This window comes from Lactuca sativa, chromosome 9 (assembly GCF_002870075.4).
Source record: "Lactuca sativa cultivar Salinas chromosome 9, Lsat_Salinas_v11, whole genome shotgun sequence".
NCBI lineage: Eukaryota > Viridiplantae > Streptophyta > Magnoliopsida > Asterales > Asteraceae > Lactuca > Lactuca sativa.
In genome coordinates, this window is record NC_056631.2 from 48,397,094 (window position 1) to 48,469,182 (window position 72,089).

At 35.2% G+C, this 72,089-nt stretch overlaps 6 protein-coding genes across 11 annotated transcripts in view; 4 read left to right on the plus strand and 2 right to left on the minus strand.

Moving 5' to 3' along the window:
• LOC111919550 (uncharacterized) overlaps positions 1 to 1,973 on the plus strand; it is a 2,764-nt gene extending 791 nt beyond the window's left edge. For all 3 annotated transcript variants that reach the window (XM_023915119.3, XM_023915121.2, XM_023915122.3), the window contains exons 3-11: positions 1 to 32; positions 118 to 162; positions 267 to 532; positions 708 to 855; positions 944 to 1,027; positions 1,122 to 1,237; positions 1,333 to 1,391; positions 1,491 to 1,581; positions 1,661 to 1,973. The exon at positions 1 to 32 is cut by the window's left edge and continues 16 nt beyond it. In XM_023915119.3, the coding sequence (XP_023770887.1) occupies positions 1 to 32; positions 118 to 162; positions 267 to 532; positions 708 to 855; positions 944 to 1,027; positions 1,122 to 1,237; positions 1,333 to 1,391; positions 1,491 to 1,581; positions 1,661 to 1,888 (1,069 nt within the window). In that variant the 3' untranslated portion in view covers positions 1,889 to 1,973. The remainder of the gene's footprint in view (positions 33 to 117; positions 163 to 266; positions 533 to 707; positions 856 to 943; positions 1,028 to 1,121; positions 1,238 to 1,332; positions 1,392 to 1,490; positions 1,582 to 1,660) is intronic.
• Positions 1,974 to 6,481: 4,508 nt separating this feature from the next.
• Positions 6,482 to 17,466, plus strand: LOC111919552 (uncharacterized). Of its 2 annotated transcripts, XR_008226563.1 has the most exons (5): positions 6,482 to 6,718; positions 6,981 to 7,036; positions 7,484 to 9,321; positions 16,068 to 16,781; positions 16,922 to 17,466. XR_008226563.1 is itself a non-coding variant. In XM_023915128.3 (3 exons), the coding sequence occupies exons 2-3, from the start codon at positions 14,696 to 14,698 to the stop codon at positions 15,784 to 15,786; spliced, it is 1,002 nt and encodes a 333-aa protein (XP_023770896.2). In that variant the 5' UTR covers positions 8,991 to 9,321; positions 14,687 to 14,695; the 3' UTR covers positions 15,787 to 15,915. The 2 variants fall into 2 exon arrangements, 1 of the variants encoding a protein (XP_023770896.2); XM_023915128.3 differs by lacking the exons at positions 6,482 to 6,718; positions 6,981 to 7,036; positions 16,068 to 16,781; positions 16,922 to 17,466 and adding exons at positions 14,687 to 15,001; positions 15,091 to 15,915 and having other exon boundaries at positions 8,991 to 9,321.
• LOC111919551 (transcription factor TGA1) lies at positions 7,926 to 10,586 on the minus strand. 3 transcript variants are annotated; one of them, XM_023915127.3, is made up of 9 exons: positions 10,261 to 10,586; positions 10,030 to 10,120; positions 9,557 to 9,738; positions 9,378 to 9,449; positions 9,230 to 9,289; positions 9,067 to 9,144; positions 8,659 to 8,994; positions 8,365 to 8,589; positions 7,926 to 8,294 (listed from the first exon to the last, which is right to left on the minus strand). In XM_023915127.3, exons 3-9 carry the CDS (start codon positions 9,719 to 9,721, stop codon positions 8,130 to 8,132), a joined length of 1,101 nt encoding a protein of 366 aa, XP_023770895.1. In that variant the 5' UTR covers positions 9,722 to 9,738; positions 10,030 to 10,120; positions 10,261 to 10,586; the 3' UTR covers positions 7,926 to 8,129. The 3 variants fall into 3 exon arrangements, with proteins under 3 accessions (XP_023770895.1, XP_023770894.1, XP_023770893.1); XM_023915126.3 differs by lacking the exon at positions 10,030 to 10,120; XM_023915125.3 differs by lacking the exon at positions 10,261 to 10,586 and having other exon boundaries at positions 10,030 to 10,222.
• Positions 17,467 to 32,935: 15,469 nt separating the features above from the next.
• Positions 32,936 to 34,303, minus strand: LOC111919555 (transcription termination factor MTERF2, chloroplastic). The gene has a single exon (XM_023915131.3). The coding sequence runs from the start codon at positions 34,190 to 34,192 to the stop codon at positions 33,044 to 33,046; it is 1,149 nt and encodes a 382-aa protein (XP_023770899.1). The 5' UTR covers positions 34,193 to 34,303; the 3' UTR covers positions 32,936 to 33,043.
• Positions 34,304 to 35,264: 961 nt separating this feature from the next.
• On the plus strand, positions 35,265 to 37,416 carry LOC111919556 (pentatricopeptide repeat-containing protein At4g18520, chloroplastic). The gene has a single exon (XM_023915132.2). The coding sequence runs from the start codon at positions 35,381 to 35,383 to the stop codon at positions 37,238 to 37,240; it is 1,860 nt and encodes a 619-aa protein (XP_023770900.1). The 5' UTR covers positions 35,265 to 35,380; the 3' UTR covers positions 37,241 to 37,416.
• A 1,763-nt stretch (positions 37,417 to 39,179) lies between these two features.
• On the plus strand, positions 39,180 to 43,188 carry LOC111919557 (NEDD8-activating enzyme E1 regulatory subunit AXR1). The gene is made up of 14 exons (XM_052767421.1): positions 39,180 to 39,348; positions 40,353 to 40,525; positions 40,632 to 40,795; positions 40,866 to 40,976; positions 41,050 to 41,129; positions 41,203 to 41,353; positions 41,418 to 41,514; positions 41,601 to 41,689; positions 41,822 to 41,895; positions 42,024 to 42,186; positions 42,276 to 42,361; positions 42,456 to 42,539; positions 42,619 to 42,799; positions 42,873 to 43,188. The coding sequence occupies exons 1-14, from the start codon at positions 39,287 to 39,289 to the stop codon at positions 42,954 to 42,956; spliced, it is 1,599 nt and encodes a 532-aa protein (XP_052623381.1). The 5' UTR covers positions 39,180 to 39,286; the 3' UTR covers positions 42,957 to 43,188.
• The last annotated feature ends 28,901 nt before the right edge of the window (positions 43,189 to 72,089 follow it).

Consider the following 72,089-nt stretch of genomic DNA (forward strand, 5'->3'; position numbering starts at 1 on the left):
CGATGATGCAGATTCTGATACTGAAGCTTATGGTTTGTCAAAGACTCCAAAACCATTTCTTTTCTTTTCTCTTCTTTTCTACTCAAACACTTTTTTGTTCAATTGCTTTCTCTACAGTAGACGAAGCTGATGATTCAGTGCACATATTCACTGGCCACACAGGTAACTAACTAACATTCTCTATTAACTCATTATCTCTTCAATTAAGTCAAAAAGAAACACTCAGACATACACATATAGCTTACCAGATTAAGTCTTTATAACAGGTGAAGTATACACAGTTGCATGTAGCCCTACAGACCCTACATTAGTGGCAACAGGAGCAGGTGATGACAAAGGGTTTCTTTGGAAAATCGGTCAAGGAGATTGGGCTTTTGAATTACAAGGTCACAAGGATTCAGTGTCTAGTGTATCCTTCAGTTCTGATGGACAGCTGGCAGCTTCTGGAAGCTTTGATGGTGTCATTCAAGTGTGGGACATCTTATCAGGAACCCTAAAATGTACACTCGAGGGACCCGGAACAGGAATCGAGGTAGTACACAAAATCTTGTACTATCCTCTTTCTTTCTGGGGCTGTTTGATAAAAGCTGACAGATTCAATGCGGTTAATATAACCTCTGAACCATTCATTTCATTCAGTGAATGGTTCAGTTTTATCAAACAGCCTCTTTATATTTTTTGTGTTTTGGGCTGATGTGAGTGTTTAGTGGGTGAGGTGGCATCCACGTGGACACCTGGTTTTAGGTGGTTCGGATGATTCGACTGTTTGGATGTGGAATGCTGACAAGGCGGTTTATCTTAATACTTTCTCGGGTCATGCTAGCACTGTCACTTGTGGTGATTTTACCCCTGATGGTAATTTTTGTCTGTTAAGTCGTTCTTTTTGTATTAAGTCAAAAAGTCAAACAAGCACTTGTTGAATTAATACCATTTTGGTATTTAGGTAAAATAATTTGTACGGGTTCTGATGATGCAAGTTTGAGGATATGGAACCCAAAAACTGGAGAGAATATTCATGTTGTTAGAGGTATGTAATATGTAATTCTCATTGCTTCTTATTATATTCCATTAAAGATTTTAATTTAAATATATATTTTACTTTTTTCTTTTTTGTATTAAAGGTCATTTTTATCACACCGAAGGGCTTACATGTTTGGCAATAACTGCTGACTCATCTCTCGTTCTTACCGGTTCAAAAGACGGTTCTGCCCATGTAGTCAATATCATAACCGGGAAGGTTCGAATAATTTCATCTTTTACTTTAATTCATTAATTTTTCATATTTATTCATTAATTTTTATTACATATTTTAATTTTTTTTTTCGAACACAGGTTGTGACTTCTCTAACTTCACATACGGATTCAATCGAATGCATCGGGCTCTCATCTAGGTAAATTTCAAACGAAGACAACTTTGTAGTCTGTACATTCCAGGGGTAAAAAAGTCTTTTCAGTTTTAACTAACTACACGACATCAATTCACGTGTCAGCTCTCCATGGGCAGCAACCGGAAGCATGGATAAAAAACTCATCATCTGGGATCTACAACACTCTATACCCCGTTGCACTTGCGAACACGAGGTTTGTTTCATCATATCTTGAAAAGGGTAAAAAAGTCTTTTCACATGTTCTAACATTTCCATCTTTTGTTGTTGAGCAGGAGGGGGTGACGTGTCTGTCATGGGTAGGTGGGTCCCGATTTGTGGCGACAGGGTGTGTGGATGGGAGAGTGAGGATATGGGACAGTCTGTCTGGAGAATGTGTTAAGACATTGAGAGGACATTCTGATGCTATTCAGTCATTGGCTATATCAGCTGATGGAAACCATTTAGTTTCTGTTTCTCTTGATGGAACTGCAAGAGTATTTGAGATTGATGAATTTCACTAAGTCAACAAAAAGTCAAACCGTGTTATTACCATTTTGCCATCTTTGTAAGATTAATACATATGAATCATACAAACACCTTCAGATATCCAACTGTTTGATTGTTTTTTTATTGTTCAAACTTCTATTATTATTGGTTAAATTTCTAAAATAGATTTTGATATGAAAGAAATAGAAATTTATAGACCGTGATTATCTCGTAGTAAAATATATTTGTAATATCTATTTTTGTCGTGTCAAGAAGTTTGTGTTGTTATATTATGTTAAATATTCTTTATTATTAAGGTCTAGTGATAAGTATATTTAGAATATGAATATGAATGTAACTATGATAACGTGAAGAATATGATCACTGGTATGCCTATTATTATAACAAGTCCTTGAGTGTGTTAGGTATGTTTGGCGACTAAAATTTAGCTTTTAAGAAATTTTTTAGAATTATAGTTTTTGTTTGAACTATAAACTTAAAAGGTTTTATATTAAAACAAAAATTGTTAATTTAAAAGCTATTTGAAATAGTTTTTAGTTTTTATATAACTGGACACACCTTACCTTACAACTATTATGCCAAATATAGTTTGGCCGAACTAAAAGATAGTTAATGAAGGTGATATTGATGCGGGCCCTAGTGTGGAGGATCGGGCCCTTGCGTTCCTAGAGGCCCACGATCGTGTGACTAAAGGGGCTTCACGAAAATGACCATAACTTTGGCTACGAATCTCCGTTTTGGGCCTACGACCAGTCAAATCGAAGCTTGGAGCAAGGAGCACGTCTAGATAAGTACCCGAAGGGGACTTACCCATTTTTGAGTCCATAAATCGCTTTCTAAATGGAGTTATGAGCAATTTTTGTTATTTTTCCTTAATTTTTGGGTTTTGTTTTTGGGTTTGTATTTGGCCCATGGACTTTTAGGGTTTCATTTTAATTTCTGCTTCTTATTTAACTGTTTTTGATGTAATTTGGATGGTCAATCATCAATTTTATGAACTTTCGATTTTCTCCCAAATTCTGTGTGTTAACCCAGATTTTGAAGCCAATCCCACGGTATTCGTAGAATCAACGTGGTTTTGAAGAGATTGTCCTGGCTATTCTTTTAGAATCAACAGGTTCATTCTTGGTTATCTTTGTGTTGTTTTTTTGCGCTGCATCAGATATGGAATAAATAAATAGGTTTTAGAGGTTTTTTTTGGTAAATCATTCTCAATGCTGAAGTGAATGGTTTCAATATATTACTAATAGTTAGGGTTAGAGAAGACAATTCCAAGACTTTTGATTTTTTTAGTGGTGGTTAACAAAGTATAAACGATCCTAATATTAAATTGGCATTAAATGTTATACATACAATAATTTAAATAATTTAAATAGATAGAAAGATTGGTGAAAATAAAAATCTCCCTGTCTAATAAAAGAATCCTCTCTGCCACGTGTCCTTTTTAAAACTCGAAATTCATTCAATGTGAAATCCCATTTTTGCCCCTCCTTCATATCACAGGGTGGCTTACATGTCCAGGTCTTATGATATTTGTAACTTATATATCCAATTTAAATTAAATTTAAATGTGGTGTGATTTGAAAAACCGCTTCATGTTTGGAAAGACTTAATTGGTTATCATATTCATTCTTCTATTTCATTTTAAAATTTATGAAACGGCTGTTATCACTCATATCGAATCCCTGCAAATAAGAAATTGATAACGTATGATATTTTTAATTTAAAATTAATTGCAATTCAGTTGATTTACTTGCCCCTTTTTCATCCTATTCAGTTATATATATAATTCATACATTATTAATCATTAATTTACACGACCATTCTTTCATATTTCCACCACATGAAACAAGTCCAAAAACTTCTCCAGAAGATGAGTCTGATTAGTCGAGACAACTGTATGTTCTTAATCCCTTTTACTCTGTAATGTTGATACTTATTACGAATAGTATATGTTAATATTATCCGTCTTTCATGTAATGTTGATACTTATAACGAATCGTATATGTTAATATTATCCGTCTTCCAAAACGAATTACATGTAAAAGGAATATTATATGTTTTGAATACTTATGATCTGTTTGTGCTTTGCATTTTTTTATGGTGTGTTTTTTCTTGGTTGCATCTTTATAATCTTTAAAATCCCTTCAAAGCAGTAAAATAAAAGTTTAATTATTATATGTTATACCTATACGATTATTATCCATCTTCCATATCGATTTACATGTAACCATCTTGGAAATCTATTTCCAAATTGTCCCTGACACTTCCAAAATGTTATTATTATTGGATTTCTTAACCGTGCAATGCTCTTTTTTATATGAAAATGAACTTTAGTCTAATCTACTCACAATGAATCAATATTAAAAGGGCAATTCTGTCCTTGGTTTCCATAAATGAAAGGATAGTAACCTGGTTAAAAGGTCAATTCGGTCATTTCTTGGTTGTTGGTTGTTATTTACACAGGGTATTATTGCAATAACAGATATTCAAATACATGTTAAATGGGTTACAAGAATTTTTAGATTCATTATACATGTTAAATGGGTTACATGATCGTTTAGATTCATTATACATGTAAATGAGATGTTCATTAACTCACTGTTGTGGTCTTACATTGTGTATTATTATTGCAATCGCAAAGAGAGCAATTTGAACATTTGAACACTTATTGTATTGATATTCAAAACCATTAAGATTGACTTCATTTATTTATACGGTAACATATCGATTTATAAATATTTAACAATATTTTTTTTCTATTAAACTATATACATTCTGCTAAATAATATTTTCTTCTTTGATGTTTTGTTACATTGATAATGGCAGAGAGAAACATCACTTTCATTCACTACTTGGATAACATGAAAGATGATTACACTTTAAAGGTTTGAATTATCCGGTTATGGAAATCAATCTCCTTTTGGAATAAAAAAAAGCCAAAAGCAGAAGTTGTTACTGTTCTAAGAGTCATCAAGGGTATAATGGTCCTTTTTTGGTTAATCATAAAAACTTTAAGATTTTTTATGGGTTTCTGCTGCAGGGTTGGTTTTATTGGAATAAAAAAGGAGAATAAATAAAGAATTTTTAATGGATCTAAGTATATTTCGGTTAAAGAATTTGCAGCAAGGGTAATCTCATATTATTATTATTATTATTATTATTATTATTATTATTATTATTATTATTATTATTATTATTATTATTATTATTATTATTATTATTATTATCTGCCATCTTGATTTGGATTTCTTGAAAATCTGTGAAGTTAGCAATGATTTCTGTTGGTATAAGAATGTCAAAAGAAGAAGATTCAGTTGTTCGGAATGGTACCTGATGATGGATTGATCTTTTGGAGGGTAGAGCTCAATTTATTACAAAAAAATCTTGTGTATTCATGTTCTCATGTTTTTTGGATCCTTTACAATTGGATTATGGAAGATTGCCCAACGAATTTCCTCAAAAGACTTCATGGACATTTATGGAATTTCGGAAATATAAAAGGAATTGACGGATTTTATTTCAGTGGTTCTTTGGTTTTATATTTTTTCTCATAACTTGAAAAGTGTATCCATGTATGTTTAATAGAGAGACAACGATGAAAAAAAAGTTGAAGAAAAGGCTCCAAGATGCTGACTCTATTTCCCCAATCACATAATCAAATTCTATAAACACGTATACGATTAAAAGTATATTCATGCATGTCATTTTCATGAGTAATTGTGTTTTTTACACTCTATTCAAATTTATATTATGTTCTATAAATTCATAGAAATATTAAATGTCTTCACATACATAATGAATAGTGGATATTCAAATAAAACAATATATTAATTTTAAATAATTAATATAAAAGTTTAAACAAAACTTTAGTTTAATAAAATTTTATATATCTTTTACCGTGGTTTCCAGGTTTCCAATATGCTGTAACTTAGTAAGATATACTTAATTTCACTTTTTAAAGATTACCAAATAGCCCCTTGTTAAGTTTTGGGTGTCAAAATGTCAATGGTCTTCGTCCTCAAAGATTTGTTAATGTGTCAGTCACGTGAACTTTTTGTCCTTTTCATTATATTTTGGTAGACGGCAATGAATGCAATCCAAATGTACACGAAGCATTTAATGTTGTACATGTCCCTATTCACCAAAGCTTGAATATATTCTATAATTGCCTTTTCATGAGTTACGTGGTAATTGTAACTAAACTATACTATTATTATTATTTTTTATGTAAACACAATTTTCCAATTGAAATATGGTACAATATTCAATTCGAATACCAAATAGATATGATAAAAAAATCTTATACCTTTTGAATACATAGTTTTTCTTTTGTCACAATTCTATATAAAGATTGTTTTTTTTTGGTATCATATGCTTGACCAAATTTCTAACATCAATCAATGGTGGTCACTCATAAATGCATTGTTTCTAGATTCAAAAATTTTGACCTATCATTTGGTCCAATTTTTGTTGGAAATTCTCAACTCACAACAACATGTGAAAGCTTCAAATAAGGGGTGTGGCCAAGAATCATGTGAAGCGCATCAAATGTAACCCTAACATTAATTACTGAAATCTCATATCTATGTATATAAATGTTTATGGTTTATTCATTCTCCAAACCCCTCCCAAATCTTGACTTCTTTTTCTTACATGGTTTTGACCATCTTCTACTTCTATTCATAATCTCAATATATATATTTTTTCTTTTAATCCTAAAAAGAAAAAAAGAAGAGTTAAGAAAATGAAGCACATCCATTCACTTAGATTCCACACTTGGTTTTTTGTCATTATTGTTTTCTTGGTTCTTAGCCATGGTGGAAGTCTTCATCCTTATCATTGTAAGGGCTTTATATTCATTGCATATTCTTTATATCCATGTGCACTTGGTGTATTGTGATTATTGTTCTCATTGTAGTTAACTAAGGTCAAAGTCTTCATCTTTTTATTTTTATGGCAAAATCGTCATTTCACATATATTTTATATGGCAATTGGTACGTACACTTGGTTTATTGTGATTATTCTACCATCCATTTCACTCCGTTGAAAAGAAGATGGTAGTCTATTGACTATTGCTCATTGTATTCTATTGTGTATTTCAGTCATACACGGAGAGAAGATAACTCATGGTGATCACCAAATTCATTCACACCCTAAGGTTAGTTTTCCAATATTCACCCCTTACTTTGACTTTGACTTTAAATGTCAGTAAGTGGTAACCTACATTTTGACTTTGATGTCTCTATATTGAAGACAAGAAAAAAAAATAATTGTTACATTAAAACATACAATAAAATGCTACCAAAGAAAAAAGAAAAGGAAGTTAATTATACGAAGCTCTTTATCAAATTTAGAACTAAATTAACATCGTTTTGACAATGATTTAAATAGAAAAATAGAGAGTTTTATATTCGGTGACCGGATGCAGAAAACATTTTCATCAAAGACACTACAAAATGTTGGACAATAGCCATGAGACATATATGCTATGTAAAAATTAACTATTTTTTCATATTACAATTACAATTTATATGGATAAATACAAGCTCTTACATGTGTTTTAAATTCTATAAAGCTCATCTAAACTTTTGTATATATTTTGTAGAAGCAAAAATACGAAGAATTATATCCAACAGGGTCAAACATACCAGATTGCTCACACGCTTGTGGGCCATGTTTTCCATGCAAAAGGGTGATGATAAGCTACAAGTGTCCGATGACCGAATCATGTCCAGTCATTTATAGATGCATTTGTAGAGGCAAATACTATCATGTTCCATCAAACTAAGTATAACTTCTTTTTTTGACTTGTAATAGGGGAATTGTTTGGACTAATCTAAGTTTTTAATTTTTTTTCGATCAATTTATGGAACTTTTATGTATTCTTCTATTTCTAGAAAAATTTTATGGTTTTGTAACCATTATCTAGTTGATTTAAAATAATTTTGATTTTAATCAAACAGAAGAGTTTTTGGAGACTCTGGTCAACAACTATCAATAATTCTTGTACACACATAATATGGTCGATAAAGTGGACCTCTTGCATATATAGATATACATACATACATTCATATATATGCTCACAATATTACAAATTATATTTACATTTTTGTTCACGAAACGAGTAAACAGATTATAAAGTAGCAATGGGATTGATTGATATGAGGTGATTTTATGAAAGTAAAGTTGCTAGTAAAAATCTCTAGATTTGCTAATGGCGGCTAATGAAAACTCGAAAAAAGTAGATTGATTCATGAAAGTAAAGTTCCACGATCATGAGGACGACCAGACCAGATTGAACTCAGTACACGAAGACGTTGAAAGTATTCACCAAGTGCAAGCAATGCTTTTGCTGCTTGACGAAGTGTTAAAATCTGATACATTTGTTGCAGAGTCTGTTGCCGGAGGTGATCCGCCTGTGAAGTTTTTTTTGGACATTCCGATTAGAGAATGAAGAAGACGATCAAAGCTTATTTCGAATTTTACCTGATTCAAGAAAATTTCAAGCGCTTCGAGCCTTTCGAGTGCACAATTCATCTGTGTGGTGTAACTTCCGGCTCCGGTTATGTCGATTGTGATGCTCTGAGCTAATGTCTGTTGAAGCTTTTCCATTCCTTGACTCAGTGCCTCCTCCGCTTGCTCGCATGATTGCCGGAGACCCCTCGCCTTCACCAGTTGCGTATCCGTTAGCTCGATTTGTGGTATCAGTATCTGCCACCAATGCAAACCCTAAAATGTTATTTGTTTAATTGAAATTGAAAGCGGAAGGCGGAAGCTTACGTATAAGAGCTCAGATGGCCGGAATCCGCCGATCCACTGGAAGAACCGCTCTACCGGAGTTCTCCACAACCCGTTCAACAAATAAAACACGTCGGCCTTCGCGGCGTCCGCCTTCATTCGGAAAAGATCGTAGTAATGGTTCAATCCAGTGTCGACGAACATACGAAGCTCGACATCACTAGTATGAGTCAACAACACTTTCCGAAGATCATCGTCCTTCTTCCTTTGTTCCCCAATCCACAATTCATACTCCATTTCGAATGTAGCAATCCCGGCGTTCATTACATTACCAGATAACAAACTGTTGCCGGTGTTCAATAGACCTCCGTATGCGCCCTGTAATTCAACCAATCAACTATCGACACATCAGATTCAGCCGTGAATTGGAATTGGAAAATGGAAATTAACCTGCCGTCGAGCCCTCTCGAGTTCTTGTTCTAATTGCACCAATTTTAAACGACCGGATTCCAATTGTTGAACATACGCCTGAAAAAAAAGTTGAGAATCAAACCACGCTCGATTCATGATCAGGATTCGTAAATTTCTTTCACGTTTCATGATTTGATCTAACCTTTTTCCTTAAACGACTTTTACGAGCAGCTTCACGATTTTGTGCTAGTCGTCTCTGCAACTACAACCAGACGAACACGAAGCATATGTCAGGTAACGTACATTCAAATTTCAAACACAAATTCAATACGATTGTTATCAGTTATCACCTTATCTGAAATTGTTTTTGTTGCTCGAGCTTCTGGCGATGGTTCTAACGATTCTTGAGAATTGTATTCGGTCTAAAAGAATCACAGTAACATGAAATTTCAATAATCTTGAAGAACATGATCTATACGCATACATATAGATAGATAGATAGATATAAAACTTTAGTAATTTCAAAGACCTTGTTTGCTAGCCTTGAATCGACCTGTGTCATCATCATCATACCAGGGCTTGTGTTAGGGTTAAGATTAGCTCCAAAACCATCGTCCCACATGCTTATTTGTTGCAGTGGATCGTATATTCCCATTCTTCTTGAGGTTACAAATTGAGTTGAAGTTGAGGCCATGGTTTACTTACAAAATTCTGATGAATTTTGAAAAAGAAAACGGTAATCAGATGCATAATTAACTTCAAAATCCTCATAAATCACACTTCAGTCCAATAGGAAAAGTTGATAATTTCATCGAACTATATAAAAAAAGTAAGCAAACAGACCAAAAAACTACAAAATTCCTAAAAGTCAACATGATCATTCATAACAGAATATATAATTGCATAAAACTTCATAGGTAGATGATTTGGATCAAGAGTCTGTACAACATCTGATGCAGAGTGTACTACTTATGTAGGATTAATCATAGCATTAAAAAATACCTAAAAAACAAAAATTATTTCGTAAAAATTGCAACTTTGTCATCTGTTTCTATTGAAGCTACCAATATCCAGGTTGCAGCCTTCAATTCCTCTAAAAAATCACACACACAAAAACACCTTTAAAATCCTTATTATATCAAGAAACAAGAACTTAAACACAGAGATTTAGACAGAAAAGCACCTACAAATCAAGAAAAACGAAGAAGAGAGAAGGGTTACTGAAAAGCTAACCTGTGCATGAGGGGTAAATGGAGAAGGGGAAATCTTGAAAAACCAAAAAAGATCCAATTTTGTTGGGGTTTTTATAAACAAGAAACTAAACCCATTAAAATAAAGCAATAAATTATACTAATTTAGATGATATCAGAACCACCCATCACCCATTGCCTAAAAGCAAAAACACCCAATTGTGTAAAGAATGAAAAAACCTAAATAAATTGACAAATTAAGCATTAAAATAATATTATATAACAATAATAGTGTTGTGTTTACAATTAAAAAAAAGGGTAGCTGCTTTTCCAGTTTAAAGATTAACAAATTCAGATTAAAGTACAGCTTTAGATGCATTATGTATTAGTTATTGATTTAATTAATCTTGTTTCTGATATTGAGGATTATTATTTATTAATCCCAGAAGAGAAAGAGATGATCTGATTAAAGGATATGGCTTTTGAATGACATGGGGGGTTAGGTTATTATATTTTGGAAATGCGTACCAACTCATTATTGGCACCAATTCTTTACAATCACCCATTCATTCTTCTCCACCTTTTTTTTTGGATACTCTTATATTCATCAAAGAATTATGTTAATTTTCCAAAAAATATATACATAATTGCTTTGATTTTCTTAAAAAACAAGAGGTTTCGGACTGTATAGGTGGAATTAGAAGTAGTTTAGGAATAGAGTAGTAAGCTACTATTTTTTTTAGTTTAAGCTTATTTTGTCTCAAGTATCTACTAACATTTCACAAAATGGCTAGATAAATCTATTTTCATGTTTTTCATTACTTATCAACGTTTTATAATGTTAAGGATGTTACAAGCAAGATTACTTAGCATAGTCATATTTATCACATTTTGAGGTCTTGGGCATTCTAATGAACATACAAAAGCATAGTCCTTTACATTAACATATTCCAACATCATAAACTGAATGTTAAAGATATTACAAGCGAGATTACTTAGGAGTGGGAAACCTTTATACGTTTAATATATCACTTTTATTCAAATGGAAGTGGTGTCTTTTAAACAATCCAGATGCTCTATCGATGCACGTTTTTTAAAATATTTACGGAGAGGATTGTCATTAACACATAAACATTCTTGCGGGTCATGTAGATGTGCCATGGGTTGACATTTTGTGTTCCACTAAACAATTAAATGACAAATGTGTCTTTAGCCTTTAAGCCCGAAAAAAATGGATGATGATATGAAAACATTGTTTTAACAAGATATTTGGTTGGGGGAGATTATCGTTTGCTTGAAATGTGACCTTCTTACTTGCATCGTGAATTGAGAGGAAGGGTCGAGTTAAAACAATGGAGGAGTTTACATGATTTGTTTCAAAATGTGGTTTTAACCTATCAAAGTGAGAGATGAAAGTATACATTAGGAGCCGATGAGGAATACACGATCTCTCGACAAGGCGATTAATCGAGAAGTTGAAGTTACTTATTGAAGATTATCCTACTCGATGGATCAATCTAGTTCATGTTTTGGTTTGGATGTTTAAGTTAAACAAACTTTACAAACGTGGGATTGATTTGGATTCCTTTTATGCACTACATGTGGCATTGGAGGACAAGTTTTTCTTTTGTCCCCTTGCGGATCATGTTTGTGCTATGCGCACTTTGCCAACTTTTCAGAGTTTCTTGCATGGAAGAATCAACTCAAGATTACTTGATTTCAAAAGAAGTGTCTTGATGTTGTTTTGCTTATGACTTGTTGGGCGATTTGGAAGTTTCAAAGTGAAACCATCTTTGGCACATTTAAAATCAATGAAGGCCACTACTTTTTACTTTATAATGTTGCATTTGTTTGGTTTTATAATAGGACCACTAAATTAAAACTTATTTGGGTTGGTTGACTTCAAAATCCGGTTAATACTAGAAAGTAGAAACCATATATAATCTCTTTTTAGCACTGTTAAAACAAATACATGTATAATGAACTAAAAATTAAATATCATCTTATTTTTATTCCTAATTATCTTTTTAACCCTATGAAATGATGACAAATGTCTTAAAATATTATTAATATTATTAAAATACGGCATTTGTCATAATTTCATATGAGTATGAAGATAAATAAAAAGAAAAAGTAGGAAAACATATAATATCTCGTGATGAACCGATTACAAATTAAACAAAGCTAGTGAAACAACTTATGATAAGTTTTCTTCATCTTCAAATAATCTTTTTCTATATAAATGTTATGTTACTTAAACTCAATAAATTCTAAATGAAGTTAAGTTCATTTTCATTACTAAATTTGAAAAGTAGTACCTCTAAGATTCTTTTGAGTACTTGAGTTGAGGACATGACTCCTTTTATAGTACTATGTGCTTCTCATTTGACTTTGACTTTTGTAAAGTCTGCTATTGACTCTTATACTCTTAATAAGTTTGTAGTTTGCTAGAAAAAAACAAAAAACAAAATGTGTTAAAATCTTAAGACAAAACGTTATCTTTCAATGAAAAATATTTCTCAGTCATCTTTGATAATTTGTTATTTTCCTGATAACAAATAGAATTTTTGGGTAGTATCATATTTAGAAAAAGAAAAAGTTTGATGTAATATTTTTGTTTATCATAGAATGAAAGTATGCAAATTAATTAGTGTTCATCAAATTCACGTGTATAGCATTCTACCAGAAACAACTTTTACACTAGCATGCATGTGCATCTAACTTAACCGATTTTAATCACATATATATATATATATATATATATATATATATATATATATATATATATATATATATATATATATATATATATATTCTATTTCATATTTGCAAGAGTATTACAACTAATTAACACATAAAGTCATAAAAAAGGTTAATATAAAGTACAAATAAGTGCTTCTTCTTTTTTAATCTTTTGAATTAATCTGCTCAATGTTTCAATAATTGTGAATTTACATGAAATAAGATCATTTTTTCTTATGTAGTGTCTGTGAAAATCATTTTATATGAATATTGTTGACGTATTGTCATGCACATCTTGTTGTATTAGGCATGTACTATATATAAGCAATAAAAGAATATATGATTTAGATATATAGTAATATTTTAGTTCAGGTAATTAGATTTCATTGTTTAAAAATTGAGGGTCCCATTACTTTAGATGTACTCAAGTTATCAAAGCATTTGGAAAGAATAATGCACAAGTAAGGGCAACGAAAGTTATAAATCCATTACGAAGCGAATGCTACAAGACTAAATTTTTTTTAGAACGACGGAATTTTATTAAAAAAACTAGAAAGACGTTAGAAAACATCTATTTAAAAGAAATATAAGATAAGGTTGTGTTTTGCAATAGGAAGGCACATAACAACTTAGGGCTCGTTTGTTTTTTTGAAAAAGGTCTTTTTGGGCTCTTTCATCTGCGGGCGTGTAGACATTTGTCAAATAGATTGTTTGTTTTCTGGAAGACAAAATAGCCCAAAAAGTCTTTTTCATCACTTATCCGGAAAGACCTAATAATACCCCTTCTAACCTTGGAATACATTCGTCGCCTCCATCGCCCCCATTCGATCTCCCCCCTTTCACGACTGCACTCACACCGGCGATCTCTCCATAACAGCCAACTCCTCCATCGGACGGTTGTCTCGCTCTACCTCCGTCGTTCCACGCTGCTGTCGTCCTCGCCATCGGCGCATCAGGTTCCAGCTCCTCTTTATCCTTCTGTTCTTGGCTGTTCTTGGCTCTTCTTTTATGTGGCTCTTTTTTCTCCTGTCTCGTTCTTTTCTTACCCTTTCTCAACTTGTATTATCAATTTAGACTCCATTAATAGTGAAATCCCATCACCATTTTGTCAATTAAAAACGTTAATGTTATTTGATTTCTCAAATAACTTCCAATTTTCCTTCCTTTATGTTTTAAACTCAATCTCAAAATCAATATAGGATTAACTGTTAAGAATTTTGAGAAACTCTGAAAACCCATTTGATTTCTGATTGCAATAATGGGAGGGATATGAACTTGGTGTTGAATTTCATAGGTAGACCATATATTTTTAAGATTGAAAATTAGTATACATATTTGACATAAGTAGAGTACCTTTTAGCATATGAATGATGTTCTTATCAGAATAACATCAATTCTCATAACAATGAGACTTGACTGTATTAGAATGTCGTACTCTATGCTTGAAAATGAGTATATTTGATGTCATCAAAGCATGCATTGTCAATGTTGTTGATTTCTCAATGTTGTTGATTTTGTTACATGCTTCTAGTGTAGTGCTTTGATTTAATTTTATTTCTTGATCAACATCATGTTATTTGTCATCAACTTTAGATTCATTTGAATCGAATGTTTCTATTTTATGTTGTTTGTGTTGCAATCCATAGATATCAATCATGAAGTTTTTTATTTTTAGTTTTTTAAGTCGGTTCTTTCATGGACTTAATTTATAAAGTTATTATATATAGCTTGTCTAAATGGGAGACAAACTACAATGGTCGAACGAGCTAGTAAAATGTTTATTAGATACGTGTATCGAAGAGGTCAACAGAATTGGTAGAAAAGGAGGTAGCATGCACAAGGAGTCTTGGGTTACGTTAGGGAAAGCTCTAAAAGAAAAGTTTGACATGGATACTTCACAAAAACAATTGAAAAATGCTTTTGATAATCTAAAAACTAAATACATAGGGTGGAAATATTTGAGAAACAAGTCAGGGAATTTATACAATGCTCAAACAAATTCATTTGCCTTGGTGAACACAGAATGGGAAGAATTCAAGAAGGTGTGTCTATATAATTTAATTTTTTTAGTTTATGTCCAATTTTAAAAATGATGTCAAAATACTTATAATTACTATTAATCCTGGTTTAGGGTCATCCAAAGGCAGGATCATTGAGGACACACCCATTGCCTTATCCCAACCTTTGTGCATCTTTGTTTGATGGAAGTAGTGCCAACGGTAGCATCAAATGGACCTCTACTCAAACTACACCCGCAGATACATCATCTTCTTCTCATCGTGTCCAAAGACTTCTGATTGATGACAACCCTTTTAATGGCCTAGAAGATGATGATGATGATGACGCTTCTAATGACACTAGTGCTCGAGCTCCTAGTGATAAAGCTCATGGTGGTTCTACTGAGAGGCCTGATAAAAGGAGTAAAACCACCGATGCTTCTACTGAGAGGCCTAATAAAAGGAGTAAAACCACTAATGCTTCTACTGAGAGGCCCGATAAAAGGGCTAAAACCAGTGATGCTTCTACTGATAGGACCGATATGGATAAAGCCTCTAAAACCTCTGTTAGTCTTGATGATTTGAGTCTTGATATGCAAAAAGCTCTGCAACATATGGTGAATAGCAAGGAAGGACCAACAGTAGAAGAGTGTTATGAGAGGTTGAAGCTAGTTGAATTAGACCCAATGGATCCTATATTTTTAGCAGCCTTTCACCTTTTTGTAATGTCCATGAATATGAGAGAGGCATGGATGACATTGCCACCGATACCTGGGGTCTTAAAAGGGTGGATAAAGATGACTGGCACCACATTAGGGATGTTTAAGTAGTCTTTATGCTTATGTTTTTTTCTTTCATTTTGAACAATTATGTGTTTCTTGAACTTATGTTTTTTCTTTCATTTTGAACAATTATGTGTTTCTTGAACTTATGTTTGACATTATGTTTTTTTGCTATCATTTGAATGATTGTGTACTTATTTGACACAAATATTGCTAGTATTGGGATTATATACTTATTTGAAACAAAATGTATGCTTTGAATATGATACAAATGTTTATGTTTTTTGATTTAGCATATTAGGGTTTAACAAGTGTTGATGGTTTAACAGGTTCACAATGGATTACGATAAAAAGTTGCCCCTCCTAATTGTTATGTATTTGTATCTTCGCTTTTTTCTGGAGAAGAGGTTTGAAAAGAATGCGAGATAATACCTCAAAAACTTCTGGGCATCAATTCACATTAGAGTTATTACAAGGAACTAATAATCAATGCATTGAACTCTTACGTATGTCACGTGATTCTTATGTTCGGCTTTGCACACATTTTAGAGTAAAAAGTTGGTTAAAGGATAGTAAACATATATCGGTTGAAGAGAAAATGGCGATGTTTTTGATGATGATTGGTCACAATCAACGTTATGTAATCATCAAACGTAGATTTCAACACTCAAAACAAACGATTCATAAGTATTTTTATGAAGTATTGGATAAAATGATGGTGTTTGCAAAAGATATAATAGTACCAACTTCCTTTAATCCAAATCCAAACATCTCGGGACATAATAGGAGGTTACGAAGGATTTTCAGAGGAGCGGTTGGTGCGCTTGATGGAACTTTGGTACATGCTATTGTCCCTCTCGACAAACAACATTTGTATAGAGGAAGGGGAAAAGGCATCTGCTATCAAAATGTATTGGCAATATGCGACTTCAATATGATTTTTACATTTGTCGTGGCTGGATGGGAAGGGATAGCACATGATTCAAGAATATTATCTGAAGCTTTAACAGATCGAGATGCACCATTTCCATTTCCACCACCAGGTTTGTTTACATTTTCAATTTAATATTTCTAGTTTTTTTTTTAAATTAATTATTTCCTTATATTTACAAATAAGTATTACCTTTGTGATGCTGCGTATACACACACTCGAGGATTTATGGCTCCTTATCGTAATGTTCAGTATTGGCTTGGAGATTTTCATCGAAGACGTGTATTAACCAACAAAGAAAAATTTAATCACTCACATGCAAAACTTCGAAATGTCGTTGAACGTGCTTTTGGTCTCTTGAAAGCACGTTTCCCTGTATTGAAGAGAATGGCTCCATTTCCATTGGTTACACAAAGAAACATCGTCATTGCATGTTTTGCGCTTCATAATTATATAATAAAAGAGGGATTAAGTGATGAGTATTTTTCTCAATATAATCAAGTCGATATATCACTTCAAAGCAATAATGTACAAGATGATGATGATGAGGAGGAGGATGACGTGGATGAGGTACAACCACGAAGTGCAAGAGACCGGGAATATATGGTTCATCTGCGAGATCAAATTGCTGACCAGTTAATGCGTGTAGAATGAATGATTTCATAAAAATATGTTAGTTTTGTGAATTTAGTTTTAATATTGTAAGACACTCATCAAAACAATCCTTTATGTTTTTAAAAATATCAACTTTAATAAGTAAGCGGCCTTCCGGTTTGAATCGAAATATATATAGTTTATCTAATGTTTTAAAAAATATTATATGTTTGAAACTGTATGAAATTTTTATTGGCAAAGTTTGAGTCAAATATTGGCAAAGTTTAAGTCAAATATAAATTTTAATATATTAGTAATGTATGAGATGCTGAGTTTTTAGCATTTGAGCTTTGGTTGTTTCAACATTAATTTCAAAGATTGGTTTTGTTTTTGAACAATGAAAATTAATGCAAATCGGGTGGCAACGTGTAAGTATACAATTCTTATTAAGAAAAAAATCTAATGTGTATTTTTACGTTGCTTTTTTATATTATCTAATATTTTCTTACAAAATACTATAAATCTATTAAATTGTTCGTAAATATTATTAAATGGATAGGTTTTTCAATTTATTAAAAACCAACGTGAATTATTCGTATTTTAATATGAGAAAAAAATATGGTTAATTAATCTCCTTTTTTACAAAATCTTTTAAGTTTTAGTTCATTCTAATTAAAAAACAAACAATCTTTTTGCATTAAGACTTTTTGTATGAATACATAAAAAAAGACTTTTAGTCCACGTCTTCTTCCGCAGACATGGAAAAAGACAAAAGACATTTGACAACTTTCAAAACAAACACCACCTTAGATTTTCACACCTATTAGAAAAAAATATATCATATCTACCACATAATAAAAGTAATGGATTTCTTAAAAACAATCATCCAAAAAATAATGAGTAAATTACTGAAATCGTCCTTATGGTTTGGTCAAAATTGACGTTTGGTCCCTAATATTTTTTTGCACTCGAATCGTCCCTATGGTTTGGTCAAAATTGCACGTTTGGTCCCTAATTTTATGTATGTAAGAGACGAAAAACACAACAAAATCAAACCACTGGGACGATCCGAGTGCAAAAAAAAAAGTTAAGGACTAAATGTGCAACTTTTATCAAACCATAAAGACGATTTCAATAATTTACTCAACAATAATAGAATTACGAAAATTCCATAAACAATAGTTGACAGTAATTACAAGTGCATCATACAAATCAATCTCAATCCACCCAACCAAACAAAAAATATGAACAAAAGAATACAACATTTGAACACGTGTTCAATGTTCCTAAAGGCTAATATGCATATAATTATGTGTATTAAGAATGGAATTCTATATTCTTACATATTACTTAAATATGCAAAAAATATAAATACCATATTCTTACGTCGAAAATAAGCAACTCCTTTTTTTTATAATGGGTAAATAGAACCGTATCGACAAAGAACTCATGATTATAAATTTATAATTCTAGTTCTATTGAAATTGAATTCAAATAATAAAGCAATAAACTTTTTTTTTCACTAAGAAAAGTAAACATTGAGAACTGGACTTTTAACTGAATAACAAAGAGGGATATAACTTCTGGAAATGGACCATAATAATCGATGTTTTTGGTGGTGTTTTACAAAAAATATAGACAAGAAAATAGGTGTTTCCACCTATAGATATGGATTCTGCAGAGCACCCTCCTAATGCTTCGCAAAAGCGACTTAATCTACAAGGAATCGATGTGGTGCAAAAAAAATCTGAAGAAAAATTTTGCGGAGCTACCTCCGAGGAATGGTCTTTTGCTCTGAGGAATCGATGTGACAAAAAAAATTGAAGTCCATTCCTCGGAGCAAAAGTTCATTCCTCGAAGGTAACTCCGTGAAATTGTTCTTTAGAGATATATATTTTTTTTGTCACATCGATTCCCCGGAGCATAAGTTAATTCCTTGGAGCAAAAGTTTACGGAGGTAGCTCCGCATAATTATTCTTCATATTTTTTTTAGCGTCACAACGATTCCTCGAAGATTAAATCAATTCCACGGAGCACTCGGAGTGTGCTTTGCATAATCCATATCTATATGTGGAAACACCCATTTTTTGTAAAACACCACCAGAAAATGACTATTATGATTCATTTCCCTATAACTTCAGGTTTAAAATACCTCAAAGCTAATTACTTTTTGAAATTAAATGTCATTTATAGAATAAATATGATATTATAACCTGTACTATCTCAATTAATTGCTTATGTCATGATAATAATAGTGAGGCTCTATTTGTTAAATTAGTTGAAAATATAACTTGTAGTTGATAAGTTAGTTTTTGAATTAAAAATATTTGGTAAAAAATACCTTATAAGATTGATCGTAATGTAAAATGACATAAATTGACATTAGAATATATAACTAAAAGAAAAAAAATAGATATTATTAAAGGCATATTGAAATATTTTTGAAAAAACTTTATAAATGTAACGTCCTAAAAACCATAGTAAAATTTTAAAAAGGATAAAAAACATTTTCATAAATTCCAACATCATAAAACATATGTTTCTCAATATAAATCCAAAATCAGAGGATCACATCAAACAAATCTCAAAATCATAAAAGTTGTTGCAGAGTGTACAGTCACACCTTTGTTTTTCCCCGATCCTCAGAAGTACGTGAAATATTTAAATCTACAACTGTAAGCCAAAGCTAAGTGAGTTCCCCAAAATATCATATGCACCACAACACAACACAACTAAAATATGTAACAACTATGAATTATCAGCAACCCGGAGTTATCAACAACTCAAATACAACATATGTGGGTTATTAACAACTCAAATACACCATATATGGGTTATCAGCAACCCTGAGTTATCAACAACTCAAATACAACATATGTGAGTTATCAGTAATCTCGAGCCATCAACGACTCACATTGATACAACCCATGAGATAAGTAATACAGTGAGAATACTCATATAAAAGAAAAAGCAAAGAATAAGTATAGCTCTTATAGATGCATTTTAAGCATTGGAGCATGGAGAGAAGATGGACCAGTTGTGTTGCGGAAGATAATTTGAAGACACAACTCGAGTCATTGCATATCATCATAGCGAATGACTACGTTTGAAACACGGTCCATGTCACATCGACATGGGTCATATTTGTCCTTTTTCATCACATATTATATTTGAGAAACATAACTTTTGTTGAAGGTGAAATGAAGGTCAGATGCAAATTGAAGTTTCAACAAAAAGCGCGGTCAAATAGCGCGTTCAAAACTCACGGCCTGTTACAAAACTCATCGTCTTAGGCGTGATCGTACGTTTTTTCCTATGGCAATTACGACTTATGCTAAAATGTAGGTTTTTGGCTCATTATTCAGAGAACGGTTTTTAGGAGCTATCGTGGGCAATTTTGGGCAATTTTTAGAGGTTTTTGAAGAGATCAAATTATTGCAAACATTAGCAATTTCAATTTGTAAGCATTAGACATTTCTAATTCCATCTTTTTGTTTGATTCTAATCTAGCGACTATGTTCTTGTTTAAATTAGAATCATTGAATTTGATTTGCCACTTTCATGAATTGAATTCTTGCGTAGTTAATTAACTTTTAAGGCACCTAATTGTTCTATTAAGTTAATAATTGGTAACACACAATAGGTTTTCTTGTAGGAGGACATATCACATGCTTTCACACTTCCAAGCATATGAGAAAAATATGAACATTGTAGGGAAACTTGCGCAAAGCTTAATGCAGTTTTTCAATACAATCTAAGAGCGTGTTAAGGTTGAATTAATGTGGCTAGGTCTAGCTAAAGAGCGTGTTTTGATTAGATAATTTGGAAATCGAGTGGTATTAGAGCATGCTAGTGTCTTTCAGTACCAACATATATCAGTAATCATGAATTGCATCAAGTCATAACAAAGTTAAATGACAACATTGAGAACTAGAACTAGAACTGTAACATTCAAGATTTAGTGGTATGTTCCTTTTTATCCCTTAGTGTAATTTCCTTTCATTTTGGTTACTAGTCGAGTACGTTGGGCGTACTCTATGAGTACGTTGGGCGTACTGGCTCTTTCGATGGACGCAGAGGTGCCCACGTACGTTGGGTGTACGTGGGAGCACGCAGGAGCAAACCTTAATTTTTAGGGTTTGTGCCCTATTTGAGCAACTTATGTTGCCTTGGTTGTATCTTTTGGTCAGCCTCCACTCCCCTATACCCTGAGATCGAAACCGTAGCCTCCCATAGTGTGTTCTTGAGCTTTGGAAGTAATTTTGTGTTGTTTTGTGTGCATTGAATAAGGTGGTGCTTGGTGACCAAGCTTTGGTTATACTTGAGGTTGTAGATCCAGAATCTTCATAAAGTTTGCTAGCTCCAGAAGGTATAAAGTTCCTATCTTGGAACCTCTTTGTGTTAGATTGAGATTAGGGATTTTTTAGCTTATTATGGTCTTTTTGGGTCCTACTTGTGAGTTTGAGACACTCAATGAGATATGAATGCTAGATCTTAACCCCCTCTGATATTCCTTGTGTAAAAATGTGCTATCTCGATGAATCATATTGTTTCATGAATAAGTTAGAGTCCTTATTATGAGTGTTAATGGACAAAATCAGGTTTTGGATGCCATTAAGACATGCAAGGTGGTAAGGTTGCCAACTTTATGCGTTAATACCTTGAAATGAAGTAGATTTGAGGTTTGGACGTTACGTGCTTAAGTGGTTAAGACAAAAACTGGACAGATAAGACTTTGGACGATATGCGGGGAGTAATGCCTGGTACGTTGTGCACACTGGGTCAACTGCCCTGTAACGTCCCACAAATTCAAGACTAAAAATTTCTTTTAATAAAACATTTCTTTAAGCAAATTCATCATTCCAAAACATAAACAAAGTATTAATTTCCAAAATACATGTTCATTATCAGAGTAAACATTCCCAGGCTGTCTAATCTATGGTGTGCGTGCAATGCGATCACCCCGAGCTCTTCCCTTCGCTACCGGAAGTACCTGAAACCAACACTGAAAACCGTAAGCATGAAGTTTAATGAGTTCCCCACCCTACCACATACCATACAATCACATATCATACACACTGCCGGGCAATTCTGGGGTGCCCGACCTACCCGGTACGGCCATTCTGGGGTGTCGACCTACCCGTGTCATGCCTTTCCGGGGTGCTGACTACCCATGTCAAGCCATTATGGGGTGCTGACTACCCATGTCAAGCCATTCTGGGGTGCTGACTACCCATCGATCCTAACAACCGATCCTCGGGGACTATTTCACCCCTACTGCTACTATCACATATATCATAACATAACATATTATCAGACATATTTGGGGTGTCCGATCTACCCTTCGGTCCTAACGACCGAACTTGGGGACTATTCTCCTCCTACTACCACTATCACATATAACATAACTTGCCAGCATATAAACATATCATCACATACTGTCAAATGTTTCTGGGGCGTCTGACTACCCTCCGGTCCTAACAACCGAACTCTACCGATGAGTCATGGAACCCCATCCATGCTCCTACTGATAGTGATATACGGGCCCAACCCACACTCACTTTTTCCCTAACTTGGGCCTCGCCCCTGATCTGCTGCTAATGAGATGTGGAACACCATCCACACTTTGCAATTGGTGAGACACAGGACCTCGCCCACACTCACCTCCCTACCAGGCACATACAAGTATCACGCAGACAACAAGTATAAACTATCACATACACCACTCCTTGGGCATCCGCCCTCTATCATTGGACCTCGTACCGAATATCATACTAGCATACTGTGTCTAGGGCTAACCCTCGGGTCTTCTACTCATAACTACATGGACCGGCATTGTGGCCGTAGACCCATTTATACAAAGGGAAACTCACCTGCACTGGCTGAACTAGATGATGAACCCACTAGCTGCTGCCCGGAAAATCTCTGAACTCCTGCTCCACTCGCTCCCCGAGCTACCAAAATCAATGCAACACTGAGTCTAACTGACTCCCGAAAGACAACCAAGTCAACTCTGGTCTAAGTCAAAGTCCTGGTCAAAGTCAACCTCCCAGGTCAACCTTACTCGCCGAGTCTACCTACTAACTTGCCGAGTTCATGCGCTCAAAGTCCTTCTAATCGCGACTTGACTCGCCGAGTCAGTCCATGACTCGCCGAGTCCAACGATTTCTGAGTCCTGACCTGTCCAACTCACCGAGTCTCCACTCGACTCACTGATTCGAGTCTTAACTCGAAGGGTTTGGGGTTTCGCGACCTGACTCGCCGAGTCCAAGGCAATCTTCAACCAACTCGCCGAGTTGTTCTTCAAACTCGCCGAGTTCCTGCCCAACTTCATCTAACTCGACGAGCTGTTCATCCCACTCGTCGAGTTCCTCCAAATCTTCATGCTACTCGTCGAGTCCACTCAAAGGACTCGCCGAGTCCATTCAGACCTCCATACATGCAGAGGACTTTTGAGTCATGCATGGACTCCAAACTGTAGATCTACCCTTCCCAAGCCTATTCCTCACGTAAAGTTGCAAACTTTACGTATAGAGAAGGAGATCTAGGCAAAATACACCATAAACTAGGGTTTAAGGCAAGGAGGCTCCATAATCAACTCAAGGGCTGCTACTTTATGCTTCTCAAGACCATAATATGCTTATATTTGAAGTAGTAACTTCAGATTTGGCTTCTAACTCAAAATAATAACATTATGGCTAAAAAGCCCCAACAACCACACATAGATCTAGATGCAAAAAGGGTCCAGGAACTCGTTTATTACCTCCAAATGCTCAGAATGAACTCACAATCCCAGATCTATAGTCCCTTCTTGCTCCTCCTTGTTCCTTCTTCCTTCTCCAAGCTTTAATGCACCTTCCAAGGCAACAAATGGCTCAAATAGAGGATATGGCGGCTAGGGTTTAATGTTCTGGGTGAAAGAGGCAGTAAAGGAACCCTAGGGGAGAGAATGAGGTGCTTAAATAGGCTCCAAGTCCCGAATTTAGGGTTTTTTCTGCACAGACCAGACTCGCCGAGTCCACTTGGCCGACTCGCCGAGTTGGTCACTTACACCTCGACCCGGATACCGCTCGGACTCGCCGAGTTCCTCCTTGGACTCGCCGAGTCTCCCCTAAAAATAGGGTTTTCTTTCCTTTCTTGGCCTTCAAAACTTTGGGTGTTACATGCCCGTTTTCGAGTCAACGTCAGTACGCCGCACGTACGAGGTGTATACTGAGCGTACTCGGTGATGTGGGCTTTCGACATTTTGGGCCCTTTTTGGACTCGAGGTTCTTTTGGGCTATGGACCTTAGCTAGTTTTTGGGCTTATGTGTGACATCTCGAAAATTTCAACAAATTTTTAACTTTTCAAAACAACCCATTCACTAGAGAGGTATTTACAAAACCATTGTTTCTAAAACGTTATTTAAAATCGGAATTGTTTACAACATAGTTTTCAAAACATTTTCATTATCAGAGTTTCCCATAGATCATAAGTTCTAGAAACACGAGGATGTGTACGGTCACGCCTTCACCTTATCACGGTTCACTGAAGTACCTGAAACCATAAACTAAAACTGTTAGCAAGAATCCTAGTGAGTTCCCCCAAAGTACCAGCACAAAAATAGATAACATATACCAACAAACAACATACATACAGGGCCTTCAGCATGACTGGAATGCCCCACCAGCCTACAATCCATCTGGTACCCCCATAGAGCCTTAGGTTTAACTGGAATGCCCCACCGACCTACAGTCTATCTGGTACGCTCACAGAACCTTTAACATGACTGTACGCCTCACCGGGCCTTCAGCCTGACTGGTACACCCCACTGTCCTTCGGTCTATCCGGGACACCCTGAGTCTGTTGGCTTCAGAACAAAGCAGGTCCGTCTCCTAAACCAATGATATCTGAAACCATAAACAAAACTGTAAGCACGAAGCTTAGTGAGTTCCCCATAACATACCCCACACAATCCACATAATCACATAAACCATATCAGCCATATAAACTACATAAGCCATGCATATAAACATATAAGGATGCCATGGAAACCCTCCAAGGTCTTACACTGGGTGCTATTGGAACCCCCACATGGTCTTAACCCACTGCCATGGGAACCCTCATATGGTCTTAGGCTACCTGCCATGGGGACCCCCACATGGTCTTAATTACCTGCCATGTGAACCCCCACATGGTCTTCCTTACCACAGAAATGCCATATAAGCTAAACATGCAAACAACTAGGATGCCATGGAAACCCTCCAAGGTCTTACACTGAATGCCATGAGAACCCCCACAAGATCTTAGTCCATTGCCACGAGAACCCCCCGGGGTCTTCTATGCAAGTATCACAAGGACAACTAGTATACCACATATTACGTAATCAACTAGCATTCCTCATAGCACATAATGGGCCCGCCTTGGTGCCTTCGACCCATTGGTATGGTGAGGAGACTCACCTCAAATGCGAACTGTAGCTGAGTAGGTCCAAACTCCGAGTATCAGCTCTGCCACCTCCCTAATCATAAACAACTCCTTAGATACAACTCAACCATTCAACTCTTAAAAGTCAACTTTGGTCAAGGTCAAAGTCAAGGCTCCGAGTTAACCTAACTCGTCGAGTTATCGCTGTAACTCGTCGAGTCCATCCCAAAGCCAGAACCGCGATGTTGCGATCCAACTTATCGAGTTTTTCTACAACTCGTCGAGTTCCTTTGTTTTCCAACAAGATCGGGGTAACCTTAACCCAACTCACCGAGTTCCCCTGTGAACTCGTCGAGTTCTTCATTCTGTCAACTCACTTAATGCATTAAACCCTTTTTTTCTTGAATCCAAAGGTTCCAAACTTCAGATCCCTAACCATAGAGACATCTAGAAGGATAAAGTTTCCAACTTTACCCCCAGGGATCATCTAATAAGCTTTAGACCCAAACCCTAGTTCCTTTGAGGAGGGTCTTGACCCATTAAGCCCTTAAACTCTCATCCCATCGTCCCACAACACAGATCTGATGTCTAAAGGTGGAAAAATCACGTAAAGTTTCTAACTTTACATCCATGCATGCTTGAAACACTATCCAAGTTCCATTTTAGGCTTCATAGTGGGCATATTACATGAATGGTACATGGAGGCTATTAAAGTTTGCAACTTTAATCCTCTAGAGGTCTTATAGAGGCCATATCTACACTCCCATCCTTTGGAAACCTCTTTTCTTTGGACATCCAAGCCAAAGTCCCAAAACCAAGCCCTAAACCACAAAATATGAGATCTAATAAGCCACATGTCAAGGTTATGGCTTTATACCTCCAAGATGCAGCCTTTGATGTAGAGTTTCTTGATCCAAGGTCTCTCTCCCAAGCTTGATACTTCTTTCTTCAAAACTCCCTTCAAAATCTCCAACAATCACTCAAACACTCATCAAAACTCAATGAACAAGTAAGGGAGGCGATTCTAGGTTTTTCTCTGGGCAAGGAGGCTGGTAAGAAGGCCATCCCTAGAGGTTGAGTCCTTTAAATAGGGTACAATGCCCAGAAAATTAGGGTGTTCATCCCCAATGTCAACTCGTCGAGCTGGACCTCCTCAACTCGTCGAGTTGGTCTTCCAAAAACACGCGTGACAAATTTCCAACATGTCGAGTTCTTCCCCTTGAACTTGTTGAGTTGGACTTATAAATAAAGTTTTACCTTCCTTAATTGACCTTCTAGATTACGGGTGTTACATAGTTTAGGCCCGAAATTGTAAATCTTGCATCTATATATAGATCTCAATGTAATTGTAAATCTATTTACAAAATCAGAAGAAATTTCACGAGTTCAATCATGTACATAACACGATTACTCTAATCGTTTGAACCATGGAATTCTTTATGTTGTTTATTTTTATTCATATCTTAAATTGTGTGTGTGTTTGTTTGATCGTATACCTAACAAAGGTATGTGGGAAATAAGATAGTTTTTAAGAGAGCTTGATATGCATTATAAACTCCATATCCATACCAATGAGCTTAGTTACTCATCTCATTCGATATACGTCTGAATTATAATTGCATAAATATTTGATGATACTAAAATCATCAAAGACATGTTGACATCACTTTCATTCCTTTTGTCCAAGTACAAAAAAAAAATACATTGAAATAACTTGAATGACAATATAATATAATCGTATAAACACTTTATTATTATGAAGCGTATTGATAAATAAACATTGATTCCAAGATGAGTGAAATATCAACGTAATCTTATGGCTGTGTACGGTTTAGAGCCTTATTAATAAATCATTTTAGCTTCTTTAATATTTTAATTAAACAACTATGATAACCATATAATATTATTAATGTTAGACTTATAATATGATGTGTAAATCACAACACATATATAAAAATAAAAAGTTGTGGTGTCAGACATGCATAAAACATCATAAATCTAAAATATTTTCAAGTGGCGATTACATCTATATTTAAAGATGTATTTATCAAACTTGATAATATATAATATAAAATAGTAGTTATCTAAATTATGAATAAAATACGTTCTATATCATCAGATTTTCCGAGCGATTCTTCTGAACCCATAGATGCTGCCTCATCAGTCGGTTCCTACTCAAGACGTTGTTCATTTCCACGATCTGTTTATTTGAAGCTCAATGATGGCATTTAAGTACATTTGTTCATTTAAATAAAACTTAGATTAAAAATTGCTAAAAATTGATATATTTTGATTATCGATATTTGACAATTAACTTTGCCATTAACCATGGCCACAAGATAGAACAAGTCCCATGCTTTTTTGGTAACCATATTTGACCCGTCATGTTCATTTTCATGTGTAATCTTTAGAGTAAATTACAAATTTGATCCCCATTCTTTACTTCATTTTCAAATTTGGTCTATTTTTGGTAATCTTCTCAAGATCATTCTTATTGTTTGCATTCTATTGTGGATTTAGTCTCTATGACAATGAAATGCAAGTATTTAAAGAAAATACAATGGAATAAACTTGCAATTTTGAGTAAATCACATAATGCAAACTTAAGCACAACATAGGATATATTTTGATAAATTGACCATATCTTTACTTTTGAGTAAATAATGAGACCAAATTTGTAACTTAATATTCTTTATATGACTTTTCAGGTTTATGCAAAACTAACCCCACTCATAAAAGTCTCAAATTTGATGAAAACAAATTTATCATTTTGCCACCACCTCAATCATATTATCTGACATTATGATTTTTTTTTTTTTTTTTTTTTTTTTAATAAATAGAAAGGAAGGAAAGATAAGAGAATATTTTTCTAATTTTGATTTTATAATCTTTCCTTCCATTTTCTTCAGGAAAGAGAGAAAATGTGATGAAAGGTGTTTAGAAAAAAAATATGTATAATGACGAAAATATGTATTTTCAGAATGGCTACAAAAATGTTTCTTTTATTTTATCATTTTCATAATTAACTATATAGTTACAATATAATGGTCAATTTGTAAAATGATCTTTTTTTTTTTAATTATTTTCTCTTTAAATTAAGAACACAAAATGATTTCACTTTCCCTTCTTTATTTCCACTCAATAAAATAATTTTTTTTTTCATCCAAATAAACTCAAGATGAAATGTAATTTTTATGTTCTTATATAACTCGCTGAATTTATTATATAATTGATTAAAGTACATTTTGTATGCCAATATAATTAATTAAAATTTTCTCCAATAGTTTTTGTTCCCCACTAGGTATTGTGATGTTACAATTTTGCTATGATATTTTTATTGGTTTACATTAATATATGTATTTTAGTGTATGTAATACTATATATTAAATACAGAAATAAAATGCATAGACCACCAATCAATTATTAAATCGTCTAATAAAAAAACGTAAATTTCAGAACAAGTTATATTTATGGAGATATAAACAACTTTGTCAATTGTCATGGTATATGGTGATATTGTTCATTTTCATTATTATTTTTCATTTTTTTTCCTCGGTATTCAATCAATGGTTATGGTCACTTTTGTTAGCTTATATGCTAAGGTAAATATGTCATTATAAAATATTGAAAAGTTTGGGTGATTACTAGATTATACCCGATTTTCATAAAAATATGCATTAATTTTTTTTTTGAAACATAAATAATATAATAACATTTTTTGAATGAAAAGAAGATTTTATAAAAATAAAAAGACCAACAAATAACTGAAAACAATATCACGAATAATACAATTACTCGTATAAACTTTTATTTAGTTATTACAATATATGTCTTCTTTCATTTGATTCTTTTTTGATATGATAAATTAATACCGATAACACGCTTAAGATAACACTGTAAACGTATCTTTTTATAGTTTTTTTTATCTAAAAGATAAAAAAAGTAGAATCTTTATTTTTTCTTGTAAATATTAGTAAAAAGCATATCTCACCATAAACAAAGGTTAAGTAAGTTGCTTCCCTGTTTTGACAACTAATGAAGTGTATAGTTGACATAAACAACAACAAAAGTAGAATCAAAGTGTGATTAACAAATTCATAATGACTCATTAAAGAAAAAGTGATTCTTGATCCAAGAACTTAGAAAGATTTATACCTCAAAACCTAACTATCCACCCCACTTTTTGACTTTGGCCAAGAGTTCGTGAACTAAACAACATTGTTCTTTCAAATGTGGAAAGTAAAAAAGAATTATAGGTCTAAATTGTGTAATTAATCACGACAAAATTTTACTCTTTGTAAGTGTAAGATTTATTCATGTTCATTGTTTCACAATGTGTTCTAAAGATACGAAGTAGAGATAATATAAAATCATATACATGATACCCTTAAAGACTTGACATGATAACAAAATCTTATGTCATGTTTGTTTTGTTATTAATAAATCACTTAGTGGTTTGATCATTTTAAATTCATACACAATCATCTAACGTATTGTTAGCTCTCTTTTAATTATTTTTGATGATAATAATAAATAAATAAATAATATCTTTTTATTGATTAGACATTAGAAAATAAAGATTGTTGGGTTATATTGGGCACAAAGAGGAATATAATTATATATGTGATTTATAGGAATAGCAACCAATTGGGAGTTGATTTCTTTTGTTGAATGGGTGGTGTTTAAAGCGAATCTTGAAGATGACATTTCCCCACCTAAAGGGTCCCAAGTGTTGGTTCATAAGATGAGGGGATTATGTGCAAACATCACTAGATTGTGGGAATCAAAAACAACATTCTTAATGCAATTTAATACCTCACAATGCTTCTTCTTTCCTTAATGAAACAATCACTAGATTGTGGTTATCTATTAATACCCCTCATAAATAGTTTTCCAAAATTACAAATATATCTTTCCATAAATATTTTGTTGCTCATTACACATGTATATCACAAAAGATTGCCTATAATTAACATCACTTTCGTATTTCAGTATTAGCTTACTTCATCCCAAAATCATTTATCACATCAAAGATGATTGTACGAATAATATAACATCGAATATGATAATTAATAATAAAAATCAAATTGATATTATACTATTTGTTAACATCAAATTGTAAACTTAGTACTTCGAATTTGAATTTATGCATTTCCAATTCCTTTTAACTATTTCAAGCTTTTATATATATATATATATATATATATATATATATATATATATATATATATATATATATATATAAAGTTAATATAACAAAAATGTATAAAACAGGATAAAAGACAAATATTGTTACGAAGATCGTTTTATGTTTTGCAAAAATGAATAAGGATTGAAAGGTCCTAACAAGATAAGTTAGGGTTTTTTTTTTTTATTTTTATTTTTAAGAACACTTCCTACCATTTCTGGATGTTTTGCGTAGAACATGTACAACACTTGGTATTTTATAGCTGTTCATTTTTTAAAAGACTTCTGACTTCAAAATTGTTGTGTGTATACTGCGCAACGAAACACTAGACCTTCATATTCAAACCAATTCCCACCTTATTTTAAGTTGTATTATTTAACATAAATTTTAATTTTTTTTCCAACTTGTTTATTATTTTATAATATTATGAAAGATATCATAAACAATTGAAGTATAATTTATAATTTACATAATTTCAAAATGGTTTAATAATTTCATATAAATGTTTTTTCGTATTATACTATCTATAACAAAATATTAATAAATTATAAAGTTAATCACTAAAATTACTAAATCAATTGAAGATAACCGAAGAAATAACCATTATCTTAGAAAATTTAACAAAATGAACATGTTGTTTGTTAAATTAACAATTTTATTTGTTGTTATTTAACCATTATTATGTTTATAATTATTTTATATAAACATCTTTAAAAACCATATCATCACAATAATCTTTATATTCGATTTGCATATGATTAAAACTAAATAAAATTTTGATTTAGAATTATTTTTAACTATTATATGGTTAATTTAAATTTATTTCAATAGCCTTCGGATGTTAAAAAACAAACATACTTCTTATTGTAGTTTGTAGACGTTTTGTCCACCTCTTCTGCTGTATAGAATTGCAGATGTGATTTGCAGACTGCATACATTTTACCTTTGAAAAAACAAACATTGCCTTAGTCTCCAAAATTTTCGCAAAGTCATATTTAATTATAACTTCATGATGATTAATGGTGGAATAAACTTTGACTTGCTTAAGCTATAACCATAATATTTTAGATGCAAACCATAGTTACAGACTAATTTGTATGTTGTGATTCTCTAACTAATTCGAGATGAATGAATGAAATCATGATGCCCTATGACGCTTCACTCGTCTGTCATGTTCGATTTCGAGTTGAATGGATAAAGTTTTAAGGTTCGAATTCAAAATGAAATAGATAAGTATTATGCTCCGCTAGAGAATTTTTAGCAGAATAGACAAATTTTCTATAGTTTGAAAGACTAAAAAGTTGACTAAAAATTATAATTAAAGAAGTAGAATCAGATGAGAGTAATATCTTACAACCCTAGCATGTGATCAAAATCGTCTTTTGCTTATAGGATCTTAACATTAAGATCGAAGTCTAAACAACCAATGAATTATTTATTCATTTTACTATATAAATAATGGTATAGTGGGTTGGATATCAATCACTCTTTTTGCCATTTTTTAGACTATTTTTTGGTCGGTATAGAAAACGAGTTATATTAATTAGCAAACATATGTATCTTTGGTTGTCCATCCATAATCCATTGTCGTAGTTAAAAATTGCCTTAGGAAGGGAAAAAATAAGTTTTAAATATGACCCTAAGCCCCCTTGAGTTTACAAGACAAGACTTGTACACATTGCATAATCAAGAAATTAACAATTAACTCACACTAAAATCATTTATTTAGTGAATTGGCTTTTCATAAGTAATATTTTTTCTTTCCAAAAATTGATGTTATGAGTTATGACTAAAGTTGACACTACTTGTCTTTGTCCCCATAGAGCTTTTTCTTTAGCTAAGATGCATCCTCTCTACTCAATCTCCAGACTCTTTGTAAAGCAATCATCACATCAAAATCAATCAATCTCTTTGTTCTTGCTGCCCATTTTGCACTTTCAAAAGCATTGCCACTTGTCCAGTATGATATGACCCGTTTCTAGAGATATGTACAACTTCTACTTCACAATGTACAACTCACTAAAACATGATTGCTTTCAGTAGTTCATAGTCATACAAAGGAAAGACAAAAGATTGATTGTAGAATGTAAACTATAACTTCTTTTTCCAATAATGAATCAACAACATAATCCAAACTAAGAAAGAAAACAAGATTTCAATAATTTCAAGAAAGCATACAATCAAGTTAGTGTGAAGATTGACCAGTAGCATTGGTGTAAGCTTCAAGCAGATGAGGTACAAATTCATGATAAGGAGCCACAAAATCTTTAACAAAATTCACCTCAGAAAAAGCAACAACTGAACAAAGTGAAAAATTGTTCTTCAACAGCTTCTTCTCTTTCAAAATCTCCAAAACTTTATTTCTAGGCATAACTCTCTTCTCCAAGCTGTAAACTAATAGCTTTGGGTGAGTAGCTAAATATTGAGCTGTATAACCAAGTTCATTCATGAAAAAATTCAATGAAACTTGAATTTTAGCTTCAGATCTTCTCACACAAAAAGGTAAAGCTTTAACCATTGTAAATATTTCAGAATCAGTCCACCCAAAGCTTCTAAAAACTCCAAATTTCGTCTCTAATGTCAATTTACTCAATGAAATAATTATTTCAATCCCATCAACAAATCTAGGGGAGTTACGAGGAATTCCTAATACAGGTTCGACTCTTTTAATGGTTGATTCCAACCACTCTGGACTTTGAAGAAGACATCCAGGGTTTCTGAGGAGTATAGTTTCGATTTTATCGTTTGGTAATCCGTATTTTTCCAATACGAGCATATTAGCTGACAATTTCTGTGCAAAATTCGTGGATAACATCCACCATGATCTGTAAATAACCTTACTCACTTTTTCATCGCTATTCAGTAACTTCTTCAGATAATCGACGTTGGAACCTAACCTATTGCTGGAGTAAGTCGGACTTTGTTTAACTAGCTTCTCTAAAACCGACCCGGATAAACCTAATTCCTGGAAAACCCTAAATTTGGGTTGGAGGATTTTATCAACGCTGGTTGTTAGGATTTTAGGGGTAAAACATACAATGTTCTTTATCTGAGTTTTGTCGAGACCGCATTGTTTGAAGAAATCAATGACTGATTCAGGGTTTTGAGTGGATTTAAGGTGACTTACCTTTGTTGAAGCGGAGACTGCTTGGTCTGTAGAAAACCCTAGAGAATTGACAAGGTAATCCACCATGAAATGGGGCTCGCTAATCGGATGTTTTTGTGTTGATTTTGTTGAGTAATGTGCTTGAACCTCGTGAAGTAGAGTGGATATTGATGAAGATAATTGCGTGGCGCCATTGTTGTTGCTTGTTTTGAATCGCAGAATCCACATACCGAAACGAATTCAAGAATTTAACCTAAAACTACGCAGGAAATCGCCTCGTTTGTGTATTCATATTTCATAACAACACCATGTCAAATAATCAAATTTACATTATTTAATATTTATAAATATATATATTAAAAACTATTTAGTAGTATTTATTTTCATTAAATATGTTTAATTTTTAGGGTAAGTTTTAAAGAAATAGGACAATTATGAGAAAATCCACAGTATTAATTTAATATCTACCAAGCTTTTCCATAGTTTCAATAAACACAATAATCTAAAAAAAAAATACTGTGTATAACAAAAAAATTATTATGTACAAACCACTTCTCTTATATTAAATTTAATTTTTACTATTTAAGGCCTCCCATTATTTCGATACATGTGCAAAAAACACATTTATTAAACACAATAATCTAAAAAAAAAAAAAATTCAATATGTATTTTATTGAAGTAATTTTTTTTGGAAACAGCTATTGAAGTAAACTTTTTGAATTAAGGATTTTAGTAAACACAAAATTAATAAAATGGTTCTTGGATAAATTATTAGGGTGTGTTTTTCATTTTTTTCTAACATTTTCCTTGATATTGATTAGAAATCCAGAAAAAAGTTCGCTGGTTCTGTCTTCTATTTTTAATTTTTTGTTAATATGTGTATGAGTTTTAATATATTATTGTTTCCAATCTTTTGTTTGATTTAAAATATTAGTGCATCTGATTTCATAAAATAATAATGTTGATATTGTGTAATTATCTCTAATCAGTTATATTGTCTTTTTATAACGATATTGTATATTTATTTTTCATAATAATTCAATTAAAACATTATATCTATCTACAAAATATAGACATTCATAACAAGTGCATTTGATTACATCTTTTGATAAAACTCTTGACAAATTTCAAGTATTTCTCCTAAATATATTTTAAATTAATATTTATTATTAATATAAAATGTTAGATACAATGGTTATAAAAATAAAAACAATTAACCACTCCATTTAAACTTACTTTATGATTTAAAAGTTACACTCACTTAAATATCTAGTAAGAATAAAAGTAAAATGCAGTTTTATCTAGTTAGCCCCTATCCGAAACACCATTTATGTAATTCAGAAACACGAATTCAAGAATCTGGGATTCCAACTGAAAATTTGCGGGAGAATCGCAAATTTGGACATTCATCCCGAGATGTTCTCTACAATAACATTTGTTTCTCCGAATCTCTGCTTTCTTCAATCACCACCACCACCGTTCCTTGTCGATATTCACCTTTCCACGTCTTTAAACCACAGCCATGAACCCTTAAAGAAACCGAGAAACATCTGTAGCAGTACCCATGAGGATCAACGTTTTCAGTGTTCTTCAGCAAAGCGTAATGATTATCAGACACACACAGATGATAAGCTTCCATCTTGTTCTGATAACAGTGGCGATAGATACGTTGTTAACGGCAAAACTCTTGGTACTTTGCTTCACTTTTCTAGTTCCATTAAAGAAGTTAAAAGGTTACATGGTGTAGTTTCAAAGTGTCGGGGAGATTCAAGGATATTTGTTGATAACAATTTGATAAGTGGGTATCTTCGAATGGGGTGTTTGAGTGATGCACGAAAGGTGTTTGACGAAATGCCTGAAAGAAATGTCGTTTCATGGACTGCTATGCTTGGTGGGTATTTAAAATACGGGTTTGAAGATGAAGCAATGAGGTTGTTTATGGATTTTGTTAAAAGTGGGATTCGGGCAAATCCTAAAACTTTTGTATGCCTATTGAATCTATGTAGCAGGAGATTAGATTTTGAGCTTGGAAAACAGCTCCACGCTTGCGTATTCAAAGGGCGTTTTGGTAATTTAATCGTTGATAGCTCACTAGTCTATTTCTACGCACAATGTAGTCACTTAGGAGAAGCATTTCGCGTATTTAACAACATGCAAGGGCGCGATGTCGTTTCCTGGACTACAATAATAACCGCGTGTTCTCAACACGGACAAACCAAAGAAGCATTCACTTTATTTTCACAAATGTTAAATGACGGATTTGCCCCTAACGAGTTCACAGTTTGCAGCGTGTTAAAAGCATGTGGCGAAGAACAAGCTATAAAATTTGGGAAACAATTACACGCAACCATAGTCAAAAAGCTATTCAAAAACGATGTTTTTCTAGAAACTTCCTTAGTTGACATGTACGCAAAATGTGGTGAAATAGAAGATTCTAGAATTGTGTTTGATAGAATGAGAAGAAGAAACATGGTGACATGGACTTCAATTATAGCAGGGTATGCACGCAATGGCCATGGTGAAGAATCCATCAATCTTTTTAGAATAATGAAAAGAAGAAAAATCTATGTTAATAAGTTGACAATGGTGAGTTTGATTAGAGCATGTGGGATAATCAAAGCGTTACAAATTGGTAAAGAATTACACGCGCAAATCCTCAAGAATCACATAGAAGACAATATCTACATAGCAAGCACTCTTGTTTGGTTATATTGTAAATGCCAAGATTACCCTTCTGCAAACAATGTCCTCCATAGAATGAAGTTTAGAGATGTGGTTTCTTGGACAGCTATGATTTCAGGGTGTACAAAACTCGGGCATGAACATGAAGCTCTTGAGTTCTTGAAAGAAATGGTGGGAGAAGGTGTGACTCCAAATCCGTTTACATTTTCTTCAGTGTTAAAAGCTTGTGCTAAAATGGAAGACATATGGCATGGAAAAGTGATTCATTCATCTATTAGTAAATCTCCTTCTTTTGATAATGTGTTTGTGGGAAGTGCTTTGATTAACATGTATTCAAAATGTGGGTATGTTGAAGATGCAATTGAGGTGTTCGATAATATGCCTGAGAAGAATTTGGTGTCATGGAAAGCTATGATTGTTGGATATGCTAAAAATGGGATGTGTAGAGAGGCTATGAAGTTGATGTATCGAATGGAAGCTGAAGGTATTGAGGTGGATGATTATATTCTTGCAACGGTTCTTACTGCTTGTGGTGATTTTGAATGGAATGAAGATGAATATTCATCTAAATATTGCTTGAAGAAAGAAAGTTGATTTGATTCCTTTGTTTAATGCTTATATTTGTTTCTATAATATGTGTTGTGATATGTATGTGTTAGAATTAAATGGTAGTTCATTAAGATAGAATTTGTACATAGGGTGAAATTAGCTCTCACCCCTTTCATATTTGATTAATGATTATGGGTATAAATGCCTAAATCTTGAATTTATTCCTAGACATATGTATTAAATGTGTAGCATCATGTTAAGTTGTGTCTAACAATCATGTGTGAACAACATAAGATGCATTCTTAACAATAATTGTAACATATAATGTTGTCATATATGTGAGCAACATTACTAAACCGAAGTATTATCAATTACATATAACTTTCTGCCCATAAGATTAATTAACCAAAATGGGTTATAACCTATTGGAAAGTGAAAAAACTACTTAACTAATATGGAAAATACTTCTAAATACCATTAATCTTTTTCCACACTCCTCTGCTACAAAACAAATATTCTACATATCTACTTTTGTGAATTCATATTCGAAAAAACGTAATTGTTTGAAAATGTTTAAACAAGAATGAATGAGCATTTGATTTGTTTTTGATAAAACAACATAATATATAAGAAAAATTCTGCAATTTGTGAAAAAAAAAATACTTTTCATCAAATTTTATGGAAATCTGAATAGTAAAATATCTACATAATTCATGAAATATTAGCCTAACGTAAATGCTAAATGCACTGATGGTTGTCTTAAATCGAGATTTTTGCAAAAAAAATCTGCACAATTACTTTCTGTTAAAAAAACAGCGTCCCAAAAATATAATTTCACAAAAAAAGCATACATTTTTTTAGTTAATGCTAAAAAAACAATGAAAGGGTGTTAAAACCACCAATTATTTTTGTGATTAGTCAGATATTAAATGCAAGATATTGAAGATTGAGGCAAAAACTAAAATGACCAGTCAACTGTCATGAATAAACAAAGTTTATGTAAAGAAGATTTCAACCCACTTAAACAAACATGTTTGATATGGTGTCAACATGACATATTAAACTCTTTAAATTAAATAAGATGTTGCTAAAAAAACCCTTATAATTTTTTTAATTATCCAATAGAAAATATATAACGATTTTTTAGATAAAAAGTAATGGGATTATTTGAGAACTGGTTTTAGCATTATTTGAGAACTGGTTTATATACATAAATATAAAAATTAGTGTTTTAGGCTATCGGATTTTGGTTAAATCCAAACCGATTTTTGTCGGATTTTTCGTATTAGATATGGATTTAGAGTATAACATTATGACCATTTACAGATCCAATTATCATTTTTTTAAACAACTAACCATAATCTAGATTTTTTACTATCTTATTTCGGATTAGCATATGAAATCTAATTTAAAAAAAGTTCAAATCCATTGCGAGGCCAAAGAAAAATGAGAAATTAAATATCTTATTAGATTTTCTTCCCAATTACCTTCACCTATATGTGAAACGGTGACATATATCATATTTTGATAAAATAGTTATATTTTGACATTTGCTATCATTTAAAATGGGTAAGAAAATAATTAGGAAGAAAAATAGAAATATATTTAATTTCTCAAAAAAATAATTCTAAAAAACTTTAAAAATCTGAAAAAAATCAGAATAATACTCCTATGTGTCAAAATTATTGTCCACAAAATAACGAAACATTAATTACCACTGATTTTATTAAATTAAATGACAGTTATACATTTTTTTTTTGCATTTAATTCAATGATAGTTGAATTGACTTCTACCGTAGTTTAACTAATTAACGAGGGATATTTTGATAAAAAAAATATTTATTTTTAGGAAAAACTTCTACTTAATATATTACGAAAAGAATAATTCATTTACTCGGAAAAATGGGAAAAAAATCAACATAATAAAAAAAAAAAGAAAAAAACTATTTAAACAACAAAAGATAAATTTAGAATATTTCCCTTTATTTTTCGTAGGTAGCCACCCCTTCTTATTCCCTGCTCTCTCGGAAAAACCTCACTTTGCACGAACATACTGCTGCAACGATCGAGCCATCGAGGAAGAGCTCAACAATGGCGGAACCTAAGGCGGAACCTAAGCCGGAACCTAAGACTAAATACGATCGTCAGCTCAGGTTTTGTTAATCGCTCTCTATCTCGCTCATACACAATTTCATTAGCCCTAGTTTATGTCAATACTACTATGATTAAACTCAATTTCGTGAGAGAGCATGGCATGATGATCCGATTCGTTTTTAATAATGCTTACTTTAATTGTTCCGAGTTGCACATTTTGATATCGGAAAATCTAATCGCTATGTGGGTTTAAGTGAAAACTTTGCTGTTGCAGAAGTATCGAAGGTTTTCACAGGTGTTGAAATTGGAGTGTTTGATTTTAAGTAGGTTTTGGAATTTTAGGTAGAGTTGGTTTCTTTGTGCTTTAGGAATAACAGAACTTGATAATGTCTAATAGCTGGACTGGAATTTTTACTCTGATGGGAAAATGAGTTAGTGGTTTGCTTTAAGACAACGTTTTTTTTTTTTTTATCATAGAGAGAAATTGGCGATTGTTATTCCATTACATGATAATTTACCTTACAAAAGAGTTGGAAAAAAGTATCTATTATATCAAGGTCAGTTTCTATTGGATGCATGGAGTATTTGTTGATGGAGCAAATTCAATTTAAGAGCTTAAACATCTGTTGTTTTTTCAATACTAAGTTACCATGTACACAAATCTCAATGTTTTTCCTCAAGTAAAAAGTGTTGAAGGAAAACTACAAAGAACATGACTAGGGTTGAGCAATGTCTATGAATTTAGGTTTCTTTTTTCAAATTTGTAAACAGTGTTCTCATCTAATAATATCTTTATAACCACTACTAGCTTTTGCTCTCTATAAGTATCAAACTGTTAACTTTCCTCTTCAATAGCTTCCATTTATCAAAATGGAAACTTTCTAGTTCATAATAATTATCTTCATTTACTTCAACTATCTCATTCATCAGCATCTCTGAAATTGGCCATTTGACTACCAAAACCAAATCAAGAACTAACTACACTGAAATGTACAAGTGTTTTATCTTTATGTTCATGTGTGATTACTTTCTCTTACAACATTATTATGTTATAATAACACAGGATCTGGGGTGAACAAGGGCAGAGTGCACTTGAAAAAGCTAGTATATGTTTGCTTAATTGTGGGCCCACAGGTTCTGAAACTCTCAAAAACCTTGTTCTTGGTGGCATTGGAAGTATCACTGTTGTTGATGGATCTAAAGTTGAAAATGGAGACCTTGGGAATAATTTCATGGGTATGTTTTCATCTTTCAAGATCATATTGCAGCATTTTTTTTACTATTTTATATTTTTAGTTTTAATGTTAACAAAATTTGAATCTTGATTTTGTCATATCTTCAGTTAGTGAATCAAATCTTGGACAACCAAAGGCAAAATGTGTGTGTGCTTTTCTTCAGGAGCTTAATGATGCTGTTAAAGCTAAATTCATTGAAGAGCATCCAGTCACTTTAATTGACACAAACCCTTCATTCTTTTCCCAATTTACTGTGGTTATAGCTACACAGGTAAATCATTTACTTCACATTTTCTTGGATTCATTATCAATTTTCTTAACTGTAAATTTAAAAAATTCAGCTTGTAGAAGCTTCCATGGTGAAACTGGATCGAATTTGTCGCGATGCTAATGTTATGTTGATATTTGCACGTTCATATGGTCTCAGTGGCTTTGTTAGAATCAGTGTAAAGGTACATCTTCAAAGTCTAAAGTCAAAGTCAAACAAGGGGTATAAATGTAATCTTGTTTTCCATTCTTTTACAGGAACATACAGTCATCGAGTCAAAACCTGACCATTTTCTTGATGATCTTCGCCTAAACAATCCATGGCCTGAACTTAAAAAGTTAGTTTTTGAGTTTTTTATAAATAAAATATAATTTTGATTTATAAATTTATTTGAGATATTGAATTTTTAGGTTCACTGAGAGCATAGACTTGGATACATCTGATCCTGTAGCCCATAAACACACACCATACATTTTGATTCTTGTAAAAATGGCAAATGATTGGGCTAAAGCTCACAATGGAAAGCTGCCATCAACAAGAGAAGAGAAAAGGGAATTCAAGGTTTACTCCAAATTACCAATTTACCCTTTCAGTATTGTAAGTTTGTAACATATTTGCTTTTTAGGAACTAATAAAAGCAAAAACAATCGCACCTGATGAAGATAATTATAAAGAAGCCATTGAGGCCTCTTTTAAAGTTTTTGCTCCTCAAGGAATCAGTAGTAAGTAGTAACATGAAAAAACCACTTATGAATTATTTTCATCTTTATTTTTTATGACAATTTTAATAATATTTATAAAATTTTAGGTTCAAATTTGAAACGTATACTTGATGATCCATGCTCTGAAGTCGATTCTTGTTCATCAGATTTTTGGGTCATGGTTGCAGCATTGAAGGTAGTTTAATTTTAATTCTTCATTTTTTCTTGTTTCATTTTCCTTAAATTAAATGAAAAAATTAATATATATATATATATATATATATATATATATATATATATATATATATTTTTTTTTTTTTTATTTTAGGAGTTTATTGCTAATGAAGGTGGTGGTGAGGCCCCTCTGGAGGGATCAATACCAGACATGACATCATCTACTGAGTAAGTCACCAGCACATTTTTTTTTTAAAACTTGTGTAATTTTTTTTTAACAAATATATATATATATATATATATATATATATATATATATATATATATATATATATATATATATAATTTTATTGTAGGATATATATAAACCTGCAAAAGCTGTATCAAGCAAAAGCAGAAGCTGATTTTATTATAGTTGGGCAACGTGTTAGAGATATTCTTAAAAAAATCGGTAGAGATCCATTAAGCATCTCAAATGATCTCATAAAAAGCTTCTGTAAAAATGCAAGAAAACTCACAGTAAGTTTTAACTTTCCCAAATCCTAACTTTTTATTTATTTACTTTTTTTACTTAAAAAAAAAAAAACTTTTGAATGAATATCATGTAGGTATGCAGATATAAGTCCATTGAGGAAGAGTTCAACTCTCCAATTCTACCAGAAATGCAAAAGTATCTCTCTGATGAAGAGTACAGGTGTAAATTTTACCTTATTTATTTACCATTATTGTCTTTAAATAAATTGAAGAATTACTAATTGCTATTATTTATATCTTTATGAACTCTGTAGTGTTGCAGTGGGATTTTATATTTTGCTTCGAGCTGTTGATCGATTTTCAGCGAATTATAATGCTTTCCCTGGCCAGTTTGATGGGTAACAACAATAATTTTAATTTTAATAACGAAAAATAAATTTTTATTATTTTTTTTAAATAAATAATTTTGTTGTGTAGTGCAATGGATGAAGAGATTTCTAGATTAAAAACAACAGCAGTTAGTCTGCTAACTGACCTGGGGTGCAATGGGTCCCCCTTGCCAGAAGACCTAATCAACGAGATGTGTCGATATGGGGCTGCTGAGCTACATGCAGTTGCAGCGTATATCGGTGGGGTTGCATCACAGGAAGTTATCAAGGTTAGGAATTACTATGACTTATTTTATTTTATTTTATTTAATTAATTAATTGTTTTAATGTTTTATGCATCAGCTTATTACGAGGCAATTTGTGCCTATGAGTGGGACTTTTATCTTCAATGGAATTGATCATAAGTCCCAGTTGTTGTCTTTATGATATTATTATGGATTTATTTGTAAGGAGGGAGGTGATATGATTTTTTTGGGTGTTGAATCTTTTTTGATAATTAGAACACGAAAGAAGAGGGTGGTGATTAGTAATTCACTTAATTAGAGGTTGTTTATTAGAACTTAAAAATTGAAAAATTTGGTACAAAGTCTTGCCATGTATTATTTTCAAGAATGTTTGTTACGTACGTCTCGTTTTAAGATGGAATATGTTTAAACCACGTACAATGATATATGGTATGGTGTTTGGATGGAAATATAAATAATGTTTTAGGATTAATATTATAAAAGACTTTAACCTTTATTTCTCAAAAAGTCACATAATTGACAATTTTTTCTTTTGGACCGACTTTTTTGTTTTGGTTTATAATTCATTTCTTTTTTTTTCCTTCATGTTGTTTATGGTGTTTTTGCTCGCATTTAATCTTAAAATTTCAAGGAAACATTAGATGGTGGCAAAATGCATGTTGAAATCTATTTGCGGAGTGAAAAGCAAAATGACAACTTTCATATGTTTGGAAATCTAATCTAAGGGTTCAGGTGATTTTGATCCATAATAATCTCAATTTTCCCAATCGGATAGTCATTCGTTATAGTAGAGTTAAAAGTTACCTTAGGTATTACATTGTTTTTCATTTTCAAAATTTTAAATTAAGAGACATAATACCTTCGGTTAGCAAATATAGAACATTTGGTCTCCAAATTAGAAAATTCAGAACCTTCTGTCTGTCTGTCTCCAAATTAGCGGATGTAGAATCATTTGTGATATAATTTCATCCAAATTAGTAGACATAACCTTCAATCTCCAAATTAACATATGTAGAACCATTCATTATACGATTTCATCGAGTTAGTAGATGCAAAACTTTCAGTTTCTAAATTCACAAACAGACATATAATCCAAGTATCATACCTTCATCTTTTTTCATCAAGAACATGACAAAAACATTAACAAGAGCAGAATAATACGAGTCAACAAAAAAGTTTGTTAAATATGATAGTTTTCTCAAATTATGAGAAACCCACTAAACGGGTTGGAATGAAAAAAATTGAAAAATGTGAGGGTTGTCTTGAAAAATATTCACATATGTTCTAAGGAAATCTTCAAATGAATCAGTAGAATTTGGGATGCCTTTCCGATTATTTACGATATTTGGAAGGTATTAACTGTGTATCCGAATTCTTAGAATTATATTGATTATACAAAAGGATCGAAGTTATCCTTAGTGCCATCAATGATAATTACTAGAAGCCGATTTATTCTATTTTGTTATTATTCGTTTTTTATTCTTAGATTTTGTTTTGATATAAGTTTTGTTTAGGTTATATATGTTCACGTTATTTTGCATTGTAACCTAATTGAATTCCAATGATCAATCAAATAAACCTCACAGAGGCTTGTTGTAACGATGTAAATTTTCAAACAATTTTTCTCATTTTTAAAACCCAAAATAACTCATTTCATAATTCTCAAAATCACATATGTCTAAAATGTCAACAAATAAAACACAATCCCTGAATCATAAAATCAACTTCTCGCCAGTGTGTACAATCATTCTGGTGCCTTTCCACGATCCTCGGAACTACCTGAAACACATAACACATAACACGGTAAGCATAAAGCTTAGTGGGTTTCCCAAAATAGCACACATAACACATTAACCACTCAAGGCTATAACTCTGTAGGACCCTCCGGTCGATGTGTCTCAGTGGGACCCTCCGGTCCCACAACTCAGATGGACCAGCTGGTCCCTCAACTCAGCAACTCAATATAATGTACAGTAAGCATATCACAACAAACAACAAGATATCTCAATACACAACACATACACATAAGACCCTCTGGTCACACATAAGTTACCACTCAAGGTAAGTATAGTCAGAAGACTCACCTCGTAAGCTAGCAAGTGAAAACCTCGTACTCGGAAATCTCGAACTCTATCCACTGGTCTAGCCTCAGCCTAACACATAATAATTATCCCTAATTAATATTGGCCCTCAAGAAGCTAGAATCACCATTCTACACTCCCAGAAGGGTAAAAGACCATTTTACCCCTCCATAGGCTTAATAGTCCACAATTTAACCAAATCCTAAAAGTCAACAAAAGTCAACGACAGGGAGTACGCTGCGTGTACTCGATCTCTACGCTGCGCATACTCGGCTGCCATGCAGGCATCGAGGATGCGCAACCCCTACGCTGCGCGTATTGGATTTACGCCCAACGTACTCTCCAGTTTCCCCATTCTCACTCATTTGGTCTTAAACAGTTAAGACCTTGGCTCATCTCATAGATCCAGACTCTCTAATAGCTCCTAACTCATAAAGTCAGTGACTTTAAGCCTTTGCATGGCTGAAAAGGTCACCAACCTCAAAATATACATTCTTTTGCCTCAAGGGAGCTCATAACTCATGCATGGAGTGATTTCAACATCCAAGATTGGATTTTTATGACAATACACTACTCATATGCTCAAAAGGAGTTGGTCCTAGCCTCTGGGGACAATATCTCATCAAGTCTCCACCTTTTTGGGACAAAACCCTAAAATACTCAAATAAGACACTCATAACAAAAGAGAGGCAAAATCTGAAGCTTTATAACTCAACAAGAAGCTCCCTACTCAAATTTGCTCGGATCTAGAAGCTTGGACTCTAACTCCTTCTTCTTCAAGACCTCCTCTTCTCTTCAAAACCACACAAAAACTCTCAAGGCTCAAACACACACACACACACACACACAAGCTCTAGAACGAGGGTTAGGGAACTCTTAGGGTTTTCTCTCTGGGAATGGTGGCCAGGAATGAGGCCATCATATCCCTTATATAGGGGACTTACCCTAAATTAGGGTTTGCACTTTGGGCCTAGTACGCCTAGCGTACCTACGGGTACGCCCAACGTACTAGGTGGTCTCCGCGTTACATGCATGCTGACAAGTACACTAAGCGTACACCTCAGGTACCCCCCGTGTACTCGTTTTTCACTCTTGTTATAATAAGGACCAAAATAGACAACAACTCAAAAGATCAAGGTTCACAAGGTACACCTGGACTCGGGATGTTACACTCGTGTTATCAAATTCTATATGGTATTAGAGTCGCTAATCTGTTAAAGGAACACCAAACTTCCAATGACCATGACGACGGGAGAAAAAGGAGAAGGAATCCAGAAGATTGAGGAGACTATTGACGTCAACTCGCCATACTACATTCACCCATCTGATTAGCCAAAAAAGATGCAGGTGAATGACATTCTGAACAAAAACAATTTCAATGAATGGAAACAGGAGATGATGAACTTCTTATTCGCAAAGAACAAGGTTGGCTTTGTGGACGGGTCGATCAAGAAACTAGAAGCCACCGATCCCATGTACATGGCATGGATGAGAGCTGACACCATGATAAAAAGTTAGCTAATGAAGACAATAGAAAGAGAAATCTGCATCAGTGTGAGGTATGCCAACACCTCGCCGAAAATATGGAAAGACTTGGAGGAGACATTTGAGAAGGAAGGAGCACCTTGTTTGTGCTTATGAACTGAAGAAATCACTCAATATCGCTAGACAAGATGGTAATTCCATATCTTCATACTATACATGATTAAGATCCATTTGGGACAAAGTGCAACTTGTCCTATCCACACCATGATACACCTGTAATGGGTGTGATTAAGATCCACACCACGATACCTCTGGATGACTCATGTAAACATATTCAGCCAACTTTCCATTAAGGAAAACGGTTTTGACATCTATTCTCCATATTTCATAATCATGAAATACAACTATGGCTAGCATAACCCTTATTGATTTAATCTTTGCTACCGGTGAGAAGGTCTCATCATAATCAACTCTTGGAGTTTGAGTAACGCTCTTCACAACCAGTCGTGCCTTATATGTGTGTACTTTCCCATCCATGTCGGTCTTCTTCTTGAAGATCTATTTGCACCCGACTGTCTTACGACCCGGTACATTGTCAACCAAGTTCCAAACTTGATTGTCATACATGGACTGAATCTCGTTGTCCATAGCCTCTTTCCATTTTGCAGAATCGAGGCCTACCATGGCTTCGCAGTGTGCTATCACTGATAAATGTATTACCTTCACCTGTTATATGAAAACCAGATAACACAGGTGGAACACTAACTCTACTGGAATGCCTGAGAGGTACGGACTCGTCAATTGGCTAAACCGGAGTTTCCTCCTCAGGTTGATTGCTAGTGTTTGAGGTTCCTTCATTGCTTGAATCTTGAAGCTCTTCAAGGTTAATTTTCCTCCCACTGTCCCCTTGGCATATGAGTTATCTCTCACAAAAAACTCCTCTCCTCGCAACGAAGACAACATTGTCACTCGCTCTATAGAAGAGATATCCAAAGGACTTCTGCAGGTAGCCGATAAAAACACATCGCTGACTCCGAGGTTCGAGCTTGTCATGAGTCTCGTGTCTCACGAAAGCCTCGTAACTCCAAACTTTGATGTGGTCTAACGAGGGAACCTTCCCTGTCCACATCTCATGAGGTGTTTTGGAAACCTTTTTGGTAGGGACTGGATTAAGGATATGAGCGGCAGTCTATAAGGCATACCCCCAGAATGAGATAGGTAACGAAACATGACTCATCATGGAACGCACCATGTCTAGCAAGGTTCTATTGCACTTCTCAGCCACACCATTAAGTTGTGGTGTCCTAGGTGGCGTCAATTGTGAAACAATTCCACATTCCTTAAGATAGTCAAGGAACTCGATACTAAGATACTATCCTCCTCGATCGGATCACAACATCTTTATCTTCCTGCCCAATTGATTCTCCACTTCTTGCTTAAACTCTTTGAACTTTTCAAAGGTTTCTGACTTGTGCTTGATTAAGTAGACATAGCCATATCTACTGTAATCATCAGTAAAAGTCACATAGAAGCGGTTAGCATCCCTTGTGGCGGTTCTGAATGGTCCACACACATTAGTAGGTTTGAGATCCAACAGAACTTCACCCCTTTCACAAGTACCAGTGAAGGGTGACTTGGTCATCTTTCCAAGTAAACAAGATTCGCAAGTGTCATCCGACTTTAAGTTGAATGACTCCAAAACTCCATTCTTTTGGAGTTGGGCTATGTGCTTCTTGCTGACATGTCCAAGCCGACAATGCCACAAGCATGCCTTATCCAAATAATTGGAAGAATCAATGTGTAACACATTGTTTCCTAGGTTATCTACAACATTCACAGTTTCATATACACCATTGCAAGGTAATGCTTCAAAATAAAATACACCATTATAATAAGCATTAATAGTACCAACTTCATTATTAAAAGAAAAGGTAAAACCTTGTTTGTACAAACTATGAAAGGAAATAATATTTCTCGCCATATCGGCCAAGTAACAACAATTATTCAAATCTAAATTTAAATCATTGCTAAGCAATAAAGAATAAACTCCAATCTTGGTCACAAGCGACATTTTCCTATTTCCCATGATTAATTTTATCTTCCCGTGCTCCACATCCCTACTTCTTTTTAGTCCCTGCAAATCAGAACAAATGTGAAATCCACAACCTGTATCAAGGACTCAAGAATTAGCATGTGATGAGTTATTAGATTGAATAGTGTAAATACCTGCAAAGGAGGGTTTGATCTTCCCATCCTTTATGCCCTGCAAGTACTTGGGGCAACTTTGTTTGCAGTGCCCTTTTTCATGACAATGGAAGCAATCAGCATCCTTCAGATTGGAAGAGGAATTAGCAGAACCAACTTTGGTCCCACTAGAAGAGGATCCATAAAGAGAGTTTCCCTTGCATCTCTTGGAGGGAGCCTTCCTCTTCTTTCCCTTCCCATGTCCGATTGCCAGAACAGGGACAGAAGTAGTAGTAGTAGGAGTAGAAACAACCGATTTGCCTTTTAGGTTGCTTTCTACAGTCCTTAAAAGGCCTTGAAGCTTGCTAAGAGTGACCTCCTCCTTGTTCATATGATATGTCATACGAAACTGATCATAACAAGAAGGTAAAGAGTGTAGAATTATATCTATGGCCAACTCTTCATCAAAATTGACATTCAATTTAAGCAAGCGGTCCATGAATCTCTGCATCTTTTTCAAGTGGGCCGTGATGGGTTCACCATCCTTCATTTTGGTTGTGATCATGGAGGCAATAATCTTGTACCTCTCCTGCCGAGCACTTTGATGGTATCTTTCAATCAAATCTTGATACATTTCATAGTGATAGTAGTCCTCATAGGACTTCTGTTGCTCTATAGTCATGGTAGCAATCATTAGACACGACACCTTTGTCGCATCCCTCTCATGAGTAGTGCGTTCAACGATTTGTTCAGGAGTGGCAGTGGTTACATCAATCTCCTTAAGCTCTTTATGCAGGACATATTCTTTATCCTCATAGCGAATAGCCATTCTGATGTTACGAATCCAATCATTGAAGTTTGAGCATCGAAAATGACCCTCCCACATAGGTTCATGAGGGAGAAAGAGCCTGAAGGAATTGGTGTGGAAGCATTGTTTGGGATAGACATCTGAAAAGAAGAAGAACAAAGTTTAGGTTAGATGATAATCCTTAATATTACACCCAATATGAAATATTAAGGCTAGGACCCAACACAATATTCTACAATTTCAAAGAGGGATATCGTAATCCAATTGTAAAATATTTGAAGGTAGGTAAATGACGATTTACCAATTTCCACCATGAAAAACGAAATAGATTATTATGTTTTAATTGGTTTGAAATTCCTAGATCTTTGAGATTCATTGAAACTTTCAATGGCATATTTAAATCACGATTGTGCCATTCAAGTTTGTGACTGGGATGCCGAGGATCACAAACAAGGAGTGAATAACCATGCAAATTAACTTGGTACACCCAATGTTATAGATCAGCTAGTCAATGTGTCGGTTAACCACACACGCTCTATTGATCTATGATTAACATCAAGCTACCATTTACCACACATTGTCAGTCCAGATTAGTGTGCCGGTTAACCACACGAGCTCCACTAACGACTTAACAAGGTGTAAAGTGTAATTTCTTGGATTTGCACCATTTTTCACATTTTTCCTAAAGTAACTAAGATTGGGAATTTAATAAAAATTTAGTTACTTTATATTTATCATTATACTTTTAATGAGGGAGAATTAATGTCTTATCCTATCCGTTCGGCTAACGACCGTCCACCAGTCAAGGAAGCGATGGGTGAGAGCGGACACCCATTAAACCACCATTTTATAGGCAGTAACCTTATACCCCATTTATAGACTAGCTTCGTGAATGAGACCTACTAACGTTAAGATTGAAATACTCTTGTGTGTGTAAGGGTTGAATTTTAACTTTTAAAACTCTAGGGTTTGGAATTAAAGTTTTATTGATGAGACTTTACAAATTCCAAAACTTGAGGGCAGTTTTGAAACGTGTGAAAACTCTTCACATTCATAACTTATGAGTTTAATTGGATTTTAATGTATGAGACCTATCATTTTCCATAACTTGAGGACAAGCTATGGATGTCATTAAAATTCATCTAGATCATTTTTTCTCACAACTAAAATTATCACATAATCTATGATCTAACTAAACGCATAATCAAGATAATTTCAAGTCAACAATTTGAAAGCAATTTTGTTTATCATATAAAAACAATAATTATTTTAAAACTTTGACAATTATCTTGTGGTTGGATGAGTACAAGCACTACCATGTCATAAAAAATATTTCTAGTGATCCAAAACAGTTTGTGGTAGTGTTCCCAATCCAAACCAGGACAAGAAACTTGAAATTCTGCAAACAGAGCCTTCAACTCGTCGAGTGCATGAACTGGACTCGACGAGTTGCTCTGTTACCGAGTGGACTCGTCGAGTCTGTTCATGGACTTGGTGAGTTCACCAGTCAGAGGCCAAAATTTTGATTTTTTCAGCTTTGAAAAACTAGTAAGTATCAAATATAATAGAAAACAATCCTAGGCTCTGATACCACTATTGGGTTTTGAGAACTATAACACTCGTATGGTGTACATGCAACCCTAAATACTTTGGATCTATGTTTTCTCTAATTATACATGCATTTTCAATTTTTCTAAAGCATTCTCTCTAGCCAGCATACAATTGAAGTTGTACAATATAAACTTATTTTGGATGCTTACCTCTTGAGTAGGGTAGAGTTCTTGACCTTTGAAAGCTTGAGCACCCTAAGTGTGATGCCTCTAATGGTTCATAAACACCAAATGCAAGAGGAGGCTTTGGAGAAAAGGTTAATTAGCACAAAATCAACTTCACTCTCTTAGAATGTATGTGGGTGTCGATTTTAGCTCTAGGGGTCAGTATTTATAATGTGGCAAATGCTAGGGTTGCACTTTGTAAACCCTAATGACCTTTCATATACTTAGGCTCCATGGGTTAACCTCCATGGACTATCCATGGATTATCTAAATGGTTTAGCCCATCCTAAGTAACTTTGGATCATTAGACCACATTATAAGAATGATTGATTTACTCAATCAATCCCCACATATTTAATTAGTCTCTTTTGATCACAAAAATTAATTCAAACTAATTCTTGACCAATACTAATTAAATAATATGATTTCTCAATTAATATATTATACTTATAATATATTAATACAACACGAATAACCTAATTCTCAAAAGTCCATCATATCAAATTGCACTGATGAAGGCAACCCAAAAGGACCATGCTATAATCGGGTCAAGTACATCCCAGTTATAGTTAGGGGCTTAGACACCCAATCCAGCACGTTTCCATCATCTCTTTAGCTGAGTCACAATTCTGCACAAGATGGTACAGTGATACGGAAGAGAGTTTCCTATCACAACTTTGACTTAACATCAAGATTTATCAGCCTCTTGTCATCGTCATCATAGTTGGTCTCTGGTTTTTGCTTCAAGGGACCAACTGGAGCATTGTTGGCCATAGGTTGATACATGGGAACGTGAGGACCTTTTTCAATGATTTTTCGCATTTCATAGTCCATGGTTTCAAGAACCTCCATGGCCTTGGTTTTCCACATGGCGAATTTGTGTTCATCGAAGGGAGGGATTTTGTTGAGACCAAAGGATTTGGAATGGCTTAAAGACGACATGATTACTTGGGTGTATCAAAAACTCGCTCTAATACCAATTGAAGGTTTGTATCAATCGGATACACTTCAAGTATGAATAACAAACATAAAACTAATCTAAGCAAAATAATAAACAGAAAGTAAATAACATAGAAGTTCTCCAAATTGTTCTTTCACCAAGAAAGATTTTCATCTTCACCAAGAAGACGGGTTTGTCACAAAGACAATTGACACAAAGCCACAATCACAACATTAGGGTTTTACCTAATGTTTTGTATATATACTAATCTATACATGTATATCCCTTGATTGAAGAGATTGCGTCTAATCTATTTTAAGAACCAATCTTATCACAAAGATACCGTATTTGTGATCTATTCTATCCTTACCTATAACATTACCTAATATACAAAAGATTACAATCAGATTACTGAATTGTAAGTTGAAGCTGATAAGCTTGATACACTGGCGCTATAGATGTAGTAGACGTTGACGCAGATCTATCAACGTATCGTGTGTTTGACTCATCAGATCGTAAAGTGTGACCTTACACATCCTATTACTAACTATGTTTCTTACAATAATTTTTCTAAAGCTCACAAAGCATTCTTAGCTGCCATTGTTACACACAATGAGCCAAAATGTTTTAGTGAAGTTGTACATGAACAAAATGAAACATGGCAGCTTGAACACCTTCTAGAAGGAAAAAGGGCGATTGACTCCAAATGGGTGTACAAAGTAAAGTACAAGCCAAATAGAGATGTGGAATGTTACAAGGGACGAATTTTGGTGAAAGGATATTGTAACACCGTGTTCTGGGTATTTTTATATTCGGATTAATTTATTAAAAATTTTACAAAATTGGTCCCTACGTTGGGCGTACATGATAGGTACGTCGGGCGCATGTCATTAAAAAATTTTCGCGGGTTTCCTCACGTACGTTGGGCGTACGTGCTTGGTACCACGGCTTACTCATGCATATATCAAACCCTAATTTTTAGGGTTTGGACCCTATTTAAACACCTTAAGACCTCAATGCCTCCCTCGTTATCAACCTCCATTGTCCCCAAAGCATTATTTCGAAAACTTAGCACCCTTGTGAGGTCCTTGAGCTTTGAGAGTGATTCTTGTGTGTTTTGTTTCATTTTGGAGAAGAAGGAGTTCATTTTAGAGGTGTTGGGAAGCTTGGAGATTTCAGTTCCAAACTTGGTTTTTCATTTTGCGTCTTCTGGATGTATAAAGCTTCAAACTTTATGGCTCTTTAGTGTAGATCTAGTTTTGGGTTATGTTTTGGTCCCATGGCTTGGTCTTGTGAGTAGAAGTTACTCCAGGACTTTTGAGCATCATTTCTATTCATTTTTGAGGTCATTAGGTTATAAAAAAATCGAATCTTGATCGGTATAATTTTTCCGTGCTTGATTTATTGGTCCTTTAGTGTAGTTATGGACCTAGGGTTTAGTTTTGGGTCTCATTGAGCCATGAAAAATCTTAAAATTGTCTAATTTATCAGTTAGGACCTTCACAAGATTATGATATATGAGTTACACATTTGGTCTTAAAGCATTAAGAGCTTAAAGTCGATTTTTGGGCATCAGTAGAGTACGCACGAGCGTACCTTCCAGGTACATAGGGCGTAACAGGTTTGGCTCGAGTTCCTTTTCTGTCAAATCCTAGTACACTAGGCGTAATGGAGTAGTACGCTTGGCATACTCACCAAAAGGCCATTTAGACCATTTTTGGGCTTCAGGTCATTATGGGTTTGGGCCATGGTTAGACGGGTGAGTTAAGGGAAGGGTAAAATGGTCTTTTACCCTTAGCATGTTAGATTATAAGCTGAACCATTTATAATAGGTTTTACCTTGATTATTTATTAGGGTTAATTTTGGATATGTTTAGTGTGAGGAGCCGTGGTAGCAGCATCTCGAGAGTGTGATTTGTTTATCTTCAGATTGAGGTTCGTCTCCTCACGATACTTGTGGGTCGAAGGAATGAATGCCAACCCACTAGATTATGTTGTAGGATAGTAGTGGTCTTCATGACACTTAATGATATGCATGTATGTGCTTGCTGTCTTTGTGACTGTAACACTCCAAAAATCAAAGGAATTTAAAATTTTCAAAATCAACCATCAAACAAAATTGTTTACAAAAAGAGTCATTATTTCAAAATCAGAGTTTTCCCATGAACCACTGACATAAAACAAGAAGATGTGCACGATCACGCCTTCACCTTCCCACGATCCTCTAAAGTACCTGAAACCATAAACTAAAACTGTAAGCCAAAGCATAATGAGTTCCCCCAAAGTACCAACACACACATACATATAACATTATATACTGGGTCCACAACTTAAAAAGACTGGATTACCCCTGAGCCCACAGTATGAGTCTGGCATGCCTATCGGGCCCTTAAATCATATCTAGATTGCTCTCAAGCCCACAATATAAGTCTGGATTGCCCTTGGGGCCCACAACTTATGTATGGATTGCTCCCGAGCCCACAACATAAGTCTGGATTTCCCTCGGGGCCCACAACTTATGTCTGGATTGCTTCTGGGTTTGTTGGCTACCACACAAAGTAGTACAACCTCAACCCAACACAATATGTCAACATATGAAATAGATAAACATAAACACAGAACACGCTAATTCAAATAATCATACATATCTACTAATCATACACAATCTAGTATAATACCATCCTAACCATGATAAGTAATCTAGTGGGCCAACTGTGGTTCCTTGTACCCATGAGTACAGTGAGGAAAACTCATCTCACAATCTGACGAATAGCTAAACAACATACTGTTCCGAATACCAACTCTACATGTCACGTATTCAAAAGATAGAGACTAAGGCTTAACTATAGCTCAAAATACCCAAACTACCCTTAAGTCAAACTTGGTCAATCCTGGTCAAAGTCAAAGTCAACAGTCAAGATCCAAAAGTCAATATTTCTTCCCAACAGAGTACGCCATGCATACTAAGAGAGGACGCCAACCATACTCTAACTTTGACTAAAAGCGGGGCGTCGACCGCATATACGCAGCGTACCTCCAGGTACGCCCAACATACGCTGCCTAGTCCCAAAAATCCATTAAGAGCTTCTTCCATTAAGCCCTTCTGTGCAAAACTCTGATCCAAGCCCAAAATAATCTCCCAAGTCATAAAGTTTCCAACTTTATGACATTGCATGGATATAAAATGCTTAATGTTCAAAACCCTATGTTCTTAACCCAATATGACCATCTAACACATCTATGGGTTACATACAACACTCAAGATCATATTTTTATGCACAACAACACTCTAAAATGTCTAAAAGGATGGCTCAGATGAATTTTAGTAACCTATACTCAAATGCCAAGATAATGGGACCAAAATGATCTTAAACAAATCATCATCATGCTTAGAGCTTTTTACCTTAAAATGATACCAAATGGTGATAAGATTCTAGATCTAAGGTGCTTCATTCTTCCAAGGTGGCCCTCTCTTATTCTCCTCACTTCTTAATCACCAAAAGTACCCACAAAAGCTCAAGAACACTCTCAAGGTGGATTAGGGTTCTAGATAGACGAAATGGAAAGTGGAGGCTAAAGAGGGAATGAGAAATAAGGGGTTAATGATGTTATATATGGACCAAACCCTAAAAATTTGGGTTTGAGGATCCTTCATGTACCCCATGCGTACGCGGTGTATGCCCAGGGTACTAAGGCCCGTGCATGTATACCCAACGTACACAACGTACACCCAACTTACAAAAACGTACGCCAAGCGTACTAAGCCTCTTGAATTTAGGAAAAGGCCACTATGGGCCATTTTGCAAGCTTTCTCATACACAAGGGCTAAAAATCGTAAACCTTCATACTTAAATTGTTAATTTTGGGAAATACATCATTTTCTAGATGTTACAGTTAGTATGATTGTATGCTTAGTTGTAGGGGTGAAATAGACCCGTACCGGTTGAAAGATACTGAAGGAGTCGAAAGGGACTCAGAAAGTCGGAAACGACTCAATGAATCGAAAGGCACTCAAGGAGTCAGAAGGGACTCAGAGAGTCGGAAGGGACTCAGGGGTGAAATAGACCCGTTACATGCTTTAGTATGATATGTACGTATGATGTATGGTATGTGGTATTTGGGGAACTCACTAAGCTTTGTGCTTACAGTTTATTTTTAAATGTTTTTCAGGTACTCCCGGTTCATAAGGGAAGGGCCTAGCATGATCGCATCACATCTACCAGTGTTTAGCTTTTATGATTTTTGGATTGTACTCTGATAACTATTTTCACATTAACATACTTTTGATGGTTTGATATGAATATTTGATGGTTTTGGTTAACTTAAAAATAAATTTTTTACTTATGATTTTTTCGATGTTACAAGTTGGTATTAGAGCCTTGGTTTGAGCGATTCAGGAACACTCTTGAGTGTTTCTGAACTCAAACTAGGGAATTAAGTTAAAAGAAAAGATTTTTCTAAAAGGATTTTCATAAAATGGGGTGTGATGCATGTAATCGGCCGAGCTCAAGTAAGTGTTCCCAAAATACCCGTACATGTTTATTTGATTCAATATGTGAATAACATGCTAGATTAGGGCTAAGGATCTGCTCTGAATTGTATGTTAGGAGAGATGCCTTTATATTCCTATTGTATGAGCCTCTAGAACTGCATGCTAGTATGGAGTACATATGATATGTTAGGTTGGCATGTTAGGCAGTTCTCTGGTTAGGACTCGATGCTCAAATTCTTCTTGCTTTGTGCTTTTAGGAACCACTGTTAATATTAGTTAACTATTGAACGAATATGCTACTTTACATGTTACATAAATTATATAATTTTAGAAGATTAGGTTTAATTCTATTGCATATATCTTGTTTGAGTCCAACCATTGTAGTGTGAGACCTTGCAGTCAAAGAATTATCTAGTGTTTGTTGCATGTAATTATATTTGTAAGGTAGTTAGCGAGTGTTAGTGGAAGTTTCTTCTGTAGTTGATGGCAGAGAGTGGCGCGAAGGAAATCCTAAGAGAACCTAGGAGGCTTGCTAGCTTAGCGGATGCGTCATTTAGCGAGAATGTAGAATTTCGGGTATGAGAGTAACTTAGGAGAGTCGGGATGACTCTTGAGGAAGGTAGTATTGGGCCCGTACTACTGAAAGCACAAGATCCGTAATCGAGTCAAGAGAGTCTCAAGGATACTAAGAAACTCGCATGGTGTAAGATTCTTTGAGTGTTTTATGATGGTTTGAATTGTTTATTTTTAGTATGGTGGTTACTCGAGGTGGTTCAGGTCGTCAGGTTTGTGCTCTGGAGCCGGACTCTTGGATGATCAGATGCGAGAGTTCATTTTGTCTGAGATTACCCGCAACATTTTGGAGTAGACTCCTATGATCTTTGGTTCGATCAAGGAGGGCATTCTGGAGTTGATAAATGAGCATCTAGGCACATTCCGTACTGAGATGGTGACTATGGTGGGTGCATGCTCTTTGAACATTTTAGAGTTTCGTGCATGTGGGGCTCCTGTGTTCTTTGGGAAGAAGGACCCCATTGCTAGCAGATGATGGTTGGCGGACATCAGGAATGCCTTCTGGTCCAACCTCTATCCCGAGGAGGTGAAGGTCAGACTTGCATCCTGTCTTCTGAAAGACATATCCCGTGACTGCTGAGAGGAGGTAGGACATGCCTTGGGAGGCGAGGTTGTTGATGTCATGACTTGGGATGCTTTTGTTACAAGATTCAAGGATGATTTTGCACCAACGATTGAGGTACAACATCTAAGGTGAGTGTTCCAGGATCTCCGTCTGACTACTGAGTCAGTGGCAAAGATTATTGCCATGTTTCGGGAGAGGACTTTTTTGGTTCTACAGTATGTGGCGGATGAGGAGATGAAGAAGGCCAGGTACCATGATATGTTGAAAGATGAGATACAGAATTTTGTGAGCATGTCTATGTGCAAGACATTGGAGGACATGATAGCTCGGGCTCGCAAGAGGGAGATTGATCTGGAGACAGGGAGGAAGAGGAAGTCGGGTTAAGTGCATGTACCAGAGGGCTTGGGAAAGTAGCCCAAGGTTGTTGATTCATGTTCGAGAGGCTAGTAAGGTCAGGGCCTCCATGGAAAGTGTAGCAAGGTGCATGATGAATTTTGTAGGATAGGTGGCTCTGGCCGCTACAAGTGTGGCAAAACCGACCACTTTAGTAAGGATTGCCCCGCCATCCAGGTATCTGATCTGATTTGCTTCTATTACAATAAGAGGGGCCACAAGAAGGCCAATTGTCTGAGTTTGGTAGGAAGAGTGGTTGCAACACCCGCTCTAATGACATTGGAGATCACCAATGGCTGCCTGGGCAAGGCGAATGCGCTATTAGTGAGGAACTGAGCTTTCCAACTGTTAGCTGAGGAGGCTCGCACAATAGTAGAAGTGGTTACCGATATGTATCTTTCCCTTATATCATTTATTTCCTTGATGTTTATGCTTATTATATATATTTGATGTTATATAGGTATGTTTTTTGTGAATGGTGTTCCAGATTTAGTTGTGTTTGATTTGGGTGCCACCCGATCGTTTGTATCTCTTAATCTTAGCAAGAGATTCGGTGACGCTTCATGGAAGCTTGATTACCCATTAGAGGTAGAGATCGTCAACGATCATCCGATGATGGTATCGAGGGTTCATAAGGGTTGTGTTCTGGAGCTTTTAGCGAGCAATATCCAATTGATTTGGTTCCTATTCCTTTGTGTAGGAGCAATGTAATCATCAGGATGGATTAGTTGAGCCCTAATGGGGCGATGATTGATTGCCGACACTAGTTAATTCAGGTTCAAACCCCAAGTGGGGGAGAACTAGTTATTCATGGTGACTATGCTCATCGTGGACCGGTTATATGTTCAACTGCGAGTGTTGGAGATATATATACAATAGGGTTGTTATATTTTTCTAGGTTACATATTCGACATCCGGCAGGAGAGAAAGAGGAGGATTGATGATGTGCGGTTCATTTGAGAGTATTCAGATGTGTTCCTAGAGGACTTTCTTGGAGTGCCTCCAGAGAGGCAGGTGGAGTTTCGTATTGATCTGGTTCTGGGTGCGGCTCTGATAACCAAGGCACCTTATCGGTTAGCACCGATGGAGATGTAGGAGTTGTCTACATAGCTGCAGGAGCTATTAGACAAGGGGTTTATTAGACCAAGTAGTTTAACCTGGGGAGCATCGATTATTTTTGTGAAGACGAAAGATGGATCCCACAGGATGTGCATCGATTATCGGGAGCTGAACAAGTTAACGGTGAAGAATCGTTATCCGCTTTTGAGGATTGATGATTTGTTTGACCAGTTATAATGTGCATCTTCATTCTCCAAGATTGATCTGCGTTTAGGCTATCATCATATGAGGTTTAGGGATGAGAATGTCTAGAAGATGGATTTCAGGAATTGTTATGGTCATTACGATTTTGTGGTAATGCATTTTGGGCTCACCAATAGACCATCAACGTTTAAGGATCTCATGAATAGGGTTTGCCGACTGACGCTGGATCGTTCAATCATTGTGCTGATTGATGATAACTTAGTCTATTCTATGACCAAGGAACAACACGAGGAGCATCTGCGAGGGGTTCTGGAGACTCTGGGGAGGGAGAGGTTGTATGCCAAATTCTCCAAGTGTGAGTCTGGTTGCGCGAGGTGTTGTTTTTAGGACACCTTTTCAATCAGAAGGGTATATTGGTTTATTCGGCCAAGACCAAAGCCGTGATGTAGTGGGAGGTTCCGAGGTATCCATCCGAGATTCAGATTTTCCTTGGTTTAGCTAGTTATTATCGGAGGTTTATTGAGAATTTCTCCAGGATCACAGCTCCGCTGAGTAGGTTGGCAAAGAAGTCTGCTACTTTCCGTCGGGGGACCTGAGAAGTTGGTGACGTTTGAGACTTTGAGGCAGAAGTTATGTGAGGCTCCGATCTTGCCCTTCCCATAGGGTATGGATGATTTCATGGTGTATTGTGAGGCGTTGATTACGGGATTGGGTGTGGTGTTGATGTAGAGGGGTCATGTGATTGCTTACGCTTCGAGGCTGATGATGCCTTTTGAGGCAAACTATCCTACTCATGCTTTGGATTTGGGGGTGGTGGTTTTTACCCTTAATATTTGGCGTCACTACTTGTGTGGGGTTCAATGTATCATCTACACAGACCACAAGAGTTTGAGGTATTTGATGGATTAGCCAAATCTGAACATGAGGCAGCGTAGGTGGCTCGATGTGGTACAGGATTATGATTATGAGATCCTTTATCGCCCAGGGAAGGCCAACATGGTCACCGATACTCTTAGCCGCAAGTAGGCTAGTACCCCTATCACGAATGTGTGTGTAAGGATGACGGTGATTAGCCCAATCTTGGAGCAGATCCAAGAGGCTCAGGTGGAGGCTATGAAAAAGGAGCATCAGAAGAATGAGCGTATAGTGGGTCAGGTGTCCTCTTTTGATTATGATACTCGAGGACTATTTACCCTCAATTAGAGAGTTTGGGTTCCATATTTCGGGGTACACACTATATTTTGATGGATGAGGCGCATAAGTCGAAGTTTTCTATTCATCCGGGTGCGAAAATATGTATAGAGATTTCCAGCTTAATTTTTAGTGGCCCTGCATGAAACGGGACATGGCTTGGTATGTGGAGGGGTGCTTGACTTGCAAGAAATTCAAAGCCAAACATCAACGTCCTCATAGAAAGATGGAGCCATTGGGTTTTCCCGTTTGGAAATGGGAAGAGATTACGATGGATTTTATCACGAAGTTACTGCAGACTGCACAATAGTTGGATTCGATTTGGGTCATCGTAGATCGATTAACCAAGAGTGTACATTCCATTCATATTCAGAAGAGAATTTTTGTGGAGAGGCTAGCAGATGTCTATATCCATGAGGTTGTGGTACGACATAGGGTATTAGTCTTGGTGGTTTCGGATCAGGATGTTCGGTTCACTTCCAGATTCTGGAAGATATTTCATGAGGAATTGGGTACTCGTCTACTTTTCGGCATGAACTTTAATCTGTAGACCGATGGTCAGAGTGAGCGGACTATCTAGACCTTGGAGGATATGCTATGAGCATGTGTTGTGGACTTTCGCGGTAGCTGGGATACGTATCTCCCATTGGCTGAGTTTTCTTACAACAATAGCTACCACGCCAATATTGATCGAACTCCTTTTGATTTGCTCTATGGTACGAAATGTCGGACCCCGATTTGCTGGGGCAAGGTCAATTAATGATTCATGGGTAGCACAAAGGTAGTGCTCCAGACTACCGAGTTGATCCAACAGGTGCGTGGGAGGTTAAAGACCGCACAAAGCTAGCAGAAAATATGCTGATAGGAGCTGATTAGATTTGGAGTTTCAGGTCGGGGACATGGTACTCTTGAATGTGTCGCCTTGGAAAAGTGTGATCCGGTTTAGGAAGAAGGGCAAGTTGGTCCCCAAATATATTGATCCTTTTAGGGTTATTGCCCGGGTGGGCAGGGTTGCTTATCGTCTGGAGTTACCCGAGGAGCTTAGTTAGATTCACAACACTTTTCATGTCTCTCAGCTACAAAAGTGTTTGGTTGATGATTCCGTAATGGTGCCATTGGAGGACATTCAGGTGGACGAGCGCCTGAACTACATCGAGAGACCAATTACGATCCTCGATAGGAAGACAAAGACTCTGAGAAACAAGGAAGTAGGTTTAGTGAAGGTGTAGTAGCAGCACCAGAAAGGCTCAAATTGGACATGGGAGCCTAAGGAGGAGATGAGAGAGCACTATCCAGAGTTGTTTGCGGAGGTGAACTTCATGGATGGAGTTTGATTCAAGCGGAGGAGAGTTGTAATGCCCGTGTTCTAGGTATTTTTATATTCGTCTTAATTTATTAAAAAGTTTACAAAATCGGTCTCTACGCTAGGTGTACATGATATGTACGTCAGACGTAGGTCATTAAAAATGATTGCGTGTTTCCACGTGTATGATGGGCGTACGTGCTTGGTACGTTGGGCATACTCATGCAGGTGTCAAACCCTAATTTTTAGGTTTTGGACCCTATTTAAACACCTTAAGACCTCAAGGCCTCCCTCATTATCAGCTTCCATTGTCTCCAAAGCATTATTTCGAAACCCTAGTCACCTTGTGAGGTCCTTGAGCTTTTAGAGTGATTCTTTTGTGTTTTGGTTCATTTTGGAGAATAAGAAGTTCATAGGAGAGGTGTTAGGAAGCTTGAAGCTTGTAGATCTAGACTTGGTTTTTCATTTTGCATCTTCTGGAGGTATAAAGCTTGAAACTTTATGGCTTTTTAGTGTAGATCTTGTTTTGGGCATGTTTTGGTCCCATGGCTTGGTCTTCTGAGTAGAAGTTACTCCAAGACCTTTGAGCATCGTTTCTAGTCATTTTTTAGCTCATTAGGTCATAAAAAATCAAATCTTGATGGGTATAATTCTTCCATGCATGAGTTATTGGTCCTTTAGTGAAGTTATGGGCCTAGGGTTTAGTTTTGGGTCCCATTGAGCCATGAAAAAGCTTAAAGTTGTCAACTTTATCAGTTAGAACCTTCCCAAGATTAATGTATATGAGTTGGACATTTGGTCTTAAATCATTAAGAGCTTAAATCCGAGTTTTGTGAATCAGTGGAGTACGCTGAGTGTATCTTCTAGGGATGCGGGGAGTATCGGGTTTGGCCCAAGTTCCTTTTCTGTCGAAGACTAGTATATTGGGCGTAATGGAGTAGTACGCTTGGCATACTCACCAAAATGCCATTTGGGGACTCAGAGAGTCGGAAGGGACTCAATGGTGAAATAGACTCGTTACATGCTTTAGTATGATATGTATATATGGTGTACGAAATGTGGTATTTGGGGAACTCACTAAGCTTTGTGCTTACGGTTTATGTTTAAATATTTTTCAGGTACTTCCGCTTCAAAAGGGAAGGGCCCGACATGATCGCATCGCATCCACCGGTATTTAGCTTTTATGATTTTGAAATTGTACTCAGATAACTATTTTAACATTGACATACTTTTGATGGTTTGATGTGAATATTTGATGGTTTTGGTTGACTTAAAAACCAAATTTTTACTTATTATTTTTGGGATGTTACAAATATGCTCATTTGGAGGGTGTTGATTTTCATGACAAATTTGCACCAGTGGCCAAACTTGTGACAGTTCATGTGTTATTGACAATGGCAGTGAAAAACAATTGGATCATACATCAGCTAGATGTTAACGACGCCTTCCTACACAGTGATTTGGAAGAGGAAATATATATATGAAGATCCTACAAGGATTTCGAAAGGAAGACGATACTCGAGTTTGTAAGCTCAATAAATCCTTGTATAGATTAAAACAAGCTTCCTGGAAATGGTATCACAAGTTCACAATGACTCTTTGTAATCTGAATTTTCGACAGTCACATGCAGACCATTCTCTCTTCATTTACAAATATGAGAACACCTTCGTGGCAACCCTAATCTATTTTGACGATGTTATCATTATTGGTAACAATCTGAAGAAGACCGAGAGCAAAAAATCCAATATTGATGAAAGCTTTAGCATTAAAGACTTTGGCAATTTAAAATACTTCTTAGGAACTGAGGTATCACGTGTCAAAGAAGGTCTTGTGTTGAGTCAACGGAAATATACAATAGCCATTTTGAAGGACTTAGGTTTACTTGGTTGTAGACCTAGCCGAGTCCCAATGGAACAAAACCTCAAGCTTGATAAGGTAGATGGTCATGAACCAATTGATGCTAGCATGTACAGACGTCTAGTTGGCAGACTCCTATATCTTTAACAAACCAGACCAAACATCACTTACGCGGTTAATATGTTAAGTCAATTTGTATTTGATCCTAGACAAAGTCATCGGGAAGCTGCTATAAGAGTGCTTAGATATCCCAAGACGACTTTGGGTCAATGAATATTATTGCCAAAAGAAGGAGGAACAAAATTAATTGCATACAACGATTCCGACTGGTTGGGATGTCCTTTCTTTCGAATATCACGAACTGTATATTTGTTAATCTTGGGTGGCACACCAATATCTTGGAAATCAAAGAAACAATCAGTTGTTTCTCGATCGTCAACAAAAGTTGAATATCGAGCAATGGCTACCACAGTTAGTGAAATCCTTTGGATTTGATGGGTATTAGCAAATTTTGATGTGCATATAAACGAACCGACGCCTCTCTTGTGTGATAATGAGTCTGCATGTCATATTGCTCATAATCCTGTCTTCCACGAGCATACCAAACACATAGAGATGGATTGCTACTTTGTAAGAGAACGCGATGAATCAAAAGAAATCATCCCAATTTGAATCACCACCCATGATCAACTAGCAGACCCATTAACCAAATCGTTGGGCTCAAAACGTCTTCATTCTCTATTAATCAAGTTGGGCATTCGGAACCTTCATGCTTTAGCTTGAAAAGGAGTAAATAATCGAAGTTATCCTTAGTGCCATCAAGGATAATTACTAGAAGCCGATTTATTCTATTTTGTTATTATCCGTTTTTTATTCTTATATAATTTTGTTTTGAGATAAGTTCTGTTTAGGTTATATATGTGCACGTTATTTTGCATTAACCTAATTGAATCATGTTGATCAATCAATAACCCAACGGGATCTTCTGATATCAAATTCTGTATATATGATTTTAGTTCGATTGATATATGCTTTTTGCAGATGTAAATAATCACTTTTATTGACTTATTGAATGAACACTTCACAACCATTACTCTCCAATCTTCATAATCCTATTATTAATTCATTGAATTATGCCAATTTTGACTTTGGGTTGTATCTTTTTTATGGTAACAAGACAAAATGGTTATATTTATTTGATTATAATAATATAAAGTTTTCTTTTAATGACATATTTTTTACAAGCATAAATCTTTTCCATTTTGACAATGTGCTCACCTGCTCATGGTTTTAAATGTAACAAACCATGTCCAATGTCTTGGTCATGACCTAACAAAGTATTTTTTTTCTGAAAATTTATATTAGATTATTAGACTTAATTACAAAATATTTAATGGCAGTTCTTGTTCATATGCTGTGTTCATATTTTGCGAAATCCTTCATATATTGCAAAAAATGTATATTTTTTTGGGAAATATATAACAGATTTGTAGTGACAAAATTTATATATTTTTTTTGAACCAGCAAATCTAATCTACTCGTAAGCTATCAACACCTATTCCACCTATGTCCACGATAAGACTTGAACCCTCAACCTCAAAGAAGGAATGCAACACCTAATACCGCTGTGTTACAAGCCCTTTGGTAACAAAATTTATATAGTATTTTGAAAAATAAAGAAATATTGTAACAATCAATTAATGAAATTAAGGGTTAAATTAAAAAAGAAACAATCATTTTATATCCTAACTCCCATTTGGATATTATAGTAATTATTTCTTTTTATAATCAAAGAAAGGAAATAGAAAGGTATATAATTCAGCAATCTTCTAGTAAAAAGTTAACTTTTCGGCTTAATGATGGCTCAATAATTGAAACATATGTGCATGTCTTATGTATTCCCAATTCTTCATATTATTTTTCTCCTTATCTCATTCCCCACCCAAATAATTATTTTATTTTATGTTGATTTGTAAATAATTATATCTTTACTTTTTGGTTAATAAATAATCAATTCTTTATTTTGTCTTATTTATTTATGCTCAATTCATTTTTGTTCATCTTTGTTTTATTTGATCATTCTCAATAATTTGAGCTGTCTAATCAATTTGGATATCTTTTATTTTGAATTGGATGAACTGGTCTAGTAATTAAAGTCGATTTTTTTTTTCTCAATTCTGGTTTTTATTAATTGGTATATTAGATGTTTATTATTAGTCAAACATTGTATTGTTATTGAATACAACACGAGTAGCCTATTATATATATCATAATCATAAAAGCTCTGCATTGTTGTCTTTAAGATCAACATTAATATTACGTAATCCTTGTACGTATACATCATTGAATAATAAATATCAAACACTTTGTTGTACAAAATTAACTTAAGTTCTCTTAACGATATAGGATGAAAGCGATTTTTACTCTTGAAATCCATATAGAATGATATATTACTTTAGAAAATCATTGAAGAAAAAAAAACCTTAGTGCTCTATTTGATAAAATTCAGTGTCACCATGCTTGAAAGCAACAACATATAGTGGATTAGTTGATACATGCATGCTTTATTTCAAAAGTAACGAATTAAATAATATGTTGTAAACAAAACATTCTTTGATTAAATATCAATCTAATATAAAAAAAAAGGCTGAATTACAAAAATTATTTATGCATTATAAGATATTATGAATATTGTGTTTACAGTTTTTTTATAATTTTGTCTCTAAAATAAGAACATTTTATATTTTTCAAGGTATTTCTCATATTCTTCATCTTTTTGAAAACTCTAGTTTTTCATAGATGTATATGTGATCTCTAGGCAGTTTCAGAAGAACATGTTAGGGTTATTCACTACACATACAAACAGTCAGACAAATAAACTAGAGAACAAAATAACTAATGTGGTTCACACGATTAGGGTAACTGACTACTATAGACAAACTAAAAATGTTGTACTAGTTTTGGAACTACAAACTCATAAGGTTTACAAGTATAACATATAGAGAGAAAACTATGCTTAATAAGTGGAACTAATGAACAATCCACAACAAGATCATACTAAAAGCTAAATGGCTTTAGAGTCCTTAAGTGAACAATCCCTAAGGATTCTTTCTTGCTTAAATTTCCAAAGGAAAGCTACATTATGTCTTATGGAATCTCCCTTAGAATATGTAGATTATTATCTAGAATTTGTCTTATAAAATTTTCCTTCTTAAGACCACACTCTAGACATCTGACTTCTAGAGATCAACTTTTCGAAGGCAAAACAACAATAACCTTTTATGAACAATTAGATTCCACAACTCAACATAGTGGCACGAGATACAATGGTAGTTCATGGGATGTCATAAAAACTTAAGGAATCAACTAAGAGTGACCAAACAGACAAAACCTATGTATTCCATAGCCTCATCTGATCAAAGCAACAAAAAATCCATTGCAATCCTCTTTACTTTGGTCTCCTCTAATGATGTGCCCATGCATCGGTAGAATATCTATTTACACATGCAATTTCTAAGGGGATTGCCAACAATAAGGAGATTTTATTAATTTGTGGACATTGTCCCCTTTAGAAATATATAGTTGCTAGTTCATATAATAGATTTGTCTTCAAATGCGTCATATGCCATTTTTTCGCTGAGGTTTATGGGCTTGGCCTTCTTGATAGTTTTAGGTCAAACAACTGCCTTTTGTCATTGGTATATCTACCAACTCAACATGATCAACATGCAAAATGCATTTCTTCATGTTCATCGTCAAAAGATTGTAGTTCTTGCATTACCATGTGTCGAGTTAGGTGTAGCTATACTATAAGCTTACATTTTTTTTTACAATCTTAGTTTGTATTTGTTTGAATGATGCTATAAATCTTTATTTATGCATCAACCACCCAACTTTTAGGATCCTAATTTTTTTTAATAAGGTGCACCATCTTTAGGGCTCCCTATATGGACTCAAGTAAACCTATTAAGTGTGGTTTTATTGTTTGTGTAGTATGTTACTGTGACATCCCCAAAATTTCGGCCAGAAAAGACCGGTTTCATTTATGTTTTTTAAACATTTTCAGAGTAAATCCTTTTGATTTTAAAAGAGATGCGGAATTTGTTCCCAAAAACAAAACATGATAAAATAGATTTTTATCAAAACATTTCATGAAGAAATATAATTTCATTCCAAATAAAAAAAACTCGGGATGTCATGTTCCGATACAAACCATAAAGCATAAACGATAACATTACAAGTCATTCGACAAATGTATGCATATACAGACTTGTAAACAAAACAACTTGATGATTATCCATCTTATGCCCTCACGTCACTTCCTGTAATACAAAGAAACTGAGTGGGTCAGACTTGGGAGCCTGGTGAGCATATAGGGTTTTCAACCCACAATAAATAATTAAATTAATTTTCATCAACCAACAATAACTCAATTACTCATTCCCGTTATTCTCACTTTATGTCCCTAAAATAACTAACACAAGGGACCTAGTCTAAGCATATTTCATCGGGGCGACAACACATGCATTCGGGGGTTTCCCGGCAATATATGTCAAATAAGGCAACCATGGGGGGATGGAGTACAGCGAATGAACACCCAAGTTCATTAACACCTACAGGTGGCGAGCCTGCTAGTGTTCCACATGACTGTCTAGAAAAGTCTGTGGTCGTCATCTAAACTCCGCTAGATGACTAAATCAAAACAACATCGAGGCCTCTCATCTGTTTATTACACACCAACTATCTACCCATGTTCCACCCAACATATTAGTAGATAAAAATATACATTTTTTATACATAGTTTAAAACCTGTATTACATGCTTTAATCAATACATATTCCACATAACAGATGAGGCACACACACATAACACGTATTTCATAGAGAATAAATCAGATCTATGAGATAGAAGAGAGTGGATATACATTCACACATATAACAACAAAATATATACACATAGCACGTATTTTATATAAAATACTTCATAATAATGTGTTGGAAAAAAGTAACTACACACTCACTTGATCAAAACATGATCGGACAGCACTACGTCTTGCAGAAGTAGTGTTTCTCCGTAGATTTAGAAGATTTTCACAAAAACCGGGCTCCTCGCGGGCAGGGCTTCGGCTCGGGAATAACGCTCTTTGGGATCCTCGGGACTTCGGATCTTGCTTCGGAGCTCGGGAATGAGCTCGGCAAAAACTAGAGAGAAGAAAGAGTTTGAATGTAACACCCCAAAGTTTGGAAAGCCAAGAAAAGAAAGAAAACCTCAAGTTTAGGGGAGACTCGACGAGTCCATGGAGGGACTCGGCGAGTCCGAGCGGGATCCGGGTTGTGGTGAAAGCGACCGACTCGGCGAGTCGGCCAAGGAGACTCGACGAGTTGGGTCTGATCGAGGAAAACCCTAAATCCGGGACTTGGAGCCTATTTAAGCGTCTCATTCTCTTTCCTAGGGTTCCTTTACTGCCTCTCTACCCCAGAACACCAAACCCTAGCCGCCATATCCGTTTTTGAGCTAGATCTTGCCTTGAAGAATGCACTAAAGCTTGGAGGAGGAAGAAAGACCTTGGAGGTGCAAGAAGGGACTGTAGATCTGGGATTGTGGAGTCATTTCAGACCAATTGGAGGTAATAAGCTGTTGCTTGGACTCGCTTTGCATATAGATCTATTCTTATGTGTGAGTTTTGGTCATTGTTGGTATGATATGTAACCAATTCGAGTTTGAGGTTTAGATCTGAGGTTGCTACCTCAGATCCATGTTGGTTTTGGTCTTGAATCCCCTAAAGTATCATCCCTTGGTTTGTTGAAGAAGCATGTTTGCCATAAACCCTAGTTTAGTGTGTTTTGAGCATAGATCTCTCAATCTACACGTAAAGTTAGCCACTTTACGTGGGGAATAGGCCCTAGAAGTATGGATCTATGAGTTGGAAGTTCTGTTTGGCTCGAAAAGCCAGTGAATGGATTGAGGACTGGATAGACTCGATGAGTCCTTCGAGTGGACTCGGCAAGCAGCTTGAAGATGAGGAGGAACTCGACGAGTAGGATGAACAGCTCGTAGAGTCGGTTGAAGTTAGGCATGGACTCGGCGAGTTGGACGAGAAACTCGACGAGTTGGTTGAAGATTGTCTAGGACTCGGCGAGTCTGTTCTTGGACTCGGCGAGTCAGATCGCGAAACCCTAAACCCTTCGAGTTGAGACTTGAATCAGTGAGTCGGGTGGTGACTCAGCGAGTTGGACAGGACAGGACTTGGAACTAGTTGGACTCGGCGAGTCATAGAATGACTCGGTGAGTCGAGTCGCGAATAGAAAGACCCTGAGCTTATGAACTTGGCGATTCATTAGGAGGACTCGGCGAGTAGGGTTGACCTGGAAGGTTGACTTTGACCAGAGTTGACTTAGTTGACTGTCAGACTAAGTGTTATATGTATATTGATAGCTCGGAGAGCTAGAGGAGCAGCGGTTCAGGGGATTGTCGAGTAGCAGCCAGAGGTTTATCAGCAGGGCTCAGCAGTTCAGGTGAGTTTCCTTCCAGTAGGAATGGGTCTAAGGCCACAATGTCGGCCCGTTTAGCTAGCAGTAGTTTTCGGATGTTGATCTGATACAGTAGTTAGTATGTTTGATGCCTTCGTGGCTCAAACATGATTTATGTGTTATGTGTTCCGGGCTACGACCCGATGTAGTATGCAGTATATGTGAGTTTATGCCAGTTGATATGTTATGATATGTTGTGTTCAGTCAGCTTCGGACTTCGGTTCGATGGAGGGGCAAGGCCCCAGTCAGTTAGCTTCGGACTTCGGTCCGATGGAGGGGCAAGGCCCCAGTCAGTTAGCTTCGGACTTCGGTCCGATGGAGGGGCAAGGCCCCAGTCAGTTAGCTTCGGACTCCGGTCCGATGGAGGGGACAAGGTCCCAGACAGTTAGCTTCGGACTTCGGTCCGATGGAGGGGACAAGGTCCCAGTCAGTCAGCTTCGGACTTTGGTCCGATGGAGGGGGCAAGGCCCCAGTCAGTCAGCTTCGGACTTCGGTTCGATAGAGGGGACAAGGTCCCAGACAGTCAGCTTCGGACTTCGGTCCGATGTATGGGACAAGGTCCCAGTCCGTCAGCTTCGGACTTCGGTTCGATGGAGGGGGCAAGGCCCCAGTATGTGCTTGATATGTTATTGTTTGGTATGTGGTAGATTGGGGGGAGCTCACTAAGATTTGTGCTTACGGTTTTCAGTTTTGGTTTCAGGTACTCGGTTTTCAAAAGAGGAGCTCGGGAAGATTGCAGAGCATACACCATAGTCAGTTAGCCTGGGAATGTTTGACTCTGATAATGATATTATGTTTTGAATTTAATACTCAAAAGTTATGTTTGACTTATGATACGTTGTTGTAAATCTATTTTTAGTAATGTTTTAAAAGAAATTTTTAGTCATGATTTTTGGGTCGTTACAAGTTGGTATCAGAGCCTTGGTTTGAGGGATTCGGGCGCACTCCTGAGTGTGTCTGAACTCAAACTAAGGAAGTGGTATATAGTTTTCAAAAGAAAAATCGTAGTTACAAAAGAATTTTGAGAAAGAAAACAATTTTAGAAAAAGCAAAAAGAGTTTTGAAAAGAGAAAAGGGTGTGGTGCATGCAATCAGCCGAGCTCAAGTAAGTACTCCCAATTTACCCATACAAGTTATATTATGATTATCAGTATCAGTTTCAGTTTCAGTTTCAGTTCCAGCTTCAGTAGAACAGCATGCTAGAATAGGACTAAGGATCTAGGATGATGCCTTATGTGCCTGCTTTATGTGTTCAGCTTTATGAGAATTGCATGCTAGTATTAAGTAGACAGCAGTAGGATAGCCTGTTTAGGTTATGCCTGGTAGCGCGAGCTTAGCATTGTATGCTAGTGTAGTTTCTTGTTATGAGAATAGTTTTGCCTGAGTATGTTTCCTTTATCCGAATGCTGCTTGCTTTGTGCTTTGTGGGACTCCGAGTGGTGGGAGTTAGCCATTAGGTGAATACGTCACATCACACGTGAGCAGGGTTGAATAATCTCAGAGTGCTGGATTTGGCCCTACTGCGCAGCTCTCGTTTGAGTTCAACCGTTGTAGGGACGAGACTTTTACTCGAAGGATTATCCGAGCCTCATTACATGTGATGGTATTCAGGTGGTGGCTAATTGGCATTACAAGGAGGCCTTCAGCAGCTGAGGACTGGTTTGAGTAGAGTCAGAAGTTCCCTAGGGCAAGCCTAGGATGAGAGCAGCAGAGATTAGTAGTATAGGAAAGGGGATTTGGTGGAGTTGAGGTAACTCTTGAGGAAAGTACGGATAGATGTGGAAGGTAGTAGAGGCCCATACTACTGAAAGCAGAGGATCCGTACTCGATTCAAGAGGGGCCGAGGCAAAACCAAGGAACTAGTAGAGTATGT

Coding starts and splice junctions, on each gene's coding strand:
- LOC111919551 (XM_023915126.3), bottom strand. CDS start 9,721: ATGGCCTCAACTTCAACTCAATTTGTAACCTCAAGAAGAATGGGAATA. Junction 8,590..8,658: donor GGCCATCTGAGCTCTTATAC/GTAAGCTTCCGC, acceptor CATTGGTGGCAG/ATACTGATACCACAAATCGA. Junction 8,295..8,364: donor TTGAAATTTTCTTGAATCAG/GTAAAATTCGAA, acceptor AAAACTTCACAG/GCGGATCACCTCCGGCAACA.
- LOC111919552 (XM_023915128.3), top strand. CDS start 14,696: ATGGGAGACAAACTACAATGGTCGAACGAGCTAGTAAAATGTTTATTA. Junction 15,002..15,090: donor AATGGGAAGAATTCAAGAAG/GTGTGTCTATAT, acceptor ATCCTGGTTTAG/GGTCATCCAAAGGCAGGATC.
- LOC111919555 (XM_023915131.3), bottom strand. CDS start 34,192: ATGTGGATTCTGCGATTCAAAACAAGCAACAACAATGGCGCCACGCAA.
- LOC111919556 (XM_023915132.2), top strand. CDS start 35,381: ATGTTCTCTACAATAACATTTGTTTCTCCGAATCTCTGCTTTCTTCAA.
- LOC111919557 (XM_052767421.1), top strand. CDS start 39,287: ATGGCGGAACCTAAGGCGGAACCTAAGCCGGAACCTAAGACTAAATAC. Junction 40,526..40,631: donor CCTTGGGAATAATTTCATGG/GTATGTTTTCAT, acceptor TCATATCTTCAG/TTAGTGAATCAAATCTTGGA. Junction 41,130..41,202: donor CCATGGCCTGAACTTAAAAA/GTTAGTTTTTGA, acceptor TTGAATTTTTAG/GTTCACTGAGAGCATAGACT.